Raw genomic sequence first — 70,722 nt, 5'->3', positions numbered from 1 at the left:
TCTTGCCAGCACTTATAAAGAGCAGAGGATTTTTTTTGACACATTTCTGCTGGAGGATGAGGTCGGCGAAACAGCTCGTACATGACCCCAGGAGCACTGTGGTGAGTGAGGGCTCCAATAGGATGTGCTTCTCTCTTTCATCTTCCTGTTTGCTGCTGCTTGTTTCCTGCACTCACTAATTGTGTGGCTTTAGGTGTTTTTGACTTGGCAACTTTAAGAGACATGCACATTGCTCACTACAGCTGGGACACTTTCACTTTCTGTCCCGCAGTCTGTGTTTGCCATTTGTATAGTTCTTTTGCTTTTTACCATGTTTTCTCCCTTCTGCCCCCCTCTTCCTTTCCTTCTATCTATTCACATGCATCTTACCCCCTCCTTGGTTTCCTCCCTCTTTTCTTTATCTTTCAGTCTTGCTTGCTTCTCGCCTCCCCCGCCTCCCTCCTTCCTTCTTCCTATGTCTCCACCACTTACACCCAGCCAGTTTGTCTGTTTCACTACTTTAAAAGCAGTCATTGCAAATAGTGTTCCTCCACCGCGTCTCACTCTTGGTTTGATTCTGTCAGCTTGTTCCGTCCTTTGCATTAGTTAATCTCAGTGGTTTTGAAATACACCACACCCTGCTTTTTAGTGTGTTCCTGAAGGACATCTTATCAAATATACTTCAATGTGACAATGCTCCACATGAGGTTTGGTTTCCCTTTGACTGTCAGTGGTCTAGTAAAACATCTTGTAATGCTAGCATGTCTAGTATGTGGCATGTGGAACTGTCCAGCAGTGAGCGGATCACTTGAGTTGCTTGTAACTTTAGTTTGTGGTGTTCACACAGTGGAGGATAATATGGGGAAGTGGAAGTCTGACACCACAAATGGTATTTTTTTGTATATGCTCCGTGCTTTGCTCATGTGATGTCTTGTGTTCATTGTCAGGAGGAAAGGGGCGGCTCCACGCAAGTGATCTACCCAAAGAAGACTCGGGGGATCATGGAAGTGGGGACACAGACTGAGCCTGTGGTGGTACTGTCCCTGGCGCAAGCCGCCGTCCTGGGCCTCATCTCACAGAATGAGATCTTCAGAGGAACTATAGCCCCCAATGGTTTCTACAATGGAGAACCTAAAGACTGTGCCCCTGCTCTACAGGAGGTGGGCATGGATTACGAGTACGCTGACCAGCTTATTGGAGCAAACGGGGACTACTTACGAGATTCTGCTGGAGACACGGAAGCTCAAAACAAAGAGAGGAGACAGCCCCAGGAGAAGGAACTGCCACTGGACTGTCCACACAAAACCCACAGTCCAGGAGCTCACATCAAAGGGGAAAGGCTTGAGTGTGATGATCCCCCATCATGTACCCTAAACAAACATGAGGAGGTGGACATGCAACGGGCTTCTCCAAAAGAGGAGCTGATTAGTGTCATTCACACGACATCACCTCACATCGCCTTGGTGGAGGACGTGCCAACAGAAAAGCAGGAAGAAGCATTGAACCTGAAGATCAGTGGGGACAATGACAGTTCACAGGAAAATAATTATTATGAGTCCAGTGAGCCAGCCTACGAGGGTTCTGATGAGCCCCCACAGGCGGAGTATGAGGGAACAGGACAGGCCATGCTGTGGTCAGACCCTGAGGGTTTAGCCCGACGAATGCAGATCGATCGCCTGGACATCAACGTTCAGATCGACGAGTCATACTGCGTGGACGTGGGAGAGGGCTTAAAACGCTGGAAATGTCGTATGTGTGAAAAGTCATACACATCCAAATATAACCTAGTCACACATATCCTGGGACATAGTGGCATCAAACCCCATGAATGTGTGCACTGTGGGAAGCTATTTAAGCAGCCCAGCCACCTTCAGACCCACCTACTGACCCACCAGGGCACGCGGCCGCACAAGTGCACAGTGTGTGAGAAGGCTTTTACTCAGACCAGCCACTTGAAGAGGCATATGTTACAGCACACGGACATAAAGCCCTACACCTGTCGCTTCTGTGGTCGGGGCTTTGCCTACCCCAGTGAGCTCAGGACCCATGAGAACAAGCACGAGAACGGACAATGTCACGTCTGCTCTCAGTGTGGACTGGAGTTCCCCAGCTACGCTCACCTCAAACGCCATCAGGCCAGCCACCAAGGCCCAACCAGCTATCAGTGCACTGAGTGCAACAAGTCCTTCTCCTACCGCAGCCAGCTCCAGAACCACCTCCTGAAACATCAGAACGTGCGGCCCTATGTCTGCACCGAGTGTGGTATGGAGTTTGTCCAGATCCACCACCTGAGACAACACGCTCTAACACATAAGGTACAACAGCTCGGTATAAATGCTGGCTCAAACTCAATGTTTAATCACTGTTGAGAAACAAGCAGAACAAACGCCACATAATCTACTACGTGCAGCTGAATGAATAAATGATGTGTTTGTCTTGACAGGGCATGAAGGAGTTTAAGTGTGATGTGTGCTCTCGTGAGTTCACATTGTCGGCCAACCTGAAGAGACACATGCTAATCCATGCCAGCGTCAGACCCTTCCAGTGCCACATCTGTTTCAAGACCTTTGTTCAAAAACAGACTCTGAAAACACACATGATTGTCCATCTCCCTGTCAAGCCCTTCAAATGCAAGGTGGGGATCAACTGGAATGTTACTTACAAAATGAAACACCATTTGAAGAAAAGAATGAGACCTAATTTGATCACTTGTTATTAACCTTGTTAATCTGGTTAACCTTGACATTATTTTGTGTACGGGAGAGGACATCTCACACACTAATTGATGTATGGGATTAGTGTAGGTCACGGGCTGTGACTGCACAGACACATACAGGCTTTTAAAATGACAAAATTATTCAAATTTTTCAAGTATGCAGATGACATTTATGTTTTTAATTATTATTTATTAACCTTTATTTAACTAAGTAAGAACCCATCGAGATCGAGACCTTTTTCAAGGGTGGCCGCTGCCAAAAAAGGAAAAATATGACAGTACACAAATGTTAAAAACAAGTAGGAGACATTTAAGAACAAATAAAAACAGAGTTTACATTTATTTATTAATTTACATTGATATGACGATCACAGGTCTCCTGCGACAGTACTGTTCTTCAGCTGAGGGGTTCTCCATGTCAGATTCACATTTCTAAACAAATAAAAATATTCTAAATATTCTTATAGAACCAAACAATAACATCTGTTTTTTTATAGGTGTGTGGAAAGTCATTCAACAGGATGTACAACCTCCTCGGCCACATGCATCTGCACGCAGGAAACAAGCCCTTCAAGTGTCCTTACTGCACCAGCAAGTTCAACCTGAAAGGGAACCTCAGCCGCCACATGAAGGTCAAGCATGGCATCTTGGACACCAGCATAGATGGACATGGTACATGGACTTTTTGTAAAAAGGTGGTTCTACTCAGGGACATCCAATCTTCACTATAAATGTAAAAAAAATTGCAAATGCAAATGCAAATTAAATTCAATTTGGTTATAACATTGAGACAAACATGATAGAGGTGGGAGTTCAAAGGTTCTAAATACTGCGCTATGTGAGCACTTTCATAGAAGACTTTGGCCCCCCTTGCCCCTCCTCGAGAAACTCTTCTACCCCTGATTCTACATTAAACAAAATACATTTTAGGATATACATTGCTATACATTCATTTAAGCTCACAAGTTCACCAATTAATGCATGTTATTTCCTCTTTTCTGTTTGCTGTATGTTTGTCAGTAATCGAAATCAAACAATTGTTTTCTATTTCATGAAAAGTAAAAGTTGATGAACACATGTCTTTAAAATGGATTTTCAATTGTCTTTGTTTGTCTCCCCAGAACCTCCACAAGATGCAGATGGCCCGGAAGACTACGAGGAAAACTTTGACTTCAGTGAAAGAGAAAACCGTGGCAATATCAACAACAGCAGCAGCAACACAGCAGAAATCAACAAACGATCACCAATGGCATATTATGGCACCTATGGGAAAAATACAGGGCGATACAGCCTTCCAGAAATAATAAAAAACAACCCATAACTTTATCAGACTTATTTATCTCTTTAAGATGCAAAGAAAACCAGAATGCTGTTTTTAACTACATATTGCACATACTGCCTACACTGGCTAAGAAAAAAGTATATACAGTTTTTCTATCGTATTTGCTCTTAAAAAGTGTCATGTGTTGCCATGTTTATTGATAAAAGTTACCAAATGTGTGTATTCCTCTCATTGTGCCATGAAATACGGTCAATCCACAGTCTCCAGTCACACAGGTCAGACTAAAGTGGACCCTTACTCAGTTCCATCTGACTAAATCAAACTAATTCAAACTTCCTGCAGCTGCACTGGTACAGACTACCGGTAATTGTGATTTTGAGTTAAAATGTTTGTTTTATTGGCCCACAAGATGCTCAACAAATGATTAATTTTCTGACTTTCAACCATTTTAGCCGGGTTCCACAAGTTTCAATGTTAAAGACCACATTGATTAAAACACATTTTCTGCATATTCTACAGTTTATGGTAACAGACATACTGTATTTGAAATCCTTTCTGGCAATATTATAATATTCAGTTTGTTTAATTTTCCTTCAACCCAGTCAAACGTTTAATATTTTATTTTATGTTTTAATGTGTTTGACTGTGCTATAAGTGCTGCAACTATACTGGCAATATTGTGATATTTCATTGTATAAAATCTCACATGATTTATTCTCACAGAAAAGGGAACTACATATTAGGATATAATTATTTGCACAGTTTCAAAGTGACAATAAAAGGTGCTAAAGGCATGCTGGATATTCATAGAGAACAAGTAGCCTAGTATTTCTACAATGATTGTCCTTGCAATATTCTGAAGTTCATATTGCTAAATGCTAATAGGTGTACTATTGCACTACTGTACAGTGAGATGTGGAGATTTACACTTCCTACATCATTGGATTCTGTACTCAATGGCCTTAAATAACAAGTGTGCTTAGTATATAGGCATTGCTTATTTAGGGTATTGTAATGACATACAATATATTAGAGTTGAGGCAATTTTTTACAATAATAACGAAAACAAAACTAACACACATACATTTCAACAGGCCTGAAAAGGGAGTGCCGCCGGCCGAGCAGAAATGGCGCAAGTCAAAGCTCCAGGTTCAAAAAGAGATTTACAAAGAAAAGTTGTACATGTACAGACTCATTCTATGTAAAACTAGGGAAGGATATTTTTAAAATAATTGGAAGCAGCAGTAACAAGTTGTGTGTCCTGTTTGCCACAGTAAACAGATTAAGAAACTCTCAGCTCAACTGCCATTAGAACAAATCTCCACAAGTGTAATGAGTTTGCATCATACCTTAATGACTAAGTTCAGGGCATTAAAAATGCTATAAATTGAACAACACCAATACTAACCCTAAAACCACCTAGACACTTAGTGCTAACTCACTTTGCACCTGTAACTGACAAAACTGTCCAGGAGATCACCAGTCTGAGTTCATCTACATGCTGCCTCCATGTGTTACCCACCAGATTTCTAAGGTCGGTGCTGAACAGTTTCTTAGAACAACAGAGTTAACATGCCGCGTCAAACTGGAACATTCTCAAGGGTTTTGAAAACGGCGCTCGTAAAAGCTCTCCTAAAAAAAAAGATGACTTGATGCATTTCCTCTTCATAAACAACTAAAGTGATGTTTTCCAGTCAGATTTTAGATTTCATCACAGCACTGAGACTGCTTTTGTCAAGGTGGCAAATGACAGCCGTCTGAACACCGACTGGCAAATCTACAAATGTTTTGGAGCCTTGACGACCAGATCTCCTGACACAGAGACTAACTCTAGGGACATGGAATGTCACCTCGCTGGGGGGGAAAGAGCCTGAGCTTGTGCGGGAGGTTGAGCTGTATCAACTAGATATAGTAGGCCTCACCTACACACACAGTTTGAGCTCTGGAACCCATCTCCTCGAGAGGGGCAGGACACTCCACTTCTCTGGTGTTGCCCGTGGCCTGCTTATAGCTCCACAGCTCAGCCGCCACGTGTTGGTGATCGTGTTAGGCTTTTGGGTTGGGGACAGGTCTTTCACCGTTGTGTTGGCCTATGGGCAGCACCTCCAAATCAGAAAATCTGAAAAAGGTGGCTTGCCACATTTTTCCTTGCCAAAAGTAAAGGAGTTCAAGTATCTCGGAGTCTTGTTCACGAGTGAGGGAAGGATGGAACGTGAGATTGACAGGCGGATCGCTGCATCGGACTGTTGTGATGAAAAAGGAGTCGATTTACCGGTCAATCTACGTTCCTGCCCTCACCATAGTCATGAGCTTTGAGTAATGACCGAAAGGACAGGATCTTGGATACAAGCGCTCAAAATGAGTTTCCTCCGCAGGGGCGGCTGGGTGCACCCTGAGAGATTGACTGAGATCCTCACCCTCACAAGAGGAGCTCAGAATAGAGCCACTGCTCCTCCACCACAAGAGGAGCCAGCTGAGGTGGCTCGGGCATCTGTTAACCTTCACCTGGGCGCCTCCTTGGGAAGGTGTTCCAGACATGTCCCACTGGGAAGAGGCCTATGGGAAGACCCAGGACACGCTGGAGGGGCTATGTCTCTCGGCTGGCCTGGGAACGCTTTGGGATCCCCCTTTAAGAGTTGAAGGAAGTGTCTGAGGAGGTCTGAGAGTTCATGCTTAGGCTGCAGCCCTCGTGACCCGGCCTTGGATAAGCGAAAGATGGATGGACAATTTTTTTCCTCTTGTGTTGAACACTTTGAATTACCTTGGGTACGAATTGTGCGCTTCAAATATACTTGGCTTTGGTTGCATAAATCCATAACCGCCAGCGAGACATGCTTTTAAATAAAAATGAGTAGACCTTTCAGCAAAGTTGCCCAAAAGCATTTTGCACAGAAGCACTTTTTTCTAAACATGTACACATTTAGGTTTTAAACTAGGCTTTCAAAGGCTACTAAACCATTTGTTTGTTTGCCACTTTATCTGAAACAATTAAAGTTAACCTCTGAGTACATTCTTTGTCCGTTCTGTACACAACAGCGCAGCCAGCGCCCTCTACTGGTGTGGAACTGACTGTACAGTGTCTGCTTTGGTGTCTTACCCAAATACTCTTTCAGATAACTTATGTCAGAGTAAACTTTTGCTGTATATTTTTACTTAGCGATATCAAAGACAATCTAAAGCATATTATTTAACTCTGAACAATGACATCACAACAAATTATAACAGTATATGGTAATAAACTTGCTCTTGTGCGGTCAAATCTGATTTATTAGTGCAGACATTTGGCAATCTTTCCCATGGTGTAACAGTATATAACAACAATTCTCACATTACAAAAATACATCCTTGAAATGATGGACAAATTGGGTGGCAACAGATGGAAAGCTTCAGCTCTAGGAGCTCTATAAATTCTACAATGTATCACTTCCTTCAGTTTAATGTCTTGTTATGACCAGTCGGTTAAAAATGAGGTATGAAAGCTAGTAAGAGACATCACTAGGATTTTTTCACTTTCCAAGAGCCTTTTCCAGGTTTGTCTTGATGGCGTCCAGGAAGTCAGTGGTGTTAACGTAGTGCTCATTCAACTTGCAGCTATGAAGGAACAGAAACAGGTCAATATTCATTTATCGGATTCTGAATTCCACAAAAGAAAACATGGAATGTTCCAATCATTACAAGTACATTGAAATAGCTGACAAAATAGGAAAAACAACCATTAGCGCTAATAGGTTAACATGGCTCAGTTGAAGACCGTATTTTCAACAAGAGATTCTTACTTGGGAAGGCCGTGTATGCAGCCTGCAAGGTCCTTTGTCATTACGCCGCTCTCCACAGTCTCCACGCACACTCGCTCTAGTGTCTGGGAGAACCTGAAGACCATCAAAGCAACATACATTCATATGTATTCACTACACGATACATAAAAAAGCATCACAAGTCTTACTTGATAAGATCAGGGTTGCCGTCGAGTTTGCCACGGTGCTCCAGGCCTCGTGTCCAGGCGAAGATACTGGCGATGGGGTTGGTGCTGGTTGGTCTTCCCTGGAGGCACAAGTTAGAACAGGACATTGAGGAGATATTAAGACTTCTATCTAAAATCCTAAATCTAGTGTGATGTGCCAGGATTGAAGCCATTTAAAATGTATACGGTTATGTCTTCAGATATGGAGAATACAGCACATCCCAGGTCACTAATAGGTGGACTCCGGTCCGGATCCAGACATAAGCGCCGTCTCGTTCGGACCTGAACCGCTGACACTAAACCTTCTGACCGCATAAGACCCTCATAAACAGGAAATGAGTAGTGTCTAAATGCTGAGGTGCAGATGAACCAGAGACAAAAACACAGTCACGGTCAGCCTTCTATAAGCTGGCCCAACTCGTCCTGCTATGAAATGATCCTTTATGACAACCCGCACCTCGAGCCCGCGCTTCACCCTGTGCCAGATCGCAGTGTAAGAAAACTTGACCGTGGGAGATCAGTCTGATGTCAGTTTTATTCTGACTACCGTAAATAAGAAATAAGCACAGAGCTGACAGGAGTTCACTTTTGCAACAACTTTTCTGCCATTTACGTAAATGGTTTTAATGTAACGTCAATTGGTCAATCAAATCGCAGCATTCAGTGAAGTTTTGTGCATAGGTCAGTCAGTCATCGACATTGATTGAATTCAATAAAAATGGTATGTGTAAAATGACTAGGCCCATTATAATATTGTTTATGTTATGATATAATAATGTAAAAGCAGCAAAGTGACAGAAACGCTGTGAAGTTCCAGACCTGAGCTAGTGGACATTTTCTCAAACTGGACCTGGGTGAAGTTAATTAGTGACCCTGCTGTATATAAGCAACATAAAGATGTACATTTTGCATTCAGACATCTTCATGAAATACTGAATTAAATAATAATGAATGTTTCCTGCACGAAATCTTGGCAATCTGTGGCAAGGCACAATCTGCATTCTTAAAACGTTCTAAAATAAATCCAGCTATACTTCTGTCCTACTCTACTACAGCCACAAGAGGGCAACACATTCAAGTTTACACTAGTCTGACAGAAAGCGTCTGACCTTCTGGTGCTCTCTGAAGTGCCGTGTTACTGTGCCGTGAGCCGCCTCTGCCTCAATAGTCTTTCCATCGGGGCAGACCAGAACAGAGGTCATGAGTCCCAGAGAGCCGAAGCCTGAGAACACACATAAATCACAGAAATCACCATGAAGAGTTCATGGAAAGCCAGGGCTTAGAGGGTCAGCAGTCTCACCCTGTGCCAGGATATCGGACTGAACGTCTCCATCGTAGTTCTTACAGGCCCATACAAAGGCTCCGGACGACTTCAGCACCTGGGCCACCATGTCGTCGATCAGTCTGTGCTCGTACCAGATCTTGAGCTTGTCAAACTCTGGCTTGTAATGCCTGGAATACAATAGTCACGATCCACTTATATTACATCAGACAGTAGGTTACAGTAGTTATATTGGGCTTCAGCAATAAAGCTTTTTTTCCTCCTAGGAAAATTACAACAAGAAAGTTAACAAAAAGTAAAACTTGTATTACATGTACTTTTAAAGTGATACATGCACTAGTTATTAAAGAAAACAGCTGCTGTCTCACTTCTGAAAAATATCCTCGAAGATGTCCTTGAAGCGGCCATCGTAGGCTTTGAGGATGGTGTTCTTTGTGCTCATGTACAGGGGCCACTTCTTGCCGATGGCATACTGGAAACAGCTGTGAGCGAAGCCTGTGATGGACTGAGAGAGAGGTCAAAGGTCATAGATTTATCAGTGCAGTAGGTTATTCACCCAACTTTCGCACCCATCAGAGCTGACCTCTGACACTTAGTAAACAGTTGATCCAACAGAAGCAAGCTGCCAACTTTTACTTATTTACGGGAATTTTAGACATTTTAGTATTATATACAGTTATTCTAATCTATTGACTTAAAGCAACTACACCATTGTGCATGAATTTAATTAACTCTTAAACATAACAATTTGATAGTTGATCGCTTTCATTCAGGAGTGTTCTATAGGCCGAAAAGTACAGTATAGACAAAAAGAATGAAGTGCATTTAAAATGATGACTTTCCAAATAATCAAGCCCTAAAGCAGCCGCACTCACATCGTCGGTGTTGTACATGCCCATGCCACAGCCTCCAGCGGGGAAATCGTACACCTCCCACTCAGTGGCAGCACTGCCGTCACTGGGAGAGAAGATCATCTTGAACTTTCCTGGCTGGCTCACAACAAAGTCTGTGGCTCTGTACTGCAGACACATACCACATGAGAGTTCAGACACGGCACATCAGAATGTTCCAACAAACTTATATTAACGACATAATATGCATCAATTGTAAGACTAATCACCTGGTCTCCAAAGGCATGTCTGCCGATGGTGATGGCCTGTGTCCAGCCGGGAACCAGACGAGGAATGTTCTTGCAGATAATTGGCTCACGAAACACAGTCCCGCCCAGAATGTTTCTGATGGTACCATTTGGGCTTTTCCACATTTTCTTCAAGCTGAACTCTGAAGAAATAAAGAAAACCTGATCAGAAATAATTTTTCAACTTTGTTATAGGAAACACCACCTACATTGGGTTTCACGGTTTGTTCAGAGCCCAATAACTCAATTCAGATGTAAAAGCATTATAAAAAAAAAAAACCTTTTTGTTCTGAAGAATAGTTTTGAAATGTTAGTTTGATCTTACTTCTTCACTGTGAATGATCTGCAGCATTTTGCAGCACCTGCTTCTGATGTAGCTGGGTTCATCTTAAAAAAGGCCTTTAGTCTAATTCAATACCAAATGTAGTGACTGAATAAAACCCTAAAACATAACCTACTAAATTAAGTAGACTATGGTATAAAATACTTACATATTTAATTTATTCATCGGCCTGTCAAGCTGTCTAAAAGTCTAAATAAATGTCTTTTACAATTTTGTGCATCATACTTAAGAAACTTATGTGATTAAAAGGCCTATTAAAGATTTTAGTCAGATTTGCATTTTCTTTTAAATTACAGATTAAACCATAGTCAAATTCTTTCTCAAGTCCATTTGGGAGTGGGACAGACCTTCCACTCGAGCTTCATCTGGTGTGATGGTGGCGCATTTGACCGCAACATTGTACTTCAAGGTGGCCAGAGCAGAGTCGATGGTGACCTGGTCATCCGTCTGGTCCCGGTACGGCAGCCCCAAGTCATAGTACTTCAGCTCCACGTCCACGTTAGACAGGATCAGCTGAAACAAAGAAATACCATAAGTTAGGAGAACTACTCATTTTAATGGGGCTCGACAATTTGACAAAAACCTAAACCGTGAACTGATCCTTGTGATCTATTCTATATTTGTAAGATTATTATTAGTATTCTTTTTTCAACTCGGCACTGGGGTACATTAAAAAAAAAATCTGTTATTATGTCAGTTTTTAATGTTTGTGTAATGCATGTATGGAAGCAAAGTCCAACTGCAACCAATTCTGCTTGGTATTGACCTTATTCCACCCAGAGCACTTTTCCTACATTTTCCCACTTCCATTGTAATCGCACTTGCAGTTAAGCGAGAACTCTGTTGTTTTAAAAATGGAGAACGAGGGAAAGTCTTGCTGCTAAAATATGCCAAAAAGTAGATTCATTTGTGCAAAACATCCAATGTTCACATGACAAACAAGTTAACAATGCACCGATTCCCTGGGCGGCCCGAAAATGGCTTTTAGCCTGTGTAGAACTTATTTTCTCTTGAGGTCGGCAAACCTATGTTACCAATACAACCAGAAGAAGGATTAGGTCGTATGGCAGTGCTCAGACAGGCTGAATACCTGAACCTGATAGTGATTCAGTGCTTTCCCGTTTGATGCAGCTCAAACACAAACACGTCATCCCACACACAACAGCCACGGTCCTGCTGAGTGAGTGAAGGTGGATTTAAGCATTAAAGTGTGAACTCTCAATATCTTTACGTTATCACAGAACTAAGTCATTTGCTGGTTCCAAATGTAGGACTTGTGATCTTTTTCGCAGGTATTGCCCACCTTTGAAGCCACGTTTCAACTGGTTCACTTTGGAGCATCTTGGGACACTTCTGCATGTTCGTGCACAGGTCCGGGCTCGCAGGAGTCTGCTATGTGAGCAGCTGATGTCACCCAAACAGAGCTATGGTTTTCTTAAATCTTAATAAAATCGTACCTGAATAACACTTTTTTTTTTCCCCTGTGGCCGATCTCAGCTATTCAGAAAAAGACATTTAGTAATTCCATGTTTGTGGGTAAGATTTATGAATATCTGCTTTTTCCAATTTTGTTCTCAGTAGAGTTTACGTTCTCTCCTGTCCAGTCATCGCACTAAAGTGTATATTTCAGTGTCACATTGTATCCAAAGTTATTGTATGAATCCCCATCCCTAGTTGGTGTCAAGCAAGAGAACCTGTGGTCTGCAACTGGTTGGCCCAGTCTGCGTCCATGTGTCATTCCCAGTTTGACCTCCTCAGTGTATCAGATTTAATACTTTTACTTTTCATTTCATTTGAGAGACTCATGAGTAAAAATACTAAGAGTATTAGAGTGAAATATGTCGAAGTTTGCAAAATCACACGTCAAATTATTCTTTATCCACATTTTATAAAAGCTTAACTTTATTTGTGGGTCTTGCTATGGATTCTAAAAATCTAAATATTGGTATTGGAAAATATCGACATCCACAACAGCAAGACAGATATTGGTATCGGCTCAAAAAAAACTAAAACTTATCTCTGTCTCAGGCGTCTGGACCGTTACAGACAGAAAGGGGAAAAATAAATAAAAATCACCTTTTCCTTGATGAACTCCCAGATGATACGAGTCATCTCATCTCCATCCATCTCCACCACTGGCTGGGCCACCTTAATGCGTTTGTCCGCATCTGATTATAACAAACAGAGTTTAGCGTATTAAATACCAGTAATATTGACACTAGAATCCTTAAGCAGCATATTTTTATTCCATAAAACATTGTGGTCAATGACAAAGCAGTAGCAAGATCAAAGCTAAAAAGGACAGGACAGACTAACTAGATTAAAGAGGATTTTGTGAAAGCAGACGGAGGCTGATTAGGCATCGACCTGTGCACATAAAACAATCTAACGCAGTCTTCCCTCTCGACTGCAGTCTGAAGCTCATATCAGGCCTGTAGGACACTCGCCCGACAGCTGCACGAGCACATGCTGAGACTGAAAATAAACTGGATGCACTGCTGAAATTAGATGTTATGCAATTGCCTGACAGAGGAAAAAAAGAATCACAAAAAAGTGCCGACAGGTACATGGGGCAGTGTGATTAAAAGAACAGAAAAACGTAACAGGTTTGATAAAAGTAGACCGTTTAGTATTGATATATGGCCTTATCTCATTGATTTTTCTTATTTCACAAAACGACTGTATAGTAAGAGCAGTTAGTTATGCAACCTCGGAGCAGCCTGACAAACCAAAGATTAAGGTTCTGCTCAGCTGGAGTAAACACAAAATTAAATCTCATTAAATAAAAAAATAAAATCCCTGTCCCAACTAGGGCTGTCAAAATACAGATACATCACAACTAAACTCAAATCTAGATCCTCACTCAGTTGAGCTGGTTTTGACAGTCACTGGATAGTTTTGAAACTACCTTTACAATTACAGGAAGTAGTTTTAATGAATTGTATAAAATATTGTCAAATCCATTTGTCTGTTTGGTTAAGAATATACAAGTATTCAGCCAATTATGTTTATCCTATATTTATTAAAGTTTTTTGGTCTTTATTTTGCATTTATATATTATGAATTGTTCTAGTTATTTTTGTTGTAATTATTCAGTGAAGTACGTGTTTGGTCTGTAATGGCAAAAATAAGGCAAGGAAGCGAGTTGCTTTGTCTCAACGTTAAGGTGATTTAATCAGGCGTTTCTCTCGCTCTGGTACATCACATGATCAGTTTTTTCCCTCCCCTCGTCCTCCTTATTTATACACATTAGTCACATGATCCAACACACACACAGAAAGTTACCGGTCACTCAGGTACAAAAGGGACAAAGGAGCAGGGGTTTAAAGAAGGAGACAGTGGATAACATTTGCAATGGTTGCCGTCTTTGTCCTAGTGTGAAACAAAACGGGGAACTGGCCCTGGGACATCCTGGTCACTCCAGGATGTCCAGACATGTAAATTTCCAGGCAAAGAGGAGTTGTGTCAGGCTGTGACTTTGTGTGTTAGAACTAAATCAAATTGAAATAGAATTGAAAAGCAAAAGGGCCAGATTATATGTTTCAAAACCGGTCACAGGGCGTCTTGGTATGGATAAATGGTCATGGTGGGAAGGCTCATGCAGGTATCGTGGGCACATGTTTGTTTTCCCTCAGCAAAACAGAAGCAACGGGTTCAACCTGTAACTTTCCTGTCATATTGTGTCAAATAAACCTGCAAACATCTATTTTCTTGTATGGACATGCTTTTATTTACTGTACAAAGTCAAATAGCCTGACCTCAGTGACAAACGTGATTCTCATGTAGATATGAATATGGAGAAAGGAGTTTACTTCTACATTATTGTGTTCAGTACAAGTGTTACTAACATTTTATTGTGGCATCAAAACCTCAAGTTGAATTCTTTATATTGAGACACAAGTTTCAACTTCACACTTTTGACAACAAAGCAGACAAATACTTTAAACCGGTAGTTCAGAACGTAAAGTATAAAGATTATACCATTTAGCCCACAGACTATTTGTCCTTTGCATGTTTATATGGATCAAATGACTTATTGTTCTCAGCTGACACAGTTTAAAGTACACGGGAAGAATGGCCACACACAATAAAACATTCTGTAATGATCTAGTAGTCTGTCTCAAGAGTTTCCCCAGCAACAAAGAGTCTGTCAATCATGACATGAAACAGCAGCTCTCACTTGGGGTTAGTCTAATGTGAACAGAAGACACAGCTTCATGACCAACTTATTTGTAGCCTCTTCATTCCAAGCAAATGTTATTCTACCATTAATTATATGAGAAACGTCCTTTAATGCAGCCTATTGCTCTAACTTGGCCTATATTTAGGATGAGTTTATGTAATAGTTTTATGGCGCCATTAAAAGAACCCATAGCCATGTCGTGGAGGTGAGTGCAGCAGGAGCAAGGACGTCTGGACCTTTCATGTGTCTATAAGTGGTCCCGGGCCACGTGACGAGCTGTTGACTCAATAACACCAAAAAATGTCATATCGCCCTTGATCTGACCCCGCGGAGTGAACAGTGCAAACACATTCAGCCCAAACTGTGACCTGTAGCGTTCATTCTGCTGTGATTAACATGCGTGAAGAGCTTGTGGTGGCGAGAAGCGTCACGTAAAAGTGAATGTTTTCCTTGAGCAGCGGAGCCGGAGCTCAGATTATTCTGGACGCGCTGCACAGAAAGAGAACGCGGCCATTGCACAGTTCATTCAATCCTCGTCTGCGCAGATTGACCTTGAATAAGTTTGACCGCGCACCTCTTTTAAACCTGCGCTCGGAGCTTGACCCTCGAAAGACTTTACGTTTAACTCGGCCGGGTTCACTCGGTTTCTTTCGCGCATTTTCATTAAATGTATTGACAACCGCCGCCGGCGTTAGCAATGCATGCTACACATCGAAATGGAAAAAACAACAACAACACCCCGGTTTCTTTGGGTTCACGATGCATGAAGTTGTATTTGCACAAAGACAACCCCCACAGGCCTGGTCCTTGCAGCTGTTGAATGCACAGCAGCTTTGTGGTTAGCTTTAGCAGCCTGCTAGCCGAGCACAAGAGAGAGAAAGATGCTGAGGATGAACTCACAGTTTCTTTGTTGCAGAGACACGCAGTTGGCGGCTGGAGCCAGCACGCCGGGGCCGCGGGAGAGCGCGCTCCTCGACAGAGAGCTCAGGACTTTCAGATAACCAGCCATGTCCGTGTGGCCGCTTCACTTTGTGGCTAAACACCAGTGTAAGTCGGAGCAAAGAGAGGACAGACGATCGCAGGCGCTCTGAATAAAAGCGGAGCCAGCAGCGCCCGCCCCTTCTCGCGCGCCTGCACGTACTGCGTAAGGACACGCGCGTGTTCTGCACAACTCTGCACCCCGATGTATCCGGGCCACGCGCCGTCTCGTGGGGAGCAACGAGGTCACCTGACACTACCTCAAGTTTTGTGTCGGGGTAGATTTCGTGAAGACTCTTCTCTTGGCCAAATCTAAAACAAACAATTCAAAGTGTAGACGATGAGACGTGTTGCCCGCCTAAAAGTTGCAGGAGACTACAAGGAAGACAATGTAATATTTCTACCAGACTACTGTGTTTTACAACTAATAAACTATTAAACTCACATTTGTACGAGTTTAACCTGTGTGGGCGGGGCTTCACGGGCACATTGAACAGGAAGACCAAATGTCGAGTAACACTGACTGACCTCTGACCCACTTAGACTTTGAGAGATGTAATCATGGATCTATTGGATGTAATACGATTTGAGTGAGTCACCCTTTTATTATTATTATTATTAATATTATTAATAATAATAATAAAGTTATGATAATACTATTTTTTGTAGCTTTATTCCAGTTTTCACACTATGTCTTGGTGATAGGCTATCTTTTCTGCACAGACCAGTGCAGCTAAATGTGCAGGGATGTCTCTGTGGACCAGTGTCTCTGTGGACCATTGGATTTGTGTCTCTGTGGACCAGTATCTCCGTGGACCAGTGTCTCTGTGGACCAGTGTCCCCGTGGATCAGTGTCTCAGTGGACCAGTGTCCCCGTGCCCGTGGACCAGTGTCCCTGTGGACCAGTGTCTTGATGGACCAGTGTCTCTGTGGATCAATGTCTGTAGACTGGTGTCTCTGTGGACCAGTGTTTCTGTGTAGCATGTGTCCCTTTGGACCTGTGTCTCTGTAGGCCCTGTGGACGAAGGCTCTTTTGTCTTTGAGAACCAGTGTCCTTGTGGACCAGTGTCCTTGTGGACCAGTGTCCTTGCATTAATACCTGGGTCTGAGGAACATGTGTGATTGGACTTTCCATTTCTTGTCTAGACTAGAGTGAAGCTGGCTCAGTCTTAAATCCACCTGAGTCTGATCTCATGTCGTCTCAGACACAGCTAATTTTAGCTCAGCACATTGAGTCCTGCATTTGAGGTTTGAGTGCTCAGAAAATTCCTGTTTTCACCTACTCCCTATCCCCGCCCACATCCCTAGTGATTATCAGAAAAAATAAATAAAAAATAAATAAAGAGCCTAATTATTATTTACAGTTTTATGTAAACTGTATTTACATCAAATTGTAAATAATAATAATTAATATATATATATAAATATATATATAAAATTATAATAATAGTTCAAATAAGAATTATAATATGAGAAACACGGCAGAACACGTCTGCTCATATTGTCACACAGACAAAACTATAAATACAAATATTATGCTTGCCTGCAATACAAATGATACAATGATGCACTTTGTTAATGGGCCATCAGCAGCTTCTTGTAGGCTGTTCAGTGGTTTATGTAGAGCCGACTTTAGGGTTTCAGACCGACGTGATTGGTGAAAGGTTCTCAGAATGTGTCCTGAAACCCATGAGCATAACCCACCCTTAACTCAAGAGGAGGGTGCCCTCTGCTGGAGGAAATCTAAAATACCAGTCCAAAGGATAGGCCGCCGGGCTAAACAACAAAACTGTAAAGATGTGAAATAGAAAGTTGTAGGCTATATTTAAACTGCAACAAACCATGAGGCCTATCTCAAAATGAGCACATTACTTTTCTGTCCCTCAATTCAACATTATATGTTTAGAAGATAATGCAGCAACACACAAACAAGGGTTGGGCGTACACATTTATTCAGAATATACATCAAATCTATACCTGCAAAAATACTTTTCATCACAAATAAGACACATGGAAGTGGTGTGATCTTCAGTTCAGATTGCCGCTTGTGTTAAATGGGTTTACTTGTCACCAGAGGTGGTCAGTAAATAAACTGACTTAATGTTCTTTAGTTGAGTATGTATGTACTTAGGGCTAAACTGTAATGCATCTACTCCATTACTTTTCTACTTTTGTGGAAGATGTTTCCGTGTCTTTTGTCCCATTTAAAGTCTTATGATGAGTCCAAAGACTTGATTTGTGCAGATGTGCAGGTGAAGACAGTATTCCCCTGTATAGGTTGTGGGTACGATTAGCCAGTTTTTTTGTCACTATGGGCTTTAATCTTCATCAGGGATCATTAATAATCTGCATTTCTAACAAGCTTTGAGTTGCGTATTCTTGCTTTTGTTTTGGAAATGGTAAATATAAATAACACAGGCAAATTTAATTCCTGTTTCCAATTAACCTAATCTAATTCTAATGCAAATAAATCTCTCATCTTTATGATACATCATTATTATTAGTAATAATAATAATAATAATATTCTTATTATCATTATGCAACATATAAAGTTTTACATTGTAGACTGAACAGGAAAATACCAAAATACAATTTGCATCTTGCCTTTAGAAGTAACCTACTGTAGTTGATTATTTTTGAAGCTTGTTAATTAAGCAAAGTTATCATTCACAACACTTATTTAAAATTAGTACTCAAGTAAATTCTACAGCACATACATAAGTACTTTAACTAAACATTTGACCGTATTACTTTTACTAGTATTGGAGTAATATTTCACTTGGTGTATCTGTACCTTTACTCAAATAATGAAATGCAGTACTTTGACCACCTCTGCTTGTCATATACCATTTAGTCTTTGTTTTATAGACCATCATCGTAAGGCATGACTTCAGTTTAACATCTCAATTTCAAAGCTGGAGAGAAACATAACTTTGGATACATAAATGCACATTAAATGTATGTTTTAAGGTTGTTTGTATTGAAAGGCACTTTATACATAATTGCTACAAACAGTGACTTTTCATCTTACTCAAAGCTACATATCAGACAGGAGCATGACAATACTCAGTCTATCACAAAGTGCACCACGGTGGCTTTGGGCTGCTGTGGACCCTGTTATTCCGAACACATTACTATATTGAAAGAGCTAGTTTGAGGAAAATGTAAGAAGGCATATTCATTGGTTTCTGTCATATGACTTTTGTGTGGCGGCCAGCTTTACGTTTTTTTACATAGTAATTAAAGACCGTCACATGTTGCTAGTATTCTTACAGTTCATTAAGCAGTAGTGAAGTTGATTAATTTGGACCTTTTTTCTGTGTTGTATTATCGTGTTTGCAGCAGAAACAACCAGGCCAAATAATGTTCTTTTCAGTCACATCTGTGCTGGGCCCCTAAGATGGCACATCCGACTGCTGTGTGATGTGACTTGAAATATCTATCCATGCATTCAAACTGCAATACTTTTAAAAACCAAGTGGAGTTGAATTGTCCCCTAAATTTGGCTCAATTGTTGAAAAAAAATAAACGGTATTGCTCTTTTCCTATGTATTCCATATACATATAAATACATTATAGGCTACATACAACATGGCATACTAGACATAACTCTGCAAGGGTATTATGTTCGACACCATCACTCTTGTGTGCACTAATGAGCCAGCTCTTCAAAATCTGAGAGCTGCTTCATCTGCTCCACTTGCATAGAGTGCCTTCTCACCAGCTTCTTCTTGGACACTAGGCCGCCTCTCTTTGGTGTGTTGGGTGCTACTGGAGCTATGGATCTGATGCCTGAGGCCAGTGGAGAGGAGGGCTTGCTACTGACTCCTATGTCTGGAATTGGAGGGTTTGGGTTGATGTTGAGAGGAGGCAGCTGTCCGGGCCGAGTGTGGGAGATGTGGTCCAACAGCAGAGTGCCAGAGCCCCTGCGCTCTAGAAGGCCGGGGGCTCGTCTACGGCCCGTGCTGGGGGACGACGTGCTGCTGTTGCTGTCTAAAGACTCTCTGGAACTGGTGAGCAGTGCCAGAGGAGAGGTATTGAGTTTTCTCCTCTCCACTGGGACTTTGGGAGAGTTGGAGACAGAGTCTGAATACAGCTGTGAGTCAGAGTCATAGTGCTCATTCCCCACCCTCCTTCTTGGCCCATCCTGCTCTGAGGGCACAGTGCTGCGACGGGCCAGTGGCTGGTGCTGGCTCACACACCTCTCATATGAGGCCTTTGATGTGGGGGGCACTGACAGAGATGTGCTCATTTTACATGGCTGGTCCCCCATAACAGGAAACATACTGTCTTTCCCATCCACACTGTTGTGTCGAGATAAAACTGGTCTCTTGTTCAGGGACAGTCCATTTATTCCTGAGACCACATCCTCACAGCTGGCTTTCTTACTCTCCTCCTGAGCAGCAGCAGCAGCAGCAGCAGCAGCAGTAGCAGCAGCAGCAGCAGCAGCAGCAGCTAACACAGAGGGTGCGATCAGTCCCCATGGTTCTGACTGCAGCCTCTTCAGCTGAGGGAGCCGTGCACGTTTTGGGTTAGTGGGCCGGCGACTTGGAGAGCTAGGGCCATTGGAGGGTTTTCCCGTTGAGCTGGACATTTTCATCTTGGTTTGAAAGCTAAAGACGGAGTTCTGCTGTTCTGTCTCAGCTGTCACCTCAATATCTGATGGAGAGGTACAGAATGTGGAGAAGGAGCGATTGTCCAGTTCTGGGGATGGGGGCACATTCAGGTACTGTTTGGTGGTTTTAGTCCCTGAGGGGGATTTGTCTGTAGTGATGATGATTACCTCTTTGCCTTTAGCCTTACAGGCATCTAGTAGCAGTTTGAGTGTTTCCTTGTCATCTGCATTGATGGCGTAGACCAGTGCTGAGGCCCCTGTACGATCCTCCAGGCTTGGGTCAGCTCCATTACTCAGCAGCAGCTCCACCACCTCATGGCCAGCGCGGTTTATGCATGCGTGCATCAGGGCGGTGCGGCCCGCCTTGTCCTGGATGTTGGGATCAGCCTGGTTGTCTAGAAGGTACTTGACTAGTTTGTCTTTGCTGACACTTTGCTGGTCAGAATGTGAGGACATACAGGTTACTATCAGAGGGGTTTCTCCTCTCTCGTTGCTCTCATTAATGTAGGCCCCACCCTCAAGCAGCAGCCGGGTCAGTCTGAGCCGCCGCAGCCACACCGCCTTCAGCAGAGAGTTCCCATCTGTCCGGAGTTCCAGGATGTCTGCCATATCAGCCAATCACAGCACTTCTCTGGTTCACTTACAGCCCACAGCACTGAGGACCCACAACACATGACACATGAGACATTCGCAGCACATATTCCTTTATCTGTACCACCAGGTGGCACTCTGTCTCAATTGTTAAGTTAAAAATAACGTATGAAATGTGACGTTAGCATCTTAACATATAGGCTATGTGAAACCCAATAATGGCAATTAACAGTTACAACCCAACATGCCAAGACAATATGTTCCTTGGAACTGATGTGCCTGTTAAATCTACCACAAGCAGGAATAAAGTAGCATTTATATTATATACATTAATAAAGGCAACCAAGAAAATGTTCGTTAAAAAAAGAGCAGTGTGCAAACTAGAAAGTGAAGATGATAGCCCGTATTTAGTCTTAATTGTCACATATTTCTGGATATTTCTATTATAATCATGTGACAATAGTTACACGGAGAACAGAGGCAAACGCTGAGCGCTGTCCAGGGTTCTGATCACAACTTGTCGACTGACGCGCGTCGTGTGGGTCAAGTGCTTTTGATTGGTTCAACTTGTTATGTCAAAAAACATATTAAAAGAATATCACTAATCAGTATTGTCTTATTTGTTTAAACGACACATCTACTCGAGGTTCTTGTGAAACATTGTGTTCTGCGTTGGCATTTTATCATCAACGACATAAGGATGGAGCATCAAACCTACAAAATGTCCATATAACTTCATAGCATCTTACCTTAATGAATAAGATCGTCTCCATCTTCAAAGTAACGAACTAAGGCGATTATAGCCAAACTTCATACGATCGTTGGTTGTAAACTGAGTCCTTGAGATTGTTGAGATCGGCGAGTGCAGTAGCTCTCTGGCTCCATGGAGCACGAGCCGCGCAGCTTATCATGGACGCGCACTACATCAGTCCTATAGGGAGTATTTACTGCGCACAGATCAGAACCGAGATGCTGTGAGTTATAAATAACTTACTTTCTTGCTTGTTGAATGAAACGTGTGGTCTGTTGACGTCAGAGTGGACCAAAAATACATCGCGACAGATGAGCACCGCTGTCCTCATGTGCTGTACACTCATCACATGGAAATGTCGTGTGCGCTGGGCACCTGCGGCAGGCTTTAGTTGGGCCGGTATAATGATATTCTTTACCTAAAATCTATGGCTACAGGCAGGTATACAAATCTATAAAGGTTAGGCCTAAGTGGGAAAAACAACAACATTCATTTTAAGAAGAAGAAACTTTTTCCAGTTTGTTCATTATAATAATAGTAATCATCATCATCATCATCATCATCATCATCATCAACATAATGTCATTCTCATCATTCATAATTCTCATCAATATAATTCATCTTAATAAACAATTTCATTCTCCATGATAATCATTGTGGTTTTCTAGGCTAGATAAGAAAAGAAAATGATTAATTTTTCCAAGCATTGATTAAATGTCAACATAAATCACCTAAAATGTATCAAAAAGTGTGAGTGTGTGTATCGACAGAATTGCACATTGCCGTAACCTAATTGATCCAATCAAAACCTTAATTGAAATGATTTGAAGGATTTTGTGAGGACTTTTCCATATTCAAAAGATGTTATATTTAGATTTAGATTGTGCAATCATAATCACTCACAATGGAAGACTGTTCTCATACATTTGTAATACAGGCTTATCATGAAACATGTATTTTAACACTACAACCACATCATTTCTGCCGTACGTCTTGTTTGTACAATGCAATAACTACAAAACCATCGATGCCAGCCATAATGAGGTATTTTATGTACCCCCAGTCCAGCTATGAAATTAACAATACTTTAATGACAGTTGCCTCTTCAATTCAGCAGTTTGAAATGAGGGTTGTGTCTCTTTTATTAGACCTTTAACAAAAAAGAGAATATGATCAAATGCGCAGTCTTTATTTTTCCATTGCTTTTAAGGGCACAGAGTGATCAATTATTTAGTAATCATTCAGAGTCATCTGTTGATGTTTTTCTTCATTAGCAGTTTTGTGCAGAAGGGTTCCTTGTACTCCATTCTTGTCCTGTACATACAATTACTTGACAATTAAATAGACCCAAACTGCAGCAGCAGCAGCAGCCATCACAGCTATATACAGCCTAACAGGGACATTTCTATTTTTAGGTTGCTATGAGACAGCACAGAAGCAGTTTCTAATGAGAGCAGTGATGTTCTGCGCCTGCAAGGAACAGGTAGACCCACACTGCCCCAAGCCGCAGGATAAAAATATTTGCATCATTTTCTATGATTACATTTGAAATATAAATTCATATTATATCATATTGAATATATTTTGTTGATGAATGTACGTACTATCTACTCAGCTGTCGTCTATAATAAAAGATATACAGTACTGAGAGTTATCATTGACAGTTGTGGAGTTACACAGTTAAAATCAAGCCTGTATTGTGCATCTAAATGATTTGCATCACAGCAAGAACTGTTAGATTTCTGGAATGTGTGAATTTATCAAAAGTGTGTGCAACTGAGGAAAGCTGCCAGCCCAGATGTTGCTGTTCTTAAGGCCTCACATTTCATTTATTTGCGATACAAAAAAAGAATTCAATAATTTTAATCTTGATTTGTTGACACCTTCATTAGAAATAATTAACAGCCCTACTCAGACAAACATTAAATGCCCTGCCAGGTCATGTCTGCTTGACCTATTCTTAACCAATAATCCACAAGCACTGGTGTTTTGCTAATGATCCAAGCGATGACTGAACCACTGGCTTTTGGAAATACTTAATTGACAAAACCAAAACCGCTAACTTTGATCAAACGTTCTAATGAGGAGGCATTCTTACAAGACCTTTCTCACTGTGGAACTGGAATTCTCTGAAAACTTAGATATAGCTTGGCAATATTTTCTTGATGAATTCCAAAGATTAACTGACTACTTTTTCTTCAACTGCAAAACAAATAAATCTCCACTATTAATAATGCCAGGTATGACCATTATCTCTCAGAAATTACCTAAAAACCTTTACAGACTCTATGGCCGCCAACAACGTTTTTTGAACATGAAGGGTGTGAGGTTGACTGATAAATCTAAAATTCTTAGTTTCTTTAATTAACATTTTGTATCAGCTGGTTTTTGTTATTTCTGTTTTTTTATTGCCTGGACAATCAGGAACTAAATTTATACCGTTTCTGAAATCCCTTTAGACAGCGAATGTCTGGATCTTTTAATTTTACTTCGATGTCCATTGGTGAAGTTCACAGGGAGCTTAAATCCCTGGACATAAGGATAATCTGGAACCTTTCTTCTCAAAATGGTCTGAAAATCTGCATTGGAACTCCGTTTGTGGTGGTGGCAATCAAATTTAGATAAAGAACTACAGGCTTATTTCGAAACTCTGCATCAAAATCTCAATTAAAAAAAATAGTCAAAATCTTTAAAAAGCTTATCACAATCAAACTGAAATATTCTTTAGACTCTAATGACATTTTATATAACTTTCATTTGCTTCAGTAAATTATTCACTGTGTTGAAAGTCTTCGATACATCAATGAAAACACTGTCGAACATCTGCTCCTGATTAAAACTCTAAAGCAACTTCGCATCTCGAATTATTTGTCAAATTGATCACAATATGTTAAGGTGGCAGGGGTTCTTCCTCTTTTCTAGATGTGTCCAAACAAGTACCTCAGGGTTCCATTTTAGGACCAATTTGAACTCAAATCTTTCTGTTGATCCGTCTAATGTCATGCACCAATGATATGGTACTTTACTGTTGCCTAACCTCTCCGGACCGAGCCATAGAGTATTTACAGTCTGCTTTCTCTGTAGTGTAGTCTCAACTGCAGTCCCTGAAGTTAGTGTTGAACTCAGACCAAAGTCATGATGTCCCTCCAACAGCTTTATAATTGTAACAAATCCTGCTTCACTCTTCAAAGTCGTAAACGTGGTATCTGCTACCTTTTTACACTTTGGATTATGGAGATGTTCTTTATCTTAAAATGATCTGAAATATCTGCAATCACTAAGCACTGAATCATTGTGTGCTAATATTAGTAACATGTTTCTGTAGTCTCACCCATCACTTTGTCCTGTGTGCCAGGGCTGAGTGGCCCTCTTTGAGTGCTCGGAGGTTCACTCACTGGATGATTTTAATCTATACGTTGATTTGTGGTTGTGCATCGACGTATCAGTGCACCCTGGAGCAGAGGGCAGAGGGTCATTATGCCCTGCGCTGACGAGACATCTGTAACTTGTCGATACCTCAGTTGGATTTTGCGTCGCATGTACTGGTCTCGCGTAGGTGTTTTTGCTCATATTTAAAACAACAAAAACAAAACATAGACATTTTTTTCTTGAATATCTCTATGTGTGCTGCCACGTTTTCACTTAATAATAATAACAAGTCAACCAGGACCCTGAGATCTAAACTGGTGCAGCACATATCCAAATATAACTAAAAATCGATTTCTACTATAGGCTATTTAATTATGATTAAAGCCATTCAGAGACTTACACAATTATTTATTTACACAATTAAGCATCTTAATTGGTAGGATAATGTGGTGCAAATAAGGGTGCGGTACATTCTTTACTGAAGATCCGTCTGGTCACCACCGTCTCTGCTGCGTCTCAGGCCAAACTTAGACAGAACTGTGCAATCAGATTTGTGCCGCATGGGAAACTAGGAAGCTCATTTGTCATCTGTTATTTAGAACAAAATTAAATGTCTCTCACCTTAGATTAGGATAATTTTGTGCTTTACTCATTGATTCAGCAGAAATCCCCCCTTTTCACACTTTTTATTTATAGCCATATCTGTTTTGATATGGACGGACCATGTTAATCACGCCTATCAGAACTCGGGGTAATAAAACCGGTAAAGTATCAAACGAGGTGGCTTTTTATTCTTTGCCATTTGTTGTTGTTGTTGTTGTTGTTGTTGTTTTATGGCGGTTGGCATCCAATTGTTGCATTACCGCCAGACTTTATTCCTCAGACTTTTCGTAGTCCTCAGACTCTGTCGTAGTCTTTGATGAGTTTAAAATATTTAGGCTAACGGCCCAGAAGGCTTAGATTCTGTTGATAATAGACCTATGTAAGAAAGAGCCTTCTAACAAAGGAAGTTATCAAAAAAGCCTTTATTGCACATAAGTGAAAAGGATGGAATGGAAATGGAATGGAACAAATGAAAATCAACACATTGAACCTAATGAGGGCCATTTCAGATAACACTAGACTGTTACCTAGCAACAAAGATGTTGTGTTAGCAACTGCTAAAGCACACACAAGCAATGATAGTAAATAGAATAGAAAGACAACTATTCTCTATGAAGAAATTAAACGGTACATAAGGTTGTCCAAGCTAAGTCTTTATAATAATCAGAATTCTAAAATGATCATGTTTCCTTGACGATTGCAATAAGCATAAGACCTCATCATTGACTGTGATGACATCAGCTTAGAGTGCTTCCAGGTTTCATACTGAGGGTCTGTACAGGTTTGCAGCTCTTTCTCTTCTTTTTCCCCCAGATCCAACAAACAAAACTTGCGACTTCAGTAAATGTAATGTCCCCTTGTGTGAACAGTACTTTAATATGTCAGGGGTCATTAGTGTGGAAATGCTTGGGAACATGTCTGTAAGAAAGACAGCCTAATGAAAGTGGAGAGAAGAGGTGCTGTTAGTGAGAGCACTTTTCATTTTCAGATATACTCCATCACAGCTGCTGCTCTGTTCCTGTCTTTACTAAATATAACCTATATCTTGCTTCTTTGCTGCGAGCTAAACTTGTCATTCTGTAGGTCCAGCCCTATTAATATCTCAAATTATCGATGTTTCACCTGGATTAGCAGGGTGCATATCATGCAGCCATCCAAAGGTGTGTGTTTAATGCCACCAAAATACCTATGTTGAGGCGATAGAGCATCTGAAGCAAAGTAGGTTATCTGGGTTCCAGTGCCTCGCCTCAAGAGCTATCTTTAGCTGGATATTGATTGAACGTCTGGCTCCTTTCTTTAGGAGAGAAATGTAAGGGTTGTGTCCACAATGTTGTAGCATGTGATGTCATAATAAGGACAGGGTACTATAACTATGTGGGCAATTCTCTAGATTTGAAAAAAATACCCAAACTGAAAATCCAGAAATGATTAACCTTGTCATTATTTGTGGCTGGACACGCCAGTTTCGCCATTAACCAAAAGCATGCGCCAAAGGTAAAAATGATTCTGCTCAAGATCTAGGGAGGGGTCCCCGGGTGCTACACTGCAGCGATCACTGCTCTGTTTCCCCAGTGCCATTGAAGGATGGGTCTAATGACAACTTTTCACAATAAATTGTTCCTTAACCATCACCTTAACCTTAAGACTGCAGCAATCTGACAATTTTGAATTTTGACACTATCAAGTTGATCTAATGTCAGGTTTGAAGTCACATGAACCAACTCTATTTATTGGCATCAAGCAGTTGTTCACCATCCCAACATCAGCAGGATAATTATCAGCCTTCTCCCCTCCAAGAGTGTAGAGCCCTATATTACATTACTGTCAATATGTCTATGTATATAAGATATATATAAAATACACGCTCAGCTCACAGCTATTCACAATAGCAATGAAGACTCACTAAGTACACTGTGGATCCATTCCTCTTGTGCTGGGACATCACTGTTTGAGCTCTTTGCTGTCCCTTTAAGAATGGATGTGACATTCTCGTGGCATTTGGTGTCTCAGAGATGCTATCAGCTAAAACGTGTGGGCTGTGACTGTGATGAACTAGCACTTGGCTCAGAGACGGGTGGCTTCAGCCCTCACTTACAAACATTTGGGGATTGCCTTCACTGCTGCCAGTCAGAATCTTTAAGAAGCATAAAATAGTCCAAATTCTACCAGGAAAGACTTAAACAGGCATGTGGGTGAGCTGTGATGAACAAATGGATTCATTTATGCACATAGATTCAGATTAGCGATAAAACAACAGGATGAGTAAGTGCGTTTTATTACTAGTGCCAGAGATGATTAAGTCAAGAAGAAAAAAAATATGTTTTACGAGTGAGTGAAGACAAGTCACTCACTCACTATTTGACCATTACTCCCGATCTCTTTGCAGCGTCCGGAGCAACACCTGTCTCCTGGAGCAGTAATTAAGTGCAGCATAAATGGTCAGCATTATACAGACAGGTCTGTGTGGTTGTTGTGTATGATGACTGTATCCTAGGAGATGGTTGAATATCTAATGAGGAGTTTGGTACTAATTTTGCAAAGTGGCCCCTTTGATGTCCAATTGAATTGTGTTTCTGTGTTTTACTTAATGAAGTAGAAGGCCTGCAGCTTCAGCAAAGGTTGCTTATCAGCTCTACACGCAACTTAATAAGCCTTTTTGTGGAGGCAGGTGTCAGTGAATACAAACAGTTCCAAATGAATTCAATACTTTTTTGTGGAGGCAGGTGTCAGTGAAAACAAACAGTTCCAGACGTGGTGTGCACTGAAACTGAAAGGTATGGCCACAAATGATGAACAGTGTTGGCATGCAATGATCCTGTTGGGTCCTAGAAATGGATTCACAATTTCAACTGGAGAGCTGTAGCTTTGGGTTGGACTCCATTTTCCATAAAATAGCTAAACTATAATCCACAACCAGCTCATTGTTGCTGTTTATTTATTTATTTTAAATACTGAGTCCACCAAACTCCATTATTTATATTGGTTGAGGTTTTTTTTCCCAACTATCATAAGTCCATAACTTTAACCAATGTGTCAAGCTATAAAATGAACCTGCCGTTTATCTCATTGTTAAGTTCTATGCTATTTAGGATGTTATCACTTGTATGCTTAGAAATACAGCAGATTAGTGCAATAACTGGATAACCGGAGCGGGATCCTGTTTTGGTGGACCTGAAGTTATTTACCGGGTGATTAAACATTTCAAAAACAAAAACATTGAACTGCTACTAAACTGGGTACATCATGGGTTATTTTCCGCGCCTTGCCATCAATAAACCAGCAGAGAGAGAGAATGAATGATTCGGTAGTATTTGTCACAGCTGTGTTCGCACCATGAAATCTGAGGCTTAGGAGCTTCCAACCGATCGAACGCTGTAATCGTCTGTGCCAGTCTGCTCCTGTGTTTTCTAACAGCCCATGCAGCAATTATCACCTGACAAAACTGCAATCCATGTGCTCCAGGGAACTGTTGGCTCGACAAGCAATGTCCAGTGAGTTAATTCTGGATCTGAACGGTAAATAGAAGGAATTAAAGATTATGTTTCTGTGATAGCGGGAGGATTTCACCACTGTGGTTTTGCTCCAGGAGTTGAAAGTGTGATTTTGTGAGGGGCTCATGTGGATGTGACGATGTCTTTGGTTCATACAACAGAGTGACGTCTATGGCACCAGTATAATTCGGACCCCAGCTCTCCCCCTCACAGCATGGAGCGGTTTCTGTCGCAAAAAAATCTGACGTCAGCTGACTCCCGTCCACCTTTGTTCCGCTCTCTGAGACATCAACAAAGGAAACACTGTTCCTCATGGTGGTCAAGCACGTTCATGGTCTGTTCTTTATAATGTATTTGTGAATAATTTGACTTTAATCTATATTAATAGCTTTGATAATTATAAAGCACAGCTGACACTGATTTGAATAAGTGCCACCTGAGGTCAAAAGAGCCATCATCTTTCAAAGTCATGTCAGAACAATCTCTTTTTATCACGTCAGTGTCATATCCAGGCTGTTAACAGCATTGACACAGTCCCTCTTAACGAAAATAAATGTTTATGCTGGTATTACGATTATGATTTTATTTAAATTTAGTTTCCCCAGTCCGTTGCACATACAGTGCATCCGCAAAAAAGAAGTTTGATTGAATTCTTTGAAAATGCATTAAAATATTTGTGTTTTTATAGCACATGTACATAAGTATTCACAGCCTTTGCTCAATAATTTGTTGAAGCACATTTAGCACTAATTACAGCCTTTAGTAATTTTCTGTAGTTTTGAGTACCGGTAGGTATTTTTGTGCAGTTTCTCCCATTCTTCTTTACAGAACCTTTCAGCCTCCATCAGGTTGGATGGTGAGCGTCAGTTCACAGTCATTGTCAGATCTCTTCAGAGATGTTCAATTGGGTTCACTTGGGCTCTGACTGGGCCACTCTAGGACATTCACAGAGTTGTCCTGTAGCCACGCCTTTGTTCTCCTGGCTGTGTGCTTAGGGTCTTTGTCTTATTGAAAGATGAACCTTTGTCCCAGTCTGAGGTCCATAGTGCTCTGGAGCAGGTTTTCATCAAGGATGTCTTTGTACACTGCTGCATTCATCTTTCTGTTGATCCTGATTAACCGTAGTCTCCTAGTTCCAGCCTCTGAAAAACATCCCCACCATGCTTCACTGTCGGGGTGACACTGGCCAGGTGATGAGCGGTGCCTGTTTAACTCCAGACATGTTCAATCTTTGTTTCATCAGACCAGAGATTTTTACCTCTCATGGTCTGAAAGACAGGTACCTTTCTGCAAACTCCAGGCTGAATTTAATCCTTTTTTTCGAATATGGCTGTGACATAGCAAAATGTGGAAAAAGTGGGATGACTTTCTGGATGCGTCGTAGATGTTTTCACATTCATACATTGATATTCAAACATGGCTCAACCACCTTGTTCTTATTGATAAAACACGACACAGTGTACTTAAGTTTATATGACAGGTTATTCTGTTTTCCATATTATGACTTAGTTTGGTGGTATAGAACCTGTAGTAAAGATTTATCATAAATTGACATTAGTGAAGTTGCAGTTTGTGAGGACATTTTGAAAAATAAAACTTTAAAATTACAGGAAGCAGAGCTTTGTTCTAAAACAGAATCCCTCTTTCTATGTAATCAATGTGCAACGTGCCATTGAAAATAAGGACAATTTGCAAGCAACTAATACAGTATAATCATGTTCACTACATTTTAGATGATCCATGGATCCATATTCATTCAACAAGAATACATACTGTACACAATTTGAGTATTTTAGTACTTTTGAGTACAATTTAGGACACCATTTGTTGAAAAGGCAATTCTATGACTATGTTAGGTTCGAGGTTAACCAACACCCAAGTGTATTCAAATGTGACCCATGTTGTATTACATACAGTTGCATGGGATGATATTTTTCTTGTCTTTTCTTGTGAAATCGTCCTTGTTTATTTGTGTCTTTTTCTCTATACACTTACAGAAATTATATTTGTACAGAATAATTTTTTGGGCTTTTAGTCAAACCATAAATATACTATATTTCCCTCACATGGGCTTACACAAATGTAAGTTTAAAATGTATAAGGTTATAATTGCCTGGAAAACCGGTTTAAAAAAATAAAAACATGTAAATACAAATACAGTATACTGTTACAGCAACTCTTTTAAAATACATAATATACATTACATACACCGAAGTCTCTTTTAATCCCGCCCTACATTCCTTTCCATCTGCAGCTGTTTTGCTGACATCAGGAATAAGCTGTGTTACTATAGGTATTTTTAGTGATGATTAATGTACTCTAAAACCAGGGCAGTCAACAGCGGGCAGAGCCTGGCCAACAGAGATTGGGACTGTTTGAAACATCACACAAGTTTAAATATTGCTATAAAAAAACAGATCAAAGTTTAAATTTTTCTTAGCTTCAAGACGAAAATTTTACATGTAATCTTATTTTAGTGTGGCACTATGAAAACCCCATAGGAATATAATGGGGCTGCAGTGGTCACAATAACTCGTTTAGTGAACAGACTTGTTTCACATTTTATATCAGTGTTTTTTTTCCTGCAAATTGGTCTGTTAAAACATTTTTTTATGTTTTTGCTTATGTCAGCATTTAGATGATTAAGTTCTGCAAAGCATCTCTAGAGATAAAACACTATTGTGCGGTTCCATTGTTCCCTTGAACAGGTTAAAACTGGGCTATTCAACTTCATATTCCCAAGGGCCCAATTTTTCGGTGGGCCAAGGCCTCTGGACCAGAGTTGCACAACACGCCACTGCAACTACATTTTGTGTTCCACAAAATATCCCTGATCCCCTGAACTAATACTAACAAATAATTTACAAAATGCTTTACCCACATTGCTTGGCAAAATTGCCCATCCAGTACTGACCCAAAGACCCAAATTAAAGACTAGACTAATACCAACCAGGTCTGAACCAGGACTAACCCTGAATCAAAACAGGTCTAAAGCAGAATTAAACAAGGACAAAACCAGGAAACTGGGTTGCGGTCCAGATTCAATTCTTTAGAAGGCCTGATTTGGCCCCCAGGCTTTATGTCGAATAGCCCTGGGTTAAAATCTACCGTAACTGGGAATCAGGATAGAATTCCATTGATCCCAGAAGTATACATCATTTACAGCCTTACAGCAAGAGAACAGCTGACTGGAGCCAATCAGAGATCTTCCAATCAGACCAGAGCCAATCAGAGATCATCCAATCAGACCAAAGCCAATCAGAGATCATCCAATTAGACCACAGCCAATCAGAGATCCTCCAATCAGACCAGAGCCAATCAGAGATCATCCAATTAGACCACAGCCAATCAGAGATCCTCCAATCAGACCAGAGCCAATCAGAGATCTTCCAATCAGACCAGAGCCAATCAGAGATCATCCAATTAGACCACAGCCAATCAGAGATCCTCCAATCAGACCAGAGCCAATCAGAGATCCTACAATCAGAGAGAATCCAATCAGAGATAATCCAATCAGACCAGAGCAGATGAGACAGAACAGCCCCTATGATGTTGTGTGGAATTACATAAAATCATAAAAAAAATACAAAAGTGAATAAGGGTTTTTGCAGGTTTAGTGAAATATGTTGCTCAAAGTACAAAGTACAAAAACATGATTGTGCTGTGCACTGCCTCGGCGTGGACATAGTGATAAAAGTGTAAATGAGTGTTATGAATGTAAGCAGGCTCGTAGTTACTCTGCTCTCAGTGGACCCGCCAACACTTTCTGTCAGCTCAGGGTCGGAGAAGCGCTTGAATCAAAGGTGGGGCTAATAATGGTTTCTGTGTGTACACATGAGTGGGTGTATTCATCACATTGAGAGGACTGAAATCTGTATACACACAGTCACTTTATGGAATATAGTCGCTTTCCTTCAACAGATCATGAACATGGTTTAGAATTAAGATGGGTTAAAAGGTAAGGTGAGGGTGTAGGTTGACGTTAGGCAAGTGGTTAAGGTAAGGATCAGTTTCCAAGAAATTAATGGAAATTAATGTCACCGCTAAGAATGGAAACCTTACATGTGTGTTGGAAGCGACCAAAGAGAATGGAGAGGTGAACCGAGACCAGAATCATTAATGAGAAACCGAATCTCCATAGCACATGGTCCAGACTGACTCTAATCCTCAGTCCTCTTCTGTTTGTAATGATGTGCGAGATGCGAGGATGTCATGCCCCAAGTGAAAGCGTTAATCTAATCTGAATGGAGGTTGGAGATACTAAACAGGGACTCGCTTCATAGACAAACTGTGTACAACATCATCCCAAAGCAAATAATGCAGATTGTGCACAGATATTTGATGCAAATTTAAGAATGACCTATGTGCACTCCAGGTTAGGAGCCCCACACAGAAAGAAACTGCCATGGTTAAAGTTCATGACTTGTCTTGATAATAAATTACAGCCAAGAGCTCAAAATATAGGCTGCTATTTCAGTCACTTCCACATTCTCCTCAAGTGTATGTTTGGTTCAGATATTGATTTGGCATGTTTATCGCTGTGTCCTCCCAATGGCTGGCCCTTTCCAATGGCTCTGTTGTGTGCTGAAAAGGTCATGGTGATTCATGCTTTTGGCTTGGGCAAAGGCAGATGTGCACTCTAGAGGGGGCGAATCCAACTGTTATATTTGATCAGGTCTTTGTGTAACTTTAGGTCTTTGCATTTCATGTTTTATCAGTGTTTAAGCATTGGGTTCATTTTGATCTCAGTATAAACTATAATCTCAGTCAATCTCAGCCAAGCCATGGTTATTGTCTGAAAAGCCAAAAGTTGCATTTAAACATGCACCTGCTGCGTCATGACAGTTTGCCTTAATATTCTCAGATAGTTACTTTGGCATGCTTTAGAAACCTCTAAGATCAGTATTTTATTTGCGATATGTTGTGATATTATTTCATCTAGATATCAAATGTGTAAAAGTTGGTCTAATTTATTTGGTTTCGGAGGTGTTCTGCTTTGGTACAGTACAGATTGAGTCCCCTCCTGCGTAATATTGTGACGTCTGAGTTCACAGTGATTACCCATGGCACTGCTGAGCTGTCTGTCGAGCCATAGTAACTGAGATACAACCAGACAAGCCCTGTCTCCCCGGTCACCTCCATCTGCTGATCCGGTCCTTTCAGAACCGTCCCGGTGGAGGGCACTGAGAAGTGGAGACAGCAAAGTTTGCTAGAATTAATTTGAAAGGCCCTACACAATTTTGTACCAACTGTTATCTCCAGCCAGTAAATGAGTTTCTCTCACTCTTGTTGCACCGTAATAGAAATACAGCTGTCTGGAATAGTCCAGGAACTTACTTCCACGTAGGTAATTCTCATCCAAAAATACACAAAAAGAAGCACATGTTGACTATAAATATGGCTTGTAATGATAGTATTAGGGGGGGGAACTCATTGCATGGTACAGAGGGCATTTTTCTGAACTAGAAGAAATAATAGTAAGGAACAAATCTTAAAAGATGTATGCTAAACTAAAATGTATTAAAGTTGCCATAACATGCTTTTTTCACGTTTCGTAGTCTATCCTAAGTGTATAATTGATAATAATAAGGGTTGTGCAACACCCTTAACATAATAGTTAAGAAATATCACCCAGACCTTGGACCCCCCTCACCAACCCGGCTTGGTTTGACATTCGCCCCCACCCTTGCAAAGAGCGATCTGGCTCCCCCGCCCAACCCGTGACGTAGTCTCAGAGCATGTGTGTGCCCCGCCCACCCGTGACGTAGTGTGTCCCCCACAGCTGTCTGCTCCGCGATGCGCCGCTCCGCGCGACTGAGTGAGAAACGATAGAACTTCAGATCAACACTACTTTGAGACTAAACAAATCTGGTGTTTATTCTACAGCGTGCGCAGAACAGATACATCTATATATCTATACATCTATATCTATATCTATATCTATATCTATATATCTATATATATATATATATATATATATATATATATATATATATATATATATAAGTCTTATGTCCATCGTGCTCTTATTTCTTGGTTTTTCGTATCGGATAGAACTTCTCTCCGTTTATTTTCCCGGTTGCTGCATCAACTGCCACATAAACCTTCACCATTGTGATAATAGTAAAGAGTGCGATATCATTAATGAAGTTTTGGGCCTCTTTGAGCCGTGTTTCGTCGTAAATCAAAGCAGAAAAACTCCGGGGCTTGTATAGGGAGACACGAGCAGCGCGGAGCCGGGGGGAAGGGGGCGGGAGGTGGCAGGCGGGAGTAGGGGGGGCGTGTTTGCCCTTATGATGCGGTCTTGCCCCACCGCCTGTCAGTTTGGAGATTCAAGGAAAGGAGATAGTCTGTAATATAGCTAAAAACTGCGGGAATCAATCAAAAAACACTCTGGGTACATATATGAAGCACAAATAGCAATGTAAGAAGGTTAAAAGCTCTGAAAAGTCGATGTTGCATGTTATGGGACCTTTAAGGACTGTTGGAATGTGCAAATAGAGTATTTGTGTTTCTTGCACCCATGGAGACCATGCATGGAGCAATAGACCTCAGAAATGCTTGAGCTTTTACGCCAAGTGCTGCAGAAAATCTTCCAGAGTAAATGCTTTGAGGTCTCATCGTTTTACCGAGACCAGAAGAGCAAAATAGGAATAGGAAGCTTGAACAGAGGGATTTCCTGTTTTGTCTCCAGAGTCCAGCTGCTCCCCCTGGACACCGTGATGCCCGGACTGCAGGACACAGAGGAAGGGCACATTTGTCCTGAGGGCGGTTAATCAGTCCCCCTGTTGAGCTGCACTCAGACCTTTGTTTGAGTTGCACCAGTTATGCTTGTATTTTAACTGTTCAATGTGCTTATATGCCCCCTATGGGATAAATAAATATATTGATTGATTGATTGATTGATTATTAAGCACAAAGACAAGATCTCTAATATAGATGATGGAGATAATTTCCCCTTGAAGGTAAAGTGAGGACCTCAGTCACAGGGAGCTCAGAGCGGCTGCTCCTCGGTGTCGAGAGGAGAAGCTGTGGCAAAGGCAAACAGGCTTGTGGGGAAAGATATGGGAGGTTAAGGGCTGGTGCTTGCTGTGCTTAAAAGTTTTAAAACTAATTCCAAAATGATTTTCCTTTTTTTTTTTTTTTTTTTTTCCTCTTCAGTGGAATAAAGACAAAAATATTGTGGGTCGTATCATCTGAGTCATAAAAAAAAAAAAAACGTTTTGGAATGGAGCATTTTATGCGTTGATTGGGAATTTGGTGACTTTATTCTAGACATAGTTTATCATTCATAAACAATGTTATTCCTGAACAATATTATTCATAAACAATAATCCCATGCTTTCCACTAAATTGCTTTGAGCAGGAATTTGGGAACATTTTTGAATGCCCTGTTTCAGTCAGAGCTGAAATGCCTGAGATGGCGTCCACTCTGTATCTTTTCTTTTGGATGTTGTCGTTATGGAAATGTGTCTAATTAAAGAGAGAGCTTTGGATGTATTGACAATCTTAGATCAGGGGACAGCGCCAAAACATACAGAAATGAAGGCTGTCATTTACTGAAGCCGTTATCATTGTTGATCCATGGATAATTGTGCATGAGCACACTCTCGCTGTAAACCCTGAGTGACCTTTCCAGAATGAGGCTGTAAATATCTCCTCAAATCTCAGTGAAAAATATGATTAGCCCAGAATCAAATAACAAGTCTTTAATTAAAATACACATAGTTTCCATAGTTACCAAGAGAATAGGCACAGAAAAGACTGGGTTCCTTCTAACAACATTATGTAACACAGGAAGGTTTATGTCTTTATGAAACGTGTTATGGTGCGAATTTTCTGATATTGGATGATTAGGCAACAAATATGTGATACAATGCTTTGTCGTGTCATTGTCCAATTAGACTATTGCTTGTCCGCAGAAAAGAAGCTACTTTTTATTGTTTTTTTTCTTGTCCTCTTTGGGTAATCCTTGTATTGCACATTTTCAGCCACTCTTTTTATGAAAGGTAGTTAAATATGATTATGGCCAGATATTCTTAGATCTCTTCCATAACCAAATATATCTTCAAGAATTGCAAAGAAATGAGGCTGAGCAAAGGATCCTTGAGCTGAATGAGGATGCTTGAGGTCGACATTGTGTGTCCTTCACCACCAAAACATCCCTCACCACGCACTCACTGGAGGTGCCTTTGGACTTTCTGTTGTGGATCTTAAGACAGTGGAACGTTGCCCTCTTGTGTCCAGAAAAGCAGCTGCGATGATCCTGAAACTAAAACAAACAAGATTTTTTTTTATTTTTATTATAACAATCTAAGAAATTTAAACTGAAATGAATACCCAGGCTCACTAATGCTCACATCTCACATATAATCTAGCAAATATACACAAGCTACAGGAATACAATACCTGGCTGGGGAAATCTTCAGCTACTGGCAGTTTATCAAACACATCCTGAAATTTTAAAATATTTAATGTGTATAACCCTGATATTAACTATTTGCCAATGTCATCTGCGGGGCTCTGTATATATTGACTATTATACAAACATTACACTCATCACTTAGCTTAACATTTTGAAAAATGAATAATCTCCATATTCATTCACATTGTATCCTATACAAATGTATTTTGGTTCTCCCTGGGATTTTATCATGCCCTCCTTGAAAATTAGATGATAAATCTAATTGGCCTATCCATAATAAAGAATAAAGAATAGTGAATCTATTTTAAATGTGTTTAAATATGTGTCAGGCAAGTATGATTTATCGTTGCATTTTTCATTTCATTTTTAATTGTGTCTTGATGTCTGGTGAACACATGGTAAACGCATAGATGCCGTTTCTTTTTCTTTTTTTTAGTTTTGCCCCGGACACACTACATTACCCAGCATGCACAGGGGCTGGTACCTCGACCAATCAGAACCAATGCCTCATCGACATCGCGCAAATTCTTGGTTTCTGTTGTTTTCATTATGCTGCCCATCGTCTCACACAGGACGAATGTTTAGTTTAGTGTTTCCTTGTCCACTCCTGGATACCAGCAGACGCGAGGAGGTTCGAACAAAGCGAAGTCCTCTGTCACCACCGCGTTTGGTCTGGAGCACGAGTAATGCGAACAGAATCTGAGCTAAAGCTAAAGCTAAAGCTAGCTGCAGCAGCCCCCAGTCATGTCAGCTTTACCTCAAAATAACTTACTGGAACAACTCGCAAAACACAGCAGTGCAAACCAGAGCAGGCTGTCTTTGGCCAAACCTAAAGCGGGGTAAGTGTTATGAACGCATTACAACAGGGTTAAGGTGATGGTGTTTACTCCAAACTTTGATTTGTTCTGACAGACACAGACCCCCCCAGAAAGACAAACATTAATGCTATGAGGAACATTTATGCTTTTTATATGTGTCCCTGTTTTTCACGTGAGTGGCACATGCTGTCGGTGCTGACTAAGCATGTATTATATGAGTTAATGGTGCTGACTTTATAGTTTTTCTTTTTTTTTATTGGAGCAATGTCAGTTCAAAGAGCTGTGAACAATGCAAATACAGTGGTGCTCTAAAGAAGTACGTACGTAGTAAATCATCTTTAATGCTTACAGTTGAGTGCCTGCTTACAATCCTTTTATATTTACAGCTTAATAACATAGGACTGTAGGTGTGTCAGTGTGGATATTACAGGAAGTTTCCTGATGGTCCAATGATCAGAATGAAGCACTTCTGACCTCGTCATCCAGAAAATTAGGCCTGGAATCTCAATACATGTGACAATCGATATATTGCTCATGATATTCTACAATATAACCCGTTTTGTAAATTATTATTTTTTTAAGATACCAACGTTTTGCTATGTTAACACATGGCAGGTACAAACTTAAAATGAATACACCCAAAAATCCAAATACAAACTATCAAAATAAACTAGTTTCCTTTTTTTCTCTCTTCATTCATTTTATTTTATTTAGAAGTTTCTGCTTCAAAAAGAAGTCCACGGCAGGAACGACAAAAGTGGAAATCCCAGCCAAGGTAATGCTTACAAATGCTCTGATCAACAAACACTTATATTCATTCATTTAGTATCTAAGTCTCTTCTTGCATTTCTTTCAAGCCTGAGAAGTCTCAAAATGTCAAAATCAACAACTTCTTTAATGCGACTTCAAAAAGCAAGTTGGAGCCCTCTCAATCAACCCTACAGCCCTCTGCTCCTGTCCAGTCCACTGACCCCCGGCCCGCAGGTCTTGATGCGTCCCTTTCATTCCCTCTGGACGACTGGGATGATATTGATGATTTTGAACCTCCTGCAAAAACGAAGAACAGCCCCGAAGTGTCAGGACTCAAACGCACCAGTGTTTCAGCTTCAACGCAAGCGAAAAGGCTGAGTCCGGTCGCACAGCTCGACCTGAGAAAAGACTTAGGTTCTGCAGAAAAAAGGGATGAGGATGTCGTTTCTCCGACTCTCAGTCTGACTGAAGACCTTTTTGATTATGAAATTGAATCCCCGGTAAAAAAGACAAAAAAAAAAACTCCTGCGACTCGTAAGCCTGTTGTGAGCGAAAGTGAAGAGGACAATGAGAATCGGCCCGAGTCGGCTGTAGCTGTAACAGGTATGATTCATCCTATAGAACTCTAAACATGGTTAGGATGTGAAATTACAACAGATTGCAGATAATGCATTTATTTAAAATTCATAACAATGTTGGACATAATGTCCTTTTACAGTCCATAAAAGACAAAGGCAAATTTTAGTTGAGTTTAATTTAAAGGCGCAATGGACGATTTTTCGGCGATTTGAGAACGCAGGCGGAAGTGCGCATGCGCACTCCCCCGTGTGGACTGATACAACACACACGTGCGTTTGTTTATTAGCGCGATGGATCGCATCGCATCTCTCGTCTCCCGCAGATTTCCGTCTTCTTCTTCTGAGCCAACTCGAACAGTCTTTCTCCATCTTGATATTGTCCCGTACACTGAGGGAACTATATTATGATAGATCAATGCGCTTAGACATGCGGAAACGTGGGGACGAGCCACACGCGGCTGCAGGTGAGCGGTAGGTGCGTTTTATGATTGACACGTGGCAGGACTAATCGGCAGTCCACGCCACGAGGAAATAAGACTCAGATTTGGGCCAAAAAAATCGTCCATTCAACCTTAAATGAGAATGTATAAATAAAATGATTTGTATTCAGTTATAAACTACACTACACATGAACATTTATTCATGTTTCCTTTAGTTTAGTCTTCAAACACTTTAACACCTGTGTTTTTGTCTTTAGACAATAAGAGTAACCCGGCTCTGTCAAAAGTGATCGAAGTCTTGGATGACTCTGAGCCTGACGACTTTTTGGATTATGTCGCTCCCTCTCCAAGTCCTGTCAAAATCTCACCAAAGGCTTCTGAAAGGTTTTTATCAATTGCTTCTAAGCTACACATGTGCCAATTAAAACATTGTCATCAAATATTGCATCACACACTCGCAAAACCTCTTTTCCCAACAGGCTTAAAAATGCTGTTAAAACTGTCTCAAAAAGACAAGCGACAGTTGTATCAGAACCCACTCAAGAAGACCACTCAAAAGACCAGAGTCAGTAGATATTTCACTTAAATATGTTCCTGTATGACCGTGTTCATCTTTAACATGTTTTCCCCCACAGACGACGAGCTTTACAGTATTATGGAACGTATTTGTTCTCTGGTGGACACCATCCCGGAGCATGAACTCATCGCCCTGTCCTGTGGAAATGAGCTGCTGATTAAGAGGGCGCTGAGGTGGGCGCATGAAACCTGTGAACTATTCTGATCATGAACCTTCATTAACATAAGAAACTGTATGAAAAAAACTAAAAGCATGTTGAAGGACATTTTCCAAGCATCAAGAAGACATTTCATTTCTTTACATTCTTCAGTTGGTCCAATTTATTTTTTGTATTTGTATTTTTTTCAGGAAAAGAATTATTGCTATTGGTGGTGGTCGCGATTCCTTTCTTAAATCGCAGCAGCCAGACAGTACTGTTCTTTCTGAATCCAGCTCGAAAGACAAATCCCCAGTCGGCACACCTCTGAGCGGCTCGGCTCGGTTTCAGTTTAGAAGATCGTCTGTCATCTGTGTGGACTACGACGCGGATCCTTCTGACGGCGTTACTGAAGACGAACCTTTGCAGAAGAAAAACAAACGACCATCATTTGTGGAGGAAGACGTAGTATGCGACTCTCCGTCTACGCACAAGCCCCCGACGCAGACTTTCCTCAACAAGTCCAGCAGCATGGAGGACCCTGATCTCTTCTTTACTCCAAAAAAGCCGTCGGGTTTAGCACAGAGCAGTGGAAAAAGGACAGAAATGGGGAACTTTAAGCCTGATGACTTTAAGCCTGACGACTTTGGGCCTGACGATTTTGGGCCTAACGACTTTGGCCCTGACGACTTTGGCCCTGACGACTTTGGCCCTGACGACTTTGGCCCTGACGACTTTGGCCCTGACGACTTTGGAGATGACGACTTCGACATCGATGACTTGAACGACTCTGATATCCCTGGTTATTTTGATGAACCTACAAGCTCTTTTGTTTCGGGCTCCAGTTCTAAACCTGTAAATACAAGTATTAAAGAGGGTAGTTCCAGCAAGGCCTCATGGGATAAGAAAGCCCCCACACCAACTCCGACACAGAAGAAATCTACAGTATGTTCTCCAGGTAAATGTTTGCCGCATTGTGAGTATTTTTTTATGTTTATTTTGTAGACGTGCACAATCTCATCCAAAACAACCATTATAAAGCATACCAAATTTCATGGACCACTCTTAAATTAAGCATATTTTTATCAAAAGTTCATTATTTTATACATACAAAATCAACCTGAAGCCTTTTCATGTTTGTTGACTTTCGGCATAATGTTGTTTTTACAGTTTAATTAAGACTCATTGTCAGGATTACTTTGCTCACTTGCTTGGATAACTTTTGGATATTACTTTATGTATTCTTTTTATAGAACCCACTTTCAGAAACCCAGCCCACGACCGCTTTAGAGGCTTCAACTTCTCCCATTCTCAAGAGATGATGAAAATCTTTCACAAAAGGTTTGGGCTTCACCAGTTCAGGTTCAACCAGCTCGAGTCCATCAATGCTACTCTTGTGGGTGAAGACACCTTTATTCTGATGCCCACAGGTTGGTGATTGTTTACAGGGCCCAATTGTAACGGTCACATTTAATGCTAATGTTTTTTCTTTTTTAGGTGGTGGTAAAAGTCTGTGCTACCAGCTCCCGGCCTGCCTCTCATCCGGGGTCACGGTCGTCATCTCCCCACTCAAATCTCTCATTGTAGACCAGGTTCAAAAGTTGACTACTTTCGACGTAAGCATCGACAAATGTTACTTTACTACTAATACTGTGTATTAAAACTCCGCGATGCAGAGGGAATTGGAAATGTCTAAGGGTATGTACTGTTTAACTGCCAAAAAGACACAAAAAGAAGCACATGTTGACTATAAATACTGCTTGATAGTATTAGGGGGGGAAACTCACAAATCCACTGTATTGTAAATGCCGTTTGTATTTATGCTGTTTTAGATTCCTGCCACAAGCTTGAGTGGGGCCAAAAATGAAAGCGAGGCAACAAGGATCTACATGCAGCTCTCCAGAAAAGAACCCATTGTGAAGTTGCTCTACGTCACTCCTGAGAAGGTAATATACATTTATACATTTTCTCTCCTTTGTGTTTAATCAGTCTCGTCATGCAGAGACTCAAACCAGTGCAGTCTTTGTGCTATTGAAATGTAGCTCACGCGAATGTGATTGAAACGTAAGGATCGTTTTCTCTTGCAGATTAGTGCCAGTAACAAGTTGATTTCCGCTCTCCAAAACCTTTACGAACGAGCGCTTTTAACTCGGTTCGTTATCGACGAAGCTCACTGCGTCAGCCAGGTTTGTGCACTAATTGTAAAAACCTTTACTTACCAAGGACTTTTAAATAAACACGTTTCTTGTTTTTAGTGGGGCCATGACTTCCGCCCGGACTACAAACGGTTACACGAGCTGCGTCAGAAGTTCCCCAAAGTCCCCATGATGGCTCTTACGGCTACTGCCACCCCTCGAGTCCAGAAAGACATTCTTAACCAGCTGAACATGACCAAACCTCAAGTGTAAGCGTGTTCTCGCGGGATTACCGACAGTTACAGTGTTCAATAACATTTACATATGCATTTTTAAATATAGGTTTACAATGAGTTTCAACCGAACCAATCTGAAGTATTCCGTGCTGCCCAAGAAGCCCAAAAAAGTCGATGAAGACTGCATAGGCTGGATCAAGAAGCATTATCCACGTGAGTTCATCCCTTTGTTTTTTTTTTTTGTTCTTTTCTTTCTTCTTTAAGCAGCTGATCGAGTGTGCGTTCTGTTGCAGGCGACTCCGGGATCGTGTACTGCCTGTCCCGTAACGACTGCGACGCTTTGGCCGAGAGTCTTCAGAGAGCGGGGATCTTGGCTCTGGCCTATCACGCCGGCCTGAGCGACGGCGAAAGGGAACACGTGCAAACCAAGTGGATCAATCAAGATGGCTGCCAGGTGAGACGCTAAAGACGCTAAAGCTGTCATTCCCGCTGCTCTTTGGTTCATGAACGTGGATACCTTTTGTGTGCGTTGCAGGTCGTGTAAGAACTCGATGCATTTCAGCGTTTTAATATTCATGAATATTGTTTTGTCAGGTCATTTGCGCCACCATTGCCTTCGGGATGGGCATTGACAAGCCTGACGTGCGCTACGTTATCCATGCCAGTGTGCCTAAATCCATGGAGGGCTTCTATCAGGAGTCGGGGAGAGCGGGCCGAGACGGAGAAATCTCCCAGTGCATTCTGTTCTACTCCTACGCCGACGTGCAGCGCATCAAGAGGATCATCAGCTGTACGCGGAGTCAAATCATCGACGAAATGAGAAAAGAAAACGGCCGTCACGCTCTAATTATGTTGTCTGTTTTTTTTGAACAGTGGACAAGGAAGGAAACCAACACTCCAAGGCTACTCATTACAACAACCTCCAGAACATGGTGCAGTTCTGCGAAAATGCCATGGAGTGCCGCAGAATCCAGCTGCTGGCTTATTTCGGAGAGCTGAACTTCAACAGAAACTTCTGTAAAGAGCATCCTGACGTGAGCTGCGACAACTGCAGCAGACCCAACGTAAGAACGCATCACTCATGAACGAGTAACAGTAATTACGTCTGCGAATGCCCTGTAACGACGATGCCCTTTCAGCAATTCAAGATTAGAAATGTGACGGAGGACGTGAAGAACATCGCCAGGTTTGTCCAGGAGAAATGTGAAAAAGTTGGACAAAGATATGGCAAAACCGCTCAGCAAATGCGGCTGACCCTGAACATGCTGGTGGACATTTTCACAGGTAAGCAAGGAGTATTTTCTGTGGAATATAATGATCTAAGGCTGATTAAATGAACACAAACTATACATTTGCTAGCACTTGAGTTGAAGGGCGGTAAATAAACAATCTCACGTTCTTTTCAGGGGCTAAAGCTGCTAAAGTTCAGTCGGGTCTGTTCGCGAAGGGGTCCGCTTACTCCAAACACAACGCGGACCGCCTGTTCAAGAAGCTCGTCCTGGATAATATCCTGATGGAGGACCTCTACATCACAAACGGGGGCCAGGCTGTTTCCTACATATCGGCCGGACCAAAGGCTATGAACGTGCTGTCCGGACACATGCAGGTAAGAGTTACACGCGCCGCTGAAGGCCACGAAGTTCTCAACGAGTGCCGTCCGTGTCTGACTCTGTTCCCTCTGGACTCCAGGTGGACTTCTACGAGACCGAGAGCGTGTCCAGCATGAGGAGACAGAAGGCGGCTGTGACGCAGAGTGTGTCCAAGCGGGAGGAGATGGTTCAGCAGTGTCTGAAAGAGCTGACTGACCTGTGCAAGGAACTGGGCAAAGCATTCAGCATCCACTATTACAACATCTTCTCCACGGCCGCACTCAAAAGGATTTCTGGTGATCTATAACTGCTCGGAATACTAATGCAAATTCACAACGTGGTCCTTTTTTTTTTTTTTTTTTTTTACATTTTATAACCAGTTTACTTTCTGATGTATCCACAGAAAAGCTGTCCTCTGACCCAGATGTGCTCCTTCAGATTGACGGTGTAACTGAAGATAAACTGGAGAAATATGGAGCTGAAGTCATTCAAGTTCTACAGAAGTACTCAGAGTGGCAGCTGCCTGGTACGACACAGACGACTCATCAAACACTGCATGAAATATTCACTCCAATATGCAGTATTTATGATCCGGCCTTGTAGAGGTAGACGACTGGGCATTAACCTTCACTTTGGTTTTCTTATGAATCTCTCTATGGAAAGTTGGTATTGGTAGAATGCTTATTTAAACAACATTATTCAGGCTAAACAGAAGTGTGTTGAACCTCTTGCCAACATTCTAAAGTCCAAGAAGGTGAGCTCTGTGATGTATGATGTATCCATGTCAGTGTAGAAGTCAGATTCTCTTTTGCTCAATGAAGCGCACTACACTCACTGCACTGGGTGTCATCGTTCATAAAGTTCTTGTTTGTGTTTTAAAGCAGAGGAACAGAAGAATGCTGATGGAGATGGGTGGATAGACACGAGTCGAGGGCGCCCAAATTCCAACTTTAACTACGAGGATGATCATGACGAGGAAGCGGAGTCCTCCAGTTATTTTGGTAAAAGAGCTGGACAGGGCCAAAAGAGGAAAAAGGGGCCGTTCTTCAAATACTCCAAGAAACGAAAAGGATACAGTGGCTCCAATGGGAACTACAGAGGGTAAGTTCTGTTCTCTGTTCACTGAAGCAGCCTCCTAAGAATGAAATCATTTACTAGTCTATTAGTTATTTCTTTAAATAGAGCAATAATAATAAATCTGTCTTTGTCTTAATTTCCCCCTTTCAGTTCCTTGTTATAATTCATTAGTCCCAAGTGTATGAGTTTCCATCAGTACAGACGGTTCAAGAACTTACTGCTTTAACCTGTTGTCTGCTTTGGCTTCTCTGGATCCAGTCGTGGCAGCAGCAGCAGTACCAGGTCCTCGTCGACCTCCAGAGGCGGGTCCCGGGGCTCCACTGGGGAACCCGGAGGCAGAAGACCCGGCTTTTTAGCTGTCCCCACCCCACAGACGGGTGCACGGCCATTTTTAAAACCCTCATTTTCACATTTTACATAAAATCATTTCACTACTGTTGTATTTAATGTATATAATTAACGTTGTACATTTAATTTTATATTGGTGGTTGGATTGGGTTATTGTATCATCTTCATATTTAATAAAGCAAAATAAATATATTTGCTTTAGATTGGCGCAACTCCATTCATTTCACCGGGGCATTTTTATACAGGTTATTCATTGCTCATTTAATTTTTAAGTTTACACTTACTGTTTCAATGGCTCAACTGACAATTGGAAAGCATAATAACGTTGTACCAGTGTCATATAGAGTACAAAAAAGGGTTGGAATTTTCTGTTCATTATAACCACACTGTTACGTTATAACGTAACATTATATACGTCTAAAAAGTGTTGGAAACTTTGTTTGGATAATACTGAAACTGGTGAGAATGATCTAAATATTATATAGAGTAGTTTTCAAATTGCAACAAAATAACTTTCAATATATTCACATGACATATTCTGTAATGTCAATGATGCAATATAATTGACATTTTATGTCCTTAATGAGGGTGTTCTCATCCTTAATGAGACAAGAACACTACTGACAATTAGATAAAAATTGTCCAGGAAAATATATATTTTTTGTTTGCACCTTAACTTTGCTGGATTATTGAATATCAAATTACCACCATAATGCATGAAATGGCACCCTGAACCCCCTTCATCTCATCTTACCTGCTAGACATGGCCTTGGTGTCATATATACTGTATATGTTCTTGTTCCTGTGTTAAAGTGTAACATCAGACACACAGTACCATTCAAATGAGAAGAATGTATTCAACACTGAATAACATTGAGTAATAATGAGTTCACACGTGTTTTAATTTGAGCTCACATTGTCTGTGATCTATACATCTAAAAGCTGTCATGATTACAACATAAAGATGTCCTGGAAAATGATTTCCAGCAAAGAGTGGGAACATTATTAGGACATACTATTCCATTGTTTAATCCTGTTTTCTTTTCTCATATCCCAATGTGGCAATGGCACATTTTGGCACTGGGGCCCGCTATGGGCATGAGTTTGAGTTTATTTGGAGTAGGACGGAGCAGACGGTGTGTTACTGCTTCCACATTATTGTTTACATGCTTTACGTTTAAAATCATCTATATACCAACAATGGAAAGTGAAACCTGAACCAGGATTTGTGTAACATGGGTTTCTAAAGTGTTGTCATGGTAACAGACTCCCCTAATCTTCTCTGGTCCAGGGAGCCTGTTACCATGACGATTAACGCTGATCTAAGCTAGACCTTGAGGAACCAAATCTGGAGTGTTCTAAAATTAAAACTGGCCCCACATTTTAATCATAAACCAATGTGTGTGACAACAAAGCAATAGACCAGATAAATGGTGAAATGAGATTTGTTTAATTAAATTGTTCATAGATGCTTCAGATTCTGTGTGAAAATATTGTTTTACAAGTCTGGATTTAAAAACTATTCTGTGCTGTAAGGAGCAATCTAGAAAATATTATTGCCCATATGTCATGAAAATGTCTTGACATTTCTTAAGTAAAAAGTGCACATTCAAAACCCCTCATTAGAACCGTCCCATGAGGCTATGACATCTCTAATGACCATTCCATCTTCTAAATTACCAAAACTAGCTTCTAAATACAGACATTAAATCAAGCGTAAACATCGTTTTACACACTAATTAGATCAGATCTGAAGAAACTTCTAGTGCTGTGAATCTTTCAAGCATCTGGCATTACAGCCACTCTAACCCAGGCCAACTATTTCAGAGTTTTATCAAATTTAAATAACTTTGTACTACGAAGCAACCCACATAATAATAATAAAAATAATAACAACAACAACAGTCATCTCTCCAAAAGGCATCATCACCGTGTCCATCTTTATATCTCATCTTGTCTCTTTACCTTCTATCTTCTATCTATCTGCTCAACTGAGTTGAAATGAAGAAATATCCCTCTGTTACACAACTGTGTTGTGTAAACATTACAGTAGAGATTACAGTGCATTGAAGACAGACACTAAATGGGTTAATTATATGTGATATAAAAATACTAGTGTACAGATAAAAGCCTGTAATATAAAAATATTTGTATTGATCTATGGCCCAACCATTTCTTTAAACACTGACTTACCGCAACCCAACACATCCATTAACTTAACCCATTCGCATTCAGACAATTATATTACTTCCCAACAAAATATACAGAATTTTAAATATTACAATAAAAAATAAATAGCTTCTAATGATGTGAACCAGTTTCTTCAAAGAAACTGTTTAAATCCAGTTATTTGAGTTTTTAAAAATACCTGAAATGAGTGATAATCCCATAAATAACCGGATGAGGCTAAAAGAAGAGGCAATGTCCTCCAGTTTGAATGGAGGGTCCAAGCCTTAGAAGAGGCGCTTCTGCTCTAGAGTTCAACGTCTCCAGCAAACAGTTTCACACATCCTTAATGAGCAGCGAGCCCACCCAGCGCATCTTACAGGCAGCCCAGCGCCGCAGAGGGCAGAAGTACTCATAATGGAATTGTTGGAATTCGGGGGTTTGCCGGATGTCCCGCAGAAAAGTAATGTCCAGGTCTGACTCGGTGAGGATAATGAGAAGGAGCAACAAGACGAGCAGCAGGCTGATGGTGACCAGCAGGAGGCGCAACACACTCAGTACAAACTTATTGGCCTGTTCCACCTCACTCAGAATAGGCTCGCTCTGCTCAGTCTCCTCACCCAACACAGGACCCTCTCCTAGAGGGGTCCCGGCCTCAGACTCCCGCTCCTCCTCAATGCTGCAAGGGGTTCCATTACTGTTGCGGGACACAGGCACGTCCATGCTGTGTTCGGACACAGGGGTGGGCGGGACACTCTCTGAAGGGCTGTAGGTCTGATCTGAAAGGACAGCCAGCCCAGCAGCGCCGTCAGCGGCATGACTTCGAGAACGTGGGATGAACGACTCTCCGTGGGACACTGAACGCACCGGAGTGGAGTGGGCACTGTCCCGCAATGACTCCAGACCTACACAGACAGTTAAGAAGGAAAATACAAAATGTTATTTAATACATACTCTCCCCTGTCAGTGTTAAGTCCCTCTATAAATTATATGGTACAGTTTGTTAGATACAGTAAATTAAAATAATTGATCAAATATATATATTAGTGCATAGGTCATATATATATAGCTTGTATCCCACAGAGACACTTTATGCCCCAACTACACTACCAAGCTATAAGCCATAAAATGTACACAGTTGTATAATCTATTAGAAACTAGGTTTTCATTAATGGGCTCAACAATACACCACAGAGTTCTGTAACTTCTCCAAAACACTATCAGAGCCTTAGAGACTTTGAGATCGGCCAAAAGAATCCGAATATGTTCTACATATTGTAGGAAAATATTGTCAGGGTTTATTGACCATCAGTATCTCTGGATTAAGAAAAGTTGCCATCAGCCATGAACTTGTTGTGAGTTAATATTGATATTACAGTAATATTGTATATTTCTTTGCATTAGAACAGCAACATTAAATGTATAAAGACTTTGGCCCTCACCACTCTGATAATACAACATATTTACACCTTATGAAGTACTGAGGAAGTGTCATCTATTCTGTAATGATCGCTCTGTGTTGACAATGTAAATAATGATGTGTTGTACTGTTCTAATGTCGCATTAGTAAGACCCAAAACATCATCCTCCAGTGAAGATAGTTCTGACCAAACCAAGCTCAGGATCCGGAGATGGGCCCCCGGGTAGCGACCACTGCTCCAGAGTCCTGAGGAGATGCCCCAGAGGCATTGAAGGATGGGCCAAATGCAAAGGACCAATTTCCCCACTGGGACAATAAAGGCTAAATTAATCTAATCTTAGCTCAAATCTTTGTCAATTAAGCAATATTTTACAAGTTCTCCTCAAAATCTGCACCGCACGCACACTGCACCACTTTATACCACAGCTCAAATAACAGCTTAGCAAAGACTTTACCTGGAGCACTGCTGCTCTGAGGCTGAGTGCATGGAAGTGGGGTGCTGGGGAGGGGGGATGTACCGGACGACTCCTGCCCCGTCAGAGCAGGGTACAGAGGGAGAACACCAAGAGCCTTCCCCAGCAAACGGGGCCCCAGGCTGAGCACTCTGACCTTCACATCGCGATAGCAGTGGTTGATCATGCGCAGGTGCACATTCACCCGGGTGGTGATACGGATCAAACACTTGACCATGGCTGCTATGTGTTCAAATCCTTCCTGATGCTTTCAAAGGCCAGTCCAGGCCGCAGTCTCTCCAAAAAAATTAGGTCAGAAAATGCAACAGAGCGAGAGGTCAAGCGGCTGCGCTCTAAACTAGCACCAGACTGAGAAGACTAGGCCTGGATTAGACCCGCCCACAGTAGCTCCATACATGGAGAGGTAGACCCTCGCTATTTTAGGTTGGAGTATTTATACTACTCCAAGATATTCAGCCTCCATGCTGGGGGGAGGCTCGGATAGCAGCACTTTCAGTCCTCTCTGCCTCAGTGAGTGACACACACACCTGGCCCCGGAGCAGAAGCTCAGACGGAGCCAAATGGCTCTCCTTTGAACACCACCGTGAGTGTGGGAAAGCACCGATACTACAATGGAATTCAATGGTTTTCTTCATCCTGTAGAATATGTTTTAACTGGTTGTAAAGCCGTCTTACCCTCCATGATGGATATGTGCACAGCTCTCCTCCTTGTACGAGGCACACTGCTGAGGCGAGGGCCGTGTGTGATGGAGGGACAACTTCTGCTTGGCACTAGGCCAGGTCTGAATACAGACAATACATTATGATTAATGTGTGCAGCTCATTATGTGAAACAGAGGTTTAAGCAGCCTCGACCGCACCTGTGTATTTCTGGTGGATCACGTTTTATTTTGGCACTCTGCTCCATCACCTCTTTAGCCACCCGTCCACTGTCAAACAGAAGTGCACACTCGGCATTAATGTGGAGGAAGTAAGTCCTATGAAGAAAGTGTCTGTACGTGCCTTATTTGTTAAAACATAATGTGCGTTACAAGAAAATGCTTGCACTGATAATGATGTTGTTAAAATTACCTGTAGCGAAAACGGCTTCCTTTGAAGAACAGATTGCTACTGGACACGGTTCTCACCTGACTGGACCTCTCCAACCTGACGGAGGACACAAGCAAAGGTTATTCAGCCACAGAGCAGAGGAAGACACATTCATAAGGTAAGGTGTGTACAAGTCCTGTGTAGTGGATAAATCATCCCTGATTTTGGCTTGGATTTCCTTGGATGCATCCAAAAATAGAGATTTGTGCAGCAACATGAGGATGCTGTGGTTGCTTATTGTCAGTAGCAAATATAGTGGAACATTTGGAATTCATATACCTCCCCACATTTTGGTTACACACGGTAACAGTGACTATAAAATGACTAGAAGCAGACAAAGAAATCTGAATATTATAGGTTGTCCTCACTTGTAGAAGGCCTGGTGCTCCACCCCGCACTTCCACAGATGTTTGCAGGCCTCTGGGGTGGAGGCGAAGTATGTCAACATGCTCTTTCTGTCCTAGGTGAAAAGATGCAGTGAACACAGAGCTACAGTCGTATCAGAGGCCAGTGCCTGAGGCTCACCTCCTTCTGATGAGCATGTACGAAGAACGTCTTGCCTTCAAATTTCAGCTTGGTCACCTCCTTCCTGTCGAGACCAACATGACAAACTACTGCACCTTGTGGTATGAAATATTGTACTATGTGAAAATATCTGTCCTTTAAATCCATATTAGACAATGTGTTGTCAACAGGTGAGTCTAGACTAAAGTGGGTTGCAAAAATAAATCATTTACAGCTTTACATACACATTTTAGTTTAAGATTGGTATTAATGTTCCGTCTTAGTTACGATAAAATTAATAAAAGAGTGGAGTAAATAGAGTAGTCTATTGTAAGTCACTCAAATATCAGATATTGTTTATTGTATGTAATGAATTGTCTGTAAAGTGTCAAAGTTTACCACTTCAGAAAGTGAACTCTCCTATTCCCCTGAAGAACCACAAAGCCAAATGGCGTGAAGGCGAGGAAGGCGGAGTTTCCATATAGATCCTACAGAAAGTCAGTGACATCAGTGACATCATATACTGTATGGGTGAGTGGACAGGAGGCATTTCTCAGGGAGCACGCTCCTACCAGACAGGGGTGTGGATCCACACCATAGGTCTCCAACATCTGGGCTTTCTGAAGAAAGTTCCTCTCGGATGTTTCAGGCGTCTGTCCACTAGAGAAACACCAGAGCATCTTTAGAAATGAGATTCCTATTATCCATAAGTATTTTACACAACAACACATACATTTTATTTTAATTCGTTTGGAATGTTACATGGAACATATGAGCTCAAAATGTTTGAAAATATTGAGAAGAAAGACCTAAAGTGAAATAACCACTAGAGGGAACCAGAGTAGGGTACTTTAAAACACAGTTCCCATGTCCATCCTCAATTTGAACCTCACGGAGCGAAAAGTATGACACATATACACACAATAGTTATTATTATTATTATTATTATTATTATTATTATGATGATGAATCATGTTGAATGCTGCTGGGGTGAGAGTGGATGTGGCACTAACCAGAGTTCAGTTTTGTGAATCTCTGTGATGCGCCGCTCCAGCTTCTCCGAGTGTTTGGGGAAGAACTGGAATTTGGAGCTGTAGCCATCAGGATGTTTCCCGGGGTCGTAATCACCTATTTCAGCTGAGGAAACAGAAACAATGTCACATGTACAGCTGCTTTCACATTGCAGCCTGGGAATTCCATTCCACATTTCAAATGTGTATGTAATCTGCAAGACAAATAAACAAATCTATTCTAAATATAGCTGTATAAATAAATAATATGCGTTTGTGTTAGCACTGTTATATTCGTTGACTTATTATTTAAAATCATTATTCATTATAAATGTCTTCATCTGTATCTTGTTTTGAGCGTATGCACTTCATTGTGTATTTCGAGCTGCCGTAACAAACACTGAGATCAAATCAAATTGCATGTTGTTACAGTCTTTGCATTGTCAGACAGCACTTGAGAACACAATGTGTTAATGTCCGGAAAGTAGTAGTGTTTTAACAATAAAAGCAGCACTTGGATGCTCTACACAGCTCTACAATGACTTTGATGCTAATCAAAGCTCTGCTCATGGACTTGGACTCACGTTCTACTCGTTGGTCTTCACGGTTCTAATGTAAGTGTCAGTGTGGAGTGATCGTGTGACAGCTCATTCTGTTATTCTGAAGCTTCAACTCAAAGAGATTGGGGACAGTTTAAATGACTGCAGAGAGTATTCATACCCTGTAGGATGTGGGCAGCCAACATGGCTGCCTCTGAGCTTTTGCACAGCAGCCGGCCGTGGTACAGATCTCTCTTGATTTGGAGGAAGACAAGATATCTGCAAAAGCAGGAGGTTAGAGCTTGAATCAATTCTAAAGCAGCAGGTTGAGTATTTCAGTGTCACCATTAAAGTTGGCAAAGATATGTAGTCTCATCTGTCATCTACTGATGAATTGGCAGCTTAGTTTTCCTCCCATTAATGTGAAAATCTAACCTGCATGTTCCAGAGTCTAAATCAGTTGCATGAATTGTTTACAGCCACCGATGTCTTTTATGAAACTCTAAGTACACTCAAGCATTAAATGATGTGTTGTGCTCGTTGCCATGTGTGTGCTGTGGTGATTGACATACCGTGTGATTTCCTCTCTGAGAGCAGCGGGCTCCGGAGGGTAGAACTTGACTCTGAGACACATGGTGAACGAGGGCTGAGCTGGAGGAGCCAAACACCATCAGGTTAGGGAGCAACGAGCATGGAAATGCAAGTTAACCACGTTCCATAGACTCATACATTATTCTTAGACCTTAAACTACTATTTCTGTAACAATTTTGATTTTGCATATCTAACTCTATGGATGTGCTTCTTGTGATAAAAGCACACGAAGACATTTGTGCCATTACTACTGTAAATCTGCTCAAACTACATTTAACGACACAAAAGAGTGACACGGACTGTGCAAACATCGTAGAACTTACATTTCAGCTGCTTTGCAATTGATTTGGGTAATTCCAACCAGTGCTGTAAAAAACAAAAGATGAAATAAATGTTGGCAGATAATGTACACCCTTCAATTCAATGTATAACTAAATGTTTTCACACATTATTTTAGTCAATATTTTCTACTAATAAAGTCAAAACTATAATAACCCTGTTCATTGTTGTTGTTTTTGTCTCATTTCGAAAGTGGACATGTTTTTAAATCAAAGTAAAGTAGTGATGCTTAAACGTGTGTAGATGATTTTGACAGATATACAGTATTATCCCCTTTACAGGCCCGTCCCTACAGTGCATGCTGGGACTTTTTTAACAGAGCTGCATCTGTTCCTTTCCACGTATATCTCTCATCTCTGCTTTTCACAGATGATGTTGCCGTGTTGGCCTTCAGCATGTATGGTGTGATGCCAAGTATGAAGCGTCGGAGGTGAAAAACAGCACCTCCCACGGTGCCTCTCCTCTGCAAAAGGCTCAACTAAGGTGTTGTCGACAAGAGTATAAAACATTTTACAAATCAAATCGCTGTACTTCTAATTAGTTATTCAGTCCGAAATAATTCAGCCCCTCTGACACACGCTCACAATTGTCTGTAAATGAATAATGAATGTAACAATCTGTTCCGATGCAGACGCTGCGTCTGTGAAGTGCGTCTCACCCGCTGCTTGTCTGGATCCACGTATCTGATGCCAAAGTAGTCTTTCTCCAACAGGTTGAGGTGGAGGCAGATCAAGTCAAACAAGTACTGGCCCTTCGCGTCACGCTGTGGATTGAACAGACCAAGTGCACAAATATTCAATAACCAACCGTTTTTGAGCTTCGTAAAATCAGATTTACACGTGTGTAAATGTATTTGTGGGTATTTGTTATTGTTACCCAGGTAACTGCTGAGTGAACATGAAAGCACTAATGTTTTAAATTCAAAGAGGCCATCAGCTCCCACCAAATGCTTTAATGAAGAATACATATTTAACGTCATGTATCCTAATACTTTGGGATTAGTGAAGGTATACATTGGGTATTAGGTAAGGTATTGCAATGTATACATTCAGTATACATTGTTTAGCACAATATTCAGCAAGTATAAGGTTGAGCTCATGATTGCATTTTTGAACATCTTTGTTCTAATCCGCAAAACAGAAGTGTGAACAGTTCACACTTATTGAACTGGGTTTCATATAAGCTCCAAAATAATATTTTTCATCATGACTAATTCTAAGAACAGATTGTTGAGACTGTGCTTCGGTGCTTTCAGACAGGACCCACGCCAATACACCGACAGCAGTTTAAGCACAGAGCGGCACGAAAGGCTCTCCTTCCCACACAAAGGAGCACAGCTCAAAGAGTCCTTTGTTTGGCCCTGGGGACGGGATAGGGGGTTGCTCTGGCACTGCAGTGCTGAGGTGGGACACCAGGATGAACTTATGAAATGTCCATGAGAGCGGGAGGACAAATAAAGAAAATAACACAAATGTATTGTCTCATTGCTGGTTTTCTATGCTTTTACAGGACTATAAACTGGAATCTAAAAGACAGTGGAAAGCTATTCAAACCTGCATCGCCTGAATGCAATTGTAAATCCACGCTGGTGAAAAGATACATCACTGAATCAACTCTGATTGTCCATTTTGTTGGAAATTTGAGTCTTCAGAAACCCACAGTATGACATAAAACCAGAGCCACATTTACACCTTTTTGCATTTGTTGAAACCAGCACTGGATTCTACAGAAAGATGAAGACAGGGACACATCTGTGAGTTAAAGCTCATTTAATCTGGATCTGAGCGTCTAATTACTTGAAGAGAGAGTATTCTGGTCTTGCAAAACTATGATGAGACCAGGACTTTTTCTTAAGGCAATGAGCCATGTAACTTGAGCGCTGAGTTTCCAAGAGTTACTAGTTCAGTCACTAACTCCAGTCTCCACACACAGGCCTGTGCTGAGCCCCTCATCAGGGCCTTTAACTCTGCCAGTGTAATCAGGTGGTGACTATAATATATTTAACATTACACATTCATGATTTAGTATAATCACATGTTTCAAGAATGTTCTCGCTTAAGTGTGTAAAGAAAGAAAACAACAATTATACTAAAATCAGGAATATTATTGCGGATCTGTTGGAGACTTTGATGTAGAATGTAGAAGAGTTCATCCAACAGCAAAAACAAATATCTGGGGATTCATGTGATTTACTTCTCTGCTTTCAACACCCAAACCTAAGATGCAATTCAAATAATAAACATTTTATGAGATTTTAATCATGGGACCTCGTCATTAGCTCACACAAAGTTCCATTTTGATTGACAGGCATGTTTGAGTAATCCTTTATTGCCCTGTTCATTTAATTCAAGTGTTAATTTACATTTTGACCAACCCCTATCCCCGCCTACTCCGGGTCATAGGTTACAACATGTCGCCAATACAATTATTTAAATCTGCTGCTTGCGGAGAAATGCCACAAAAAACATTTTAGGTAAACAAAATGTCATGATGTACACATGTTATAATTTAATGCATATGTCTTCTTTAAACCTCTCCCCTCAACACCAGTGTTAATCTTTTTTCCACCCAAAACAATTGTGGAGTTTGCAAATGAAGTCATTGGATTTAGTGACAGTGGAACGTTTTCGAGCATTTTCTAAAAACTGCTCATTTCCCATAATCCTCTTGCTATCGTTACATAATAAACATCTTGTAGGGGAAAATAATCCCAACTGCATATGACGACCGGGTCAAAGCGCTGCAGAGCTCTGGATAACAAAGGGTGCATCCTCATGGCAGGACTGGAGAATACTTCAATATGTTTTGGAAGCAAGTGAGGACACCACCTCCCCATTTGGCTATTTCCCCCCCCCCACAAACTATTTAGTGGTTTGAGACAAATGAGGTTTATTGATTAAAGATAAACTTTGGCACTCAAATCTGGCAGCCAAGACAATAAGAAGTGTCTTACTTCTGACCCAGAAACAGGTGTGTGAAGGAAATAAATGAGACGGGGCAAAGTTTTCGCAGGGTCTTTACAAACTGAAGCTATACCACAGTAACTGGAGTCACCAGGGAAACGGCCGTCCCAAATATGCTCAAGTCCACAACTGACCCTCTCCCAGCACTTTCCCATAAAAAGCTTTGTGGATCTTAACCAGGACAAATACACCTCAAACAAAGAGGAGAGCACACATAATGCCAGACCTACAGACATCACCAAAATGAACCAATTTGCCTTCCCAGTTTCCATCCTCATTTCTGTGGTTTGGGATCATGTCTGCAGCTTCCTCCAGACTCCACTTCCCCTTCCACATGTTGTCACTCCATGTCTCTTGACACAATTAATCCCTGCAGAGATTTTAGGCCCTGGTGATATGACCGAAGTAGTTAGTAGTACTGTAGTAGTACTGTAGTAGTACTGTAGTAGTACTGTAGTTTCCTCTTTCTTACAGTTGATATGTGTCGCTCTGTCACCATTTCCTTCAAGACTGTTTGCTGTGTGGGCAGTTCAGGGAAGCCACAGTCCACACAGTGTCCAGGACCATGTTTGATGTTCATATGAAGAGTTAGTTCTATTATGTCACAAGTGTTGAGGGCTGATCTTGCTGCCCCCATAGGGCTCTGAACAAAACATATTTTTACTTAATTAAATCCTATTCTTGAGAGTTTGAGCACAAGCTATTTGCGTTTTAGTCCCATCCAGACATGATGGTGAGGAGAGGAGATCCAGAGGCTGATGGAGACAGGCTGTAGGCCTATAAGAAACGAGTAGGCCTACAATTTACCTTATTCCATCTTCAAAAATGAAAAGTTGTTTAAACAAGCCCATTTGTTTTGTGACAGACAAACTCTCACAGTCACAGATGGCAACACGACACCTCTGTGCATTATTCATAGAAGATCTAAGGAAAACTGCAAGCAACAGAATCACATGCACACAACGAGCAGAGGTTACACTGCTCCTCATGCAAACATCACACAGTGGTGTACAGAGGTGTACAGCGGTGTGCAGAGGTGTGCAGTGTGCACAGTGGTGCACAGGTGCCTGACCTGGATGCTGCATGTGTATTCTGTGTCGTCCAGCAGCCTCACGGTGCAGCTGTATTCCCGCTCCAGAGTCTTGATGCTGCCGCTTTTAAATCGGCTCAACATCATCTTCCCCGGGGCGCCACGTCAAGGACCATAGGACCAGAACAATGAACTCAACCGCAGAACAACTGTGGATGTCCCATTCTTAGCTCCAATAACAGACTTCCAGCCGCTGGTTCAGCTGCGATGACCGGCAACATTGTTCTCCCGCGTCGTGAACATGTAGCGCGGTTATTGCAGTCCCAGGTTTTCCCGCATTCAGATCCATAAATGCATGTGAGAAACTCCAGTGCGCGTCCTGCGGGCTGATCACGCGGATTATCTTTCAGCTTTCACTGCTGCATATGGAGAGGGGGGCGGGGCCTCGGAGCACTGACGTCAAAATCAACCAACGAAAGAAAGCATCAATCTCAAACAATTATAAACCTGGACTAAAGGCAGACATAACAGAAGCATAAATCACCCACAGCATGTCCTCAGAGACACACTGCTGATGTGTGTGGAAGGAGAATCCACATAAAGCTTCTACACGTGTTCATGTTGTGTTTGTTTCTCCTCCCCCTCGTGAAGGTGAGGTGTGACTGCCCCCTGCAGGCGAACCCTGTGCACTACACTTCACACCGTGCTGCGGTTATTGTCTAATAAAGGAACATTATGCAATTTAGAGCCTCAGTTCAGCTCTAAAACATGGGAATTTCTCGAGTCACAAGTATTCCAACGGCAATGTAATAAAAAAAACAGCGCACGCTTTTCTGCCGTGACCCGGAGTCGAACCGGGGTTGCTGCGACCACAACGCAGAGTACTGACCACTATACGATCACGGCGAGCTGCATGTGTCATCTGGACTATGAAAACTGTATCATAGCTGTCCATACAATAATGTTATAAGTAAATAATAGCCTATTCTTATCAGCCTGTCCATGGGTTTTAGAGGAATAAACATATAGCACTGTTTCCATAGCATTAGCAATCCAAAACAGAATATCATCGGCTGACTTTTGAATGGTCAAAAGTCCCCAAATAACACACTGAGGAATCTGAACCCCAGGAATGTGCCACATCACGGGTCTAGTCTAAAATGTAAGAGGCAAAACATAGTTGCTAAAAATCCTCAGAAGCCTGTTTTAATGATCATATAATAGACTTTTCAAACGATCCCACTTTACCCTATTATAGCAGGATGTTTGAGTGAAATAATGGCAGCGCATCAATAACTGTTTCTAAACCTTTGAAGACCATATGACACATTAGACTACACTAAAACAAAGGGAATATGATACAAGATTTTACCAAAGATTTTGGTGTTTTTTCTCAAATAAGGCAATTTAAATGAAATGTATCATGTCACTTCTGGTTTGACATGGCCAACAAATATGACATAGGTGAAGGTAATTCCACATTCCAGGTTACTTAGCAACCTGATTGGAAACAAGGGCCAAAGTCCATTTAAGTCATACAATAGTTATGATTTTTTTTTCAAATAATTACACCTGACAACACGTTTAATTTGTTAAATGTCTCAGGTTTTGAGCATGATTTATTTGTTTTTCAGAGCAGTCTTTAGTTATGACAAGCCTTCAGCACCCGAGACTGTCCCAGAGGCAGCTAGAGTACCATGGGCCCCCAGTAGAGGGCAGCCTTGTATCGCATATAATACAATTGTTCCTGCTCGTTATGGATTGGCTTCATAATTCATTTGTATGTGACATTCATTTCTAATAACAACTCCATTAAGCCAGAAGATTTATTGTGAAAGCTCATCTCAGAATATAATTGCCGGATTTATTCAACACCCGGAAACTGTCGGCTGGGCTCAAATGTAACAAATTTAGAAAAACTCAAAAAAACTGCCATAAAAAAAACAAAAAAAAACAACAACAACAACAAATGACTGTATTGGTTAGATTGAATGTCCGTGCATGTTTATTTCACATGTTTTTATAGCCTATGATTTATGTTTAATTTATTTCCCACTACCACTTTAAGGGAACACAACATTCTGGGATTTGAGTGTGTGTATTTCTTCCTTATGTGTGTGAAACAACTATCTTTTCATTTACAGATTACAGCTCTGTGGCACAGAGTGTAGAGCACGGCACATGCAGTACCAGAGCAGACAGTGATGTATGGCTGTTTCTGAGCTAAACGCTGAGTGTGAGTGTGTTTATACTAATTATAATCTGTGATATTTTTGCACAAAGTCTTGGTCTTCCTTCACCATACGTCAATGTCGCGCAGATACATGTAGTTTGTCCCTAAATGCACAGAGGGGCCCCACACAGGAGGTCATAAAGTGTGTGTAAAGGACAAAGAGGAAAGAAAGAGGAACTTGAGAATGAGCTCAGGAACACATGGCCCGGACAGGAACCAAAACATGACTTTCAGCTGTTTTTCTTTGTTGCGCTCATGTTCAGTGTTTTAAACAGTGTATCATTGGGGCCAACTGTAAAATATACCCTGCCGTGCAGACAAGGTCTGGGGCAACCAACGCCACTCACTCCACCAGCTTCAACACCCGGTCCACTGCTGCTTTTTCACAACTCTCTGCCCACCAGCTTCTAGTTAACCAGCCTCTAGCTACCGCCAACATTCTAACTGGATTACTCTCATCTGCTGCTACGTTCCATCTCCTCCTTGGACTATCACTCCCGCGCCTCCAGGCCACCGCTCCACCAACTTCTCGCCTACTCACCTACACCGCTGCTGACCTTCACCTCCTCAACCATAACCACCGTCTCCCAGCTGCTGCTGCCTCTGCAGCTAGCTCAGCTGGGATCCTTCGCCGGCCCCGCTACATCCACCGGGGCTCTGGTCTCTCCCATAACCAACACTCCAACGACGGCTCACCTATCCCCTCACTCTGGACTAGTTTTCGCCCCCCCGTCACCCCCACCTGCCGCACTGCCAACCTCAGCAACCTCCGCCCCCCCACCCCTGCGCCCCCATCCATCTCCGCGCCCCCATCCATCTCCCTTGCACTGCTGAACTGCCGCTCCCTCTCCAACAAATCACCTGTTATATCTGAACTGCTACTGGACAATAACATTGATCTGCTTCTCCTCTGTGAAACATGGCAACAGCCCCTGGACTTCTATGCTCTCAACCAAGCCACTCCCTCCAACTACACTTACACTGCCAAACCCCGCCTCTCCGGGCGTGGGGGAGGTCTTGCTGTTATTCATAAAAAATCTACATCCATCACTGAACTGAACCTCAACCTTCCATCCATCTCATCATTTGAATACCTCGCCTTCTCCCTCCCCAACTCTATCACCGCTATCCTGATCTATCGTCCCCCAAAGCCCCACCCCTCTTTCCTCACTGAATTGTCTGAACTCCTCACCATTGCATCCTCTCTCTCTGCCCGCCTCCTACTCACTGGTGACTTCAACATCCACATTGACTGCCCCAACGCCCCACTGACATCCGACTTCCTCTCTCTCCTGGACTGCTTCCATCTCACCCAACATATTGACTTCCCCACCCATACCAAAGGCCACACTCTGGACTTAGTCTGTTCCTCTCTCCTACCCATATCTAAGCCCCACCCCCTCCCCTTCCCACTCTCTGATCATCTCTGCATCCTTTTCTCCGCCCCCCTACCCTCGCCCCACAACCCCAAAAAACGCACCATCACCTACCGCAATATCAAGTCAGTCAACCCCCTCACGCTCTCCCAGCTCATATCCTCTGCTTTCCCCCCTGACTCCCCCCCCCCCTCTTCCCCCGACGACTATGCTGTCATGCTCAACACCACCCTCTCCGACTCCCTTGACTCCCTAGCCCCCTGGAAAACCTCCTCCGTCTCATACATGGTACACCCCTGAACTCCGCACCATGAAGCAGACTGGCCGCCAACTCGAACGACTCCTCAAAAGAACCCGCCTCACCGTCCACGCCAAAGCTTTCAAATTACACATCTCCTCCTACCGTGACGCTCTCCAAGCCGCCAAAAATCTGCCCACCTCTCCACCCTCATCAACAGCTCCCACCGGAGCCCTCGCACCCTGTTCTCCACCGTCAACAAGCTGCTCCAGCCACCGGACATCACTCCACCCTCCTCCCCTGACCTCTGCAACTCTTTCCTCCTTGCCTTCAATGACAAAATTTCCAAAATCAACAGCTCCATGACTGCCGTCTCCATTAACTCCATCACCACCCCCACCCCTGCCCCCCCCCTCTCCCTGACCACCCACCCTTCCCTCCCCTCACCACCTTCTCCTCTGTTAACTCCTCTCATATCATAGACCTCAACACCGCTTCCAAAACCACCACCTGCTCTCTCGACCCCCTCCCAACGACTCTAACCAAGGCCTGCCTCCCTGCTCTCATCCCCCATCTCACCACCCTCTTCAACCAGTCTTTATCCCTCGGCCATGTTCCTTCCATCTACAAACTGGCCTCCATCACCCCCATCCTCAAAAAACCCACCCTAGACTCCGCCAACCTCTCCAACTACCGCCCCATCTCCAACCTGCCGTTCCTCTCAAAAACGCTGGAACGCATCGTCGCCGCCCAACTTCACACCCACCTCCAGTCAAACAACCTCTATGAACCCCTCCAATCTGGCTTCCGCCCACTTCACAGCACTGAAACAGCCCTGGTCAAAGTACTCAACGATCTCCTCACCTCTGCAGACTCCGGGCCCCTCAACATCCTGTTACTACTAGACCTCAGCGCAGCCTTTGACACTATAAACCATTCCATCCTCCTACAAAGGCTGCGCCAACTGGGTGTTGAGGGCTCTGCACTTGACTGGCTCACATCCTACCTCACCAACAGGCAAGAGTTCATTTCCCTCTCCGGTCACTCATCCACCCTCTCCCCAGTAACGCAGGGGGTCCCCCAGGGCTCAGTCCTCGGCCCCCTCCTCTTCATCTGCTACATCTTCCCCCTTGGTCACATCCTCCGCCAACTCAACCTGGACTTTCACTGCTACGCTGACGACACCCAGATATACCTCACCACCAAATCCACCCAAAACCCTCCCCTCAGCCACATTGAAACCTGCATCTCTACAATAAAATCATGGCTCACTCTCAACTTCCTCAAACTGAACAGTGACAAAACAGAGCTCTTCCTCATTGGCACCAAATCCACTCTCAATAAAACTGGTCCCTTTTCACTCAGCATCGACACCTCGACCATCACCCCCTCTACCCTGGTACGCAATCTCGGTGTCATCATGGACCCCACCCTCTCCTTCACTCCCCATGTCAGCCACATCGTCAAGACCTCATACTTCCACCTCCGCCGCATCGCCAAAATCCGACACTGCCTCACCCTTCCCGCTGCTGAATCCCTCATCCATGCCTTCATCTCCTCCCGCCTCGACTACTGCAACTCCCTCCTCACTGGCATCTCCTCCCATTCCCTCCATAGACTCCAAATGGTCCAAAACTCCGCTGCCCGCCTCCTCACCCACACCCGGTCCCGTGATCACATCACTCCCGTTCTCCGCTCTCTCCATTGGCTCCCCATCAAGCAGCGCATAAACTTTAAAATACTCCTCCTCACCTTCAAAGCTGTTCACCACCTTGCCCCCCCCTACCTGTCTGACCTCCTCATCCCCCACCGCCCCACCCCAGCTCTCCGATCCTCCTCCTCTCTCACCCTGACTGCACCAACATCCCGACTCAAAACTTTTGGCGACAGAGCATTCTCCCGAACAGCACCCCGACTCTGGAACTCCCTCCCCCAACCTGTCCGCCACTCTCCCTCACTCACAACATTCAAATCCCGCCTAAAAACATACCTCTTCACCCAAGCCTATGACCTCCCCTACCCCTAGCCTCCTCTACCCCATTGCCTACTCTTCTACCCCCTGTTACATCCCCATCATTTTCTCTCTACTTCTTCTGTCTTGTTCATTTTATCTGTATATTAATGTGTATTGTACTTGTTGTCCCCCCCTGTCTGTAAATACCCCCCCTTTTTTATTATGTTCAGCGTCTTTGGGTCACTGAAAAGCGCTATATAAATAAAAGTTATTATTATTATTATTATTATTATTATTATTATACAAGCAAATGACTGGCTAATGTATTATTTGACTATATGTAAGTATTATTTATAATGAGACATATTCATGTCAAGGAAACACAAATGAGGGGAATTGCCATTTTAGTGTGAAAAATAATACTGCAATGACCAAAAATAAATATACAACAATATATAACAATTTATTTAAGTAACTAGAAAAAACTGTTAAAGAGGAGATTTAATGCACAGCCTGCACCGATAATTGGTCTGATGATGAGGGAAAATTAGAAGATTGTTTTCATGTCTGAGTACGATGTACTAATCTCAGGGACAGAGATTATTTGTCGAAACATAAACATTTGTTTCTCCTGCTTGTCATAAATCTGGGTTAGCTCTGATGACTGAGATGCAGTTATACCAGACTTCACTTGTTTGTCTTCTGCACTTTAGAACTTTACTGTAAATTCAAACCCTGGACTCTGACTTCACATGAGCTTCAGGAGCTGTCAGTGTCCGTCATGTGAGAACACAGTGTTCTTCTCACTGATGCCACTGCTGAAGCTCCTGCTCTTTCTCTTGAGTTGTGTCAGCTCAGACACAGCAGTGAAGCCGGCTACATCCTGGTCCTAATCCTGGCCTGGCACAGAGCGTCTGCCTCACACTGTGTCTGCAGAAAGTCAAGTTTGAATTAAGCCTCTATAACGTAGATCCATGTGGAGCCAGCGTCTCCAACCCACATTACCTGAGGTTGGAAAAACTGAGCTACTTTAAATATATGTAAAGTCATAGAAAATACTGTAATACTATAACATTAACTTGGAGAAGATAATATTTCAGTGGCAACAGCAATAACAAATGGATTCTGAATGAATCATTAATTAAAAAACAGCAGTCAAAACACTTTTAAACAAAGACTCACCAAAATTAAAATAAACCTGCTGTATTTTAGCAGCTAATAACTCAGTTACACTTGTGTAGCAGCTTGTGTAGCGGCTTTTGATTATAAATAAATTGTAGTAGTAGTATATATATATATATATATATATATATATATATATATATATATATATATATATATATATATATATATATAGTTCATCGTCTGTCTCTTCCTTGTTTCCATGCCATGGACAAATATGTCCTTGTTTGTCAGCCTACACTCATGTGACCACAGACCCGGCCTGTGGACCTGGGCACACACGGGGCCCCAGGGGCCCCCAGTCCAGATGGCTGTGATCTGGTGAACATGTGAACCACGCTGCTCCTGCTGTAAAACAAACTTCCTCTGGGGCCTGACACCTGCCTCTGTCTTCAGGAGCGTTAACATGTGATCCTGTGTCTGTGAACGTCATCAACAGCAACACAGAGGCGGGGCTTCAGAAAACAGGCGTGTCCTCTTTGATCCCTCCCATAAAAGCCAAAAACTTACTCAAAACAACACACTCAGAGGGGTGTTATTCCCTTCTGTGGACATGTGTGTGGAATTAAATGACTTAGTTTTAGACATAGCTCAATAATATAATATAATAATCATAATTCAAGAGTGTAGTTTTTTAAGGCGCCTGCTTTGTATTTTTAACAGCCATGTGTGTAAAATTGTGCGTTCATTGCCAAAAATTTAATTACGGAGAATACGAGTAACATTCATACTGTGTGAACATGGAGCTTTCAGCCCCTTTTCTCTCCAGGTTGTCCTGACTTCTGTGAACTTACAGCAGATGTACCACACATTTATGCTCAGAGGGGTCGACCTTCCATTTCCCTGTGGATTTTTCTCGTTTCTTGGGTTAGAGTTAGGGTAACCCTAACCCTAACCCAATTCTCGGTGGAGGGTCCTCATACTGAAGATGGAGGCGTGTGTGTGTCCTCTGAGACTCCGCCCACTCGGACCTAAGCGCTCTGTTATACTGCACTATAAATCACACCCAGACTCTCTCTGGTCTTTCTCATCACAGCCACTTCATCTTTACTCAATTACAGAGATTAACAGGCAGCAAGTGACATTTGGATATGGGAGGTTTATTATTGTCTAAAAAACGATAAGTATGAATACGAATAAGTACGTACATTCTGTATTTATTCACTGATTCACTTTACATACTCTGCACTTTTAACTGCTGTTTTGCACTTCTGGTTGATGCTAACTGCATTTCGTTGTCTTAGTACCTGTACTCTGTGCAATGACAATAAAGTTGAATCTAATCTAATCTAATGTTGCCCACATCTGATCAGAACCAATGTGAATTTGAATAATAAAAGTACACATAATTATGCAGAATGCCCCACAGTAAAACTCATTATGTAAAAATCATGCTTGTTAAACTACATAGAAACAGCTGTGATATAATTTTGAACATTACTGTGTTTGTGTTGTTAGTCAAATGTGGTGTAAGTAAAATCAGATTGCACAATATTTAACCAAATCACGGCCGCCTGAGCCATTAAAATGACTCGATTACATCATCTGTTGTTATGGGCATCGTCTGTGTAATCTGGATAATGCTGCTGTGTTTCCAGCCCCTGGTTAACTTTCCCTTTAGCTCTCTGTGTGGTCATGTGACAGATGAGTGACAGAAGCTAACGCCTGTTGTTCACTCCTCGCCAACCTTCAGCCTGATTTAAAAACGGAGCAAACATAGACTGGATTGTGCACCAGTGTTAGTATTCATCCTGCTTCACGCCCCTCGACAGAATCAGAAGTGCCATTGTTGAAGTTGTGTAACGGTGACTGTTATTGTGGCTAAATGTGACAGAGGAACGGCTCGCTAACAACAGGACAACCTCACAAATGTGAACGCCACACCCATCGCAGCCTTTCATTGAGGTTAAGTGAACGCACTGACAAATATAAGACATAAGACAGGCACGTTCAAACTGCGGCCCGGGGGCCAAATGCAGCCCTCAGATCAATATTGTTGGCCCACCAGCTTCCTGCTAAGTTGGTCCAAACAACAAAAAGTAGCACATTTTGCTGTAAAAATTGACAAATTCAAGCATTGTGATGTTATACAAACCTAATATTAATCTTCCAGGTCTTATTAAAGGTGGAGGCATCGGAACAATGTCAAAAGCCAAATTCGAATGATTCACTTCCTTCAAATTCGACATTGCCGGGTTGTTTGTGGCCCTCTGCTCCGTGTAAGATTCAAAATGTGGCCCTCGGCAAAACAAGATTGGACACCCCTGACTTAAGATAACCTGATAAACTATTGATATTCCATTTGATAGCACTTAAAGGTTGATGATTCTCAAGATTCCTCTACCATTGAAACCACGAGTTCGATCCCGGTGCTGACAATTTGCTGAATGTCCTTCCCCTTCAGAAAAACAGAAAACAAATCATTGAAGCGTTTCAGGTTGTACTGATGTCTTCTTCTAACGCTACATCAGACCGATACATGCAGGAGGGACAGCAGGCCGGCAATATGACTCCATGAACATATTTCAATCATTAATCGTCAGTATTTTCAAACGGCTCCTTTCGTGACTCGCTGTTTTGGTCTGTGGGCTTTCCTGAAACTCCACAGGAATGCCAATTGCCTCATTAGTGCCTTAAACCCTCTTCCACTCTTTGAATGAATGATAATAAACCACGAGCATGATTGGATCCATTCAGGTGCAACGTATTAGACTTTTCCGTCCCACAATCCTTTGCAATAACGCAGCCTCCACAGGGACACTCCAAAGTCTGTTGTGCTTCTGCTTCCAAAGTGGACCAGCGCTTATGCTAGAAGTGGTCCCCGAACCGTTGTGTTTCTCCTAATGAGTGGGTTTTCCCAGAATTCCCGGCCTGCTGGTGGGACTGAATAAAGAGGTAATTAGGAGAGTATGGCGGGGCTTGAATGGGGCGAAGGAATGGCGAGTTTCAGGGACCACTGAGAGGGCCGCGCACCATTCAGGCAGTGCCAATCACCAAATGCTAATGTGAAGGTTAACACACATCTTAAAAGAGATCTCCACACAATAGAGGTCATGACATCACAGCATTCGGAATTTTAGCGGCGAGGATTTGCAAAGGATATTTTCAGTTGTAGAAAAGCAGGAAATAGGAACGCAGCATCACGCACACAGTTGAAGTGATTACATTTCTTTCCATTCATAAGAGGTTTCTGAGTCCGTTCGTTGAGGAAATGAAGTGTTGTGAGGCCAATTGAAGTGTCCCAAATCTCCGCCGATCACAAACGAGATGAGCTCTGCACAGTCGGAGCGACAACGGAGGATCTACTGTACAAGTTCATTTGATTATTCGCTGAAAAAAACAAAACAAAACATGTTGGTGTCATGATCACTGTCTGATCTGGTGTTATATATTTTGTCATGTTTTACACAGTCTTTTATCTCGGCTCCTCTTCGTTTCCTCCTCCCTTCTTGTTCACCCTCTGGTCACCGCCCCTTTTGTCTCTCAGCTCACTCACCGCTGTATCTCATTGCTAATCACTGGGTGTAGTATTTTAGGTGTTGGTTTTCCTTTGTTCGGTGCGAGATTGTCTGTGTTGCCCTGTTACCCCCAGCATTCGAGCGGTTTTGATTCTGATTCCTAAGTATCTCCCCTTGTTGTCTTGACACCAGTAACTTTATATTTACTGTTTGTACTATTAAAGACTGTTTTTTTCCCGTATTTGGCCCGTTCTGCCGTTCGTGACAGTTGGCTGCCTATAGTTCTGCCACTCGCTCAGTTTTCAAATAAAAGGATGTCTGTGCATAACCTCTTATTATATTATACACAAGATAAGATTTAATATGAGTATAAGTTTTCCAATAAATGAAAATCGCTGAGGAGAGCAGGAGTAAATACTTTTATCTCACTACACAGTACTTTATCTCACTAACAAACAATACTTTATCCCACTAACAGGTGCCACATTTTAAGATTCTGTGTTTTTTTTGTCACGTAAATTCAAAGAAATACAGACATTTAACCCGGTGAACCACAAACTGGAATCAAGACTAATGAAACCGTTGTTTTTTTTTAACATTGGGTCAGATTTTTGCTCTGTTGTTCACTCAGTTCCTCAAAGTATTCTATGTTTAGTTCCAGTCCTCACAAAAAAAAGGATACGGACCATTTCAAGATCGTCACATGCCACTTTCCACCACATATTTTCTCATTTTCCACCAATGCACCTTTACACAAAACTGCAACGCACACCAACTAGCTTTTTACTTTACAAAGTCCTCGGCAAGTTTCCTCTTCTCCTGTCCTCTCCACTCCCTTACTCTCAGAACGCTTACGTTTTCCCCTTGTCTCTGTTCGCTCTTTAGACGTGGTGAAGTTTACATAATTATTCTGTTTTGGTATGCGGCTGTGCGTCTGTCGGGGCATCTCTGTCAGGGTCTGTTTTGTAATTAGTTCTCAAACATAGAAAAATACAAGGTCAAAATAAGTTATTGACCTTTCACCGCAAAAGTCCGGTTGAATCTCATGTATTTGAAACTGTGTGTATGATAAGTGAAAGGATTTGTTGCATTATGTTAGATTTTAAACTTTGTGAAAGATGCATAATTCAGTCAATGCCACAATGGGTAATATAAACTGCTATTTGCACTGTTCATTACAACGGCAGCTTTTAATACAATGCTGTGAGTTCTCAGTGGAAATGTCTCTCTGACCTTTGGGCTGATATGGGAGTTAAACAGTCAGGCTGCTGGTTTCATTTCAGATGCACAAATCCATTCATAATAAATGATGCCCACACAGGAATGCGGCCTTGTTCTGGGAAAGCAAACACATGGAAAGGTTGAACCGTGTGTGTGGGTCTTGGATGGAGATGTGAAACCATGTGATGAATGCCAGGCAGTAACCACCACCCGGCCATGTCCAGAAATCTGAATATCTGGACTTGTTTATCCAGTAAAGTTGAATCATCATCAAGATCAAGTGATGCGAGTACCTTATGTGACTTATTCAAGGTATTACATTTTCTGTTTCATATTTTTAGTGGTGGAACTTAACAAAATACAAAAGTAAAAGTACTGCACTTAATTTTTTAGGCGTCTGTACTTAATTTGTCAAGTTCAAGGACGGTTTGAGGTTCTGCTGACATACAATCCAATCAAGAGAATAAATGCACATGTATTTATGGAAAAATAAAACTTTTTTCCCATTAATTTCATGCCACAGAGCAACCCCAAAAGAGTAGT

General features: G+C 41.9%; 5 protein-coding genes and 1 non-coding gene across 9 annotated transcripts in view; 2 read left to right on the top strand and 4 right to left on the bottom strand.

Annotated features, from left to right (window-relative positions):
- LOC140349209 (uncharacterized) overlaps nucleotides 1-4,195 on the top strand; it is a 4,818-nt gene extending 623 nt beyond the window's left edge. Inside the window, exons 1-5 of one of the 3 annotated variants that reach the window (XM_072435474.1) lie at nucleotides 1-101; nucleotides 927-2,294; nucleotides 2,423-2,614; nucleotides 3,193-3,390; nucleotides 3,817-4,195. The exon at nucleotides 1-101 is cut by the window's left edge and continues 70 nt beyond it. In XM_072435474.1, coding sequence (XP_072291575.1) covers nucleotides 57-101; nucleotides 927-2,294; nucleotides 2,423-2,614; nucleotides 3,193-3,390; nucleotides 3,817-3,999 — 1,986 coding nt within the window. In that variant the 5' untranslated portion in view covers nucleotides 1-56 and the 3' untranslated portion in view covers nucleotides 4,000-4,195. The remainder of the gene's footprint in view (nucleotides 102-926; nucleotides 2,295-2,422; nucleotides 2,615-3,192; nucleotides 3,391-3,816) is intronic. The other 2 variants (XM_072435475.1, XM_072435477.1) reach the window with 2 other exon arrangements.
- A 3,011-nt stretch (nucleotides 4,196-7,206) lies between these two features.
- On the bottom strand, nucleotides 7,207-15,999 carry idh2 (isocitrate dehydrogenase (NADP(+)) 2). Its single transcript, XM_072435479.1, has 11 exons — nucleotides 15,785-15,999; nucleotides 12,778-12,869; nucleotides 11,049-11,214; nucleotides 10,341-10,501; nucleotides 10,096-10,239; nucleotides 9,589-9,725; nucleotides 9,239-9,390; nucleotides 9,048-9,160; nucleotides 7,921-8,018; nucleotides 7,754-7,846; nucleotides 7,207-7,568 (listed from the first exon to the last, which is right to left on the bottom strand). Exons 1-11 carry the CDS (start codon nucleotides 15,891-15,893, stop codon nucleotides 7,484-7,486), a joined length of 1,350 nt encoding a protein of 449 aa, XP_072291580.1. The 5' UTR covers nucleotides 15,894-15,999; the 3' UTR covers nucleotides 7,207-7,483.
- A 2,835-nt stretch (nucleotides 16,000-18,834) lies between these two features.
- Nucleotides 18,835-22,151, bottom strand: ankrd34c (ankyrin repeat domain 34C). Its single transcript, XM_072435478.1, has 2 exons — nucleotides 21,819-22,151; nucleotides 18,835-21,133 (listed from the first exon to the last, which is right to left on the bottom strand). Exon 2 carries the CDS (start codon nucleotides 21,085-21,087, stop codon nucleotides 19,516-19,518), a length of 1,572 nt encoding a protein of 523 aa, XP_072291579.1. The 5' UTR covers nucleotides 21,088-21,133; nucleotides 21,819-22,151; the 3' UTR covers nucleotides 18,835-19,515.
- Nucleotides 22,152-38,235: 16,084 nt separating this feature from the next.
- On the top strand, nucleotides 38,236-46,578 carry blm (BLM RecQ like helicase). Of its 2 annotated transcripts, none has more exons than XM_072434965.1 (22): nucleotides 38,236-38,547; nucleotides 39,241-39,301; nucleotides 39,384-39,879; nucleotides 40,552-40,678; nucleotides 40,774-40,859; nucleotides 40,930-41,044; nucleotides 41,220-41,965; nucleotides 42,261-42,437; nucleotides 42,505-42,623; nucleotides 42,840-42,953; nucleotides 43,095-43,193; nucleotides 43,263-43,411; nucleotides 43,485-43,591; nucleotides 43,672-43,832; nucleotides 43,973-44,168; nucleotides 44,252-44,442; nucleotides 44,518-44,662; nucleotides 44,785-44,984; nucleotides 45,068-45,263; nucleotides 45,371-45,493; nucleotides 45,852-46,068; nucleotides 46,303-46,578. In XM_072434965.1, exons 1-22 carry the CDS (start codon nucleotides 38,453-38,455, stop codon nucleotides 46,463-46,465), a joined length of 4,083 nt encoding a protein of 1,360 aa, XP_072291066.1. In that variant the 5' UTR covers nucleotides 38,236-38,452; the 3' UTR covers nucleotides 46,466-46,578. The 2 variants fall into 2 exon arrangements, with proteins under 2 accessions (XP_072291066.1, XP_072291065.1); XM_072434964.1 differs by having other exon boundaries at nucleotides 45,849-46,068.
- A 1,869-nt stretch (nucleotides 46,579-48,447) lies between these two features.
- Nucleotides 48,448-58,985, bottom strand: LOC140348927 (FERM domain-containing protein 5-like). The gene is made up of 14 exons (XM_072435091.1): nucleotides 58,560-58,985; nucleotides 55,183-55,287; nucleotides 54,509-54,551; nucleotides 54,166-54,244; nucleotides 53,775-53,872; nucleotides 53,058-53,181; nucleotides 52,617-52,704; nucleotides 52,444-52,532; nucleotides 52,066-52,129; nucleotides 51,909-52,000; nucleotides 51,523-51,597; nucleotides 51,312-51,380; nucleotides 51,127-51,233; nucleotides 48,448-49,463 (listed from the first exon to the last, which is right to left on the bottom strand). The coding sequence occupies exons 1-14, from the start codon at nucleotides 58,662-58,664 to the stop codon at nucleotides 48,895-48,897; spliced, it is 1,707 nt and encodes a 568-aa protein (XP_072291192.1). The 5' UTR covers nucleotides 58,665-58,985; the 3' UTR covers nucleotides 48,448-48,894.
- Nucleotides 58,986-59,351: 366 nt separating this feature from the next.
- trnah-gug (transfer RNA histidin (anticodon GUG)) lies at nucleotides 59,352-59,423 on the bottom strand. Its single transcript has one exon. It is a non-coding gene; the product is annotated as a tRNA-His (tRNA).
- Nucleotides 59,424-70,722: the final 11,299 nt, after the last annotated feature.

Source organism: Eucyclogobius newberryi, unplaced genomic scaffold (assembly GCF_026437365.1).
Source record: "Eucyclogobius newberryi isolate DKJ021-1_F unplaced genomic scaffold, fEucNew1.0.hap1 SCAF_7, whole genome shotgun sequence".
Taxonomy (NCBI): Eukaryota; Metazoa; Chordata; class Actinopteri; order Gobiiformes; family Gobiidae; genus Eucyclogobius; species Eucyclogobius newberryi.
Note: the sequence above shows the minus strand (reverse complement) of the source record. Positions and strands in the feature narration are given on the sequence as shown.

Excerpts from the sequence above, each read along its gene's own strand:
- LOC140348927 (XM_072435091.1), bottom strand. The coding sequence starts at position 58,664 with ATGATGTTGAGCCGATTTAAAAGCGGCAGCATCAAGACTCTGGAGCGG. Across the intron at positions 51,234-51,311 it reads GATCCACCAGAAATACACAG|ACCTGGCCTAGTGCCAAGCA; the intron begins GTGCGGTCGAGG and ends GTCTGTATTCAG. Across the intron at positions 49,464-51,126 it reads GCACATATCCATCATGGAGG|GTCTGGAGTCATTGCGGGAC; the intron begins GTAAGACGGCTT and ends CTGTCTGTGTAG.
- idh2 (XM_072435479.1), bottom strand. The coding sequence starts at position 15,893 with ATGGCTGGTTATCTGAAAGTCCTGAGCTCTCTGTCGAGGAGCGCGCTC. Across the intron at positions 12,870-15,784 it reads GTCTCTGCAACAAAGAAACT|ATGCGGACAAACGCATTAAG; the intron begins GTGAGTTCATCC and ends TGTTATAATCAG. Across the intron at positions 8,019-9,047 it reads ACTTCAGAGAGCACCAGAAG|GGAAGACCAACCAGCACCAA; the intron begins GTCAGACGCTTT and ends TTGTGCCTCCAG.
- ankrd34c (XM_072435478.1), bottom strand. The coding sequence starts at position 21,087 with ATGGCAGACATCCTGGAACTCCGGACAGATGGGAACTCTCTGCTGAAG.
- blm (XM_072434964.1), top strand. The coding sequence starts at position 38,453 with ATGTCAGCTTTACCTCAAAATAACTTACTGGAACAACTCGCAAAACAC. Across the intron at positions 44,663-44,784 it reads GCTGGTGGACATTTTCACAG|GGGCTAAAGCTGCTAAAGTT; the intron begins GTAAGCAAGGAG and ends CGTTCTTTTCAG. Across the intron at positions 45,264-45,370 it reads CGCACTCAAAAGGATTTCTG|AAAAGCTGTCCTCTGACCCA; the intron begins GTGATCTATAAC and ends ATGTATCCACAG.